This window comes from Scyliorhinus canicula, chromosome 7, assembly GCF_902713615.1.
Source record: "Scyliorhinus canicula chromosome 7, sScyCan1.1, whole genome shotgun sequence".
NCBI classification, from domain to species: Eukaryota; Metazoa; Chordata; class Chondrichthyes; order Carcharhiniformes; family Scyliorhinidae; genus Scyliorhinus; species Scyliorhinus canicula.
In genome coordinates, this window is record NC_052152.1 from 121,688,138 (window position 1) to 121,742,232 (window position 54,095).

A 54,095-nucleotide genomic window follows, 5' to 3' on the forward strand; every position below is an offset into this window, starting at 1 on the left:
CTGTGGACCTCCTTGCCTCTCTGGGCCAGAGTATAGTTGGGCAGTTTGCAGTCAGAGACCTGTAAAAGTCTCTGCTACTATGTTCAGCATCAGGATCTGTATTATTTCTTGAGTTCAGTGTGTCACAAACAAACCCCTTGCGTCTTTTATCATTCTCTCAGTTTAGCTGGACGTCTACTCCTTCTACTTCGGAATTGTATCTTCACACCGGGCCTCTTGTCTTTCAAGGACGCTTCTTTTTTTCCAATCACATCCCCCGCTGCTATTCACCCCCTCTTCTCAGGTGTTCACCCCCAAGCATCCGTCTGTGCTGTGTGGCTACACGGACTCCATCAGCTGAATCGGTTCCTCTACAGCAAGGACTTTTGCATCCTACTTTATCGGGGCTTCAATTGTTCGCCAAAGGTGACATTAGCTGGCGACTAAACTACACTCATGTATACAGGAGCCGGTAAAATGCTGCAGTGTAGGGAATGGAATGTGTGCACGTTTTGCATATTGGTCAGCTGAGCTGTGCCCAGCATTACTGTTTTGTAGCATGCTTTCAGTCTGTTACATAATTACCTAAAAACAGTACTGAGAGGCATCCAGTGACTTTCTGTCTGACCATGATTTTCGCTCAACACACAGGGGTTCCTGTTTCTAAAGTTGAAGATTTGAGTGTAATTTCCTATCCGAGGTCTTGTTAGGTTTCGAACATGTGAACATGATGTTGTTTAAACTGTGCAATATTGAGCCTGGTAATCTTTCCAACGCTTGCACACAATTTTCCAAATGCTAAAAATAGGTATGAAGATGTAAAATAATCAAATAATCCTGAGTTACACCCTTAAGCAATGTGTCAGGGTGGAACTGTCATTTACGATGAAACAGCAGCTCAATTTACAAATTTGCATTCAATAACACAGAAGTGCCAACAATGGGCGAAATTCTCTGCAGACCGTCGTAACGCCAATTTCCGGCGAGAAAAATCGGTGTAGATGACTCCGGCGTGGGGGCCTTCTTTTAGGCGGCTATTCTCCGTTCCCGGAGGGGCCAGCAGCGGACTGACGCGATACGCATCAGTTTCACCAGCTGCGGAAGTGGTGAGACCTGGCGTTTTTGGGGGGGGGGGGGGGGGGAGGAGGAGAGAGACAGACCGGCATTTGGGGGGGGGGGGGGGGGGGAGAGAGAGAGAGACAGACCGGCATTGGGGGGGGGGGGGGGGGGAGGAGGAGGAGAGAGACAGACCGGCATTGGGGGGGGGGAGGAGGAGGAGAGAGACAGACCGGCATTTGATGGGGGGGGGGGGGGGGGGGGGGGGAGGGGGAGAGGGACAGACCGGCATTTTGGGGGGGGGGGGGGGAGGAGGAGAGAGACAGACCGGCATTTGGGGGGGGGGGGGGGGAGGAGGAGGAGAGAGACAGACCGGCATTGGGGGGGGGAGGAGGAGGAGAGAGACAGACCGGCATTTGGTGGGGGGGGGGGGGGGGGGGGGGAGGAGGAGAGGGACAGACCGGCATTTTGGGGGGGGGGGGGGGAGGAGGAGAGAGACAGACCCGGCATTTGGGGGGGGGGGGAGAGAGAGAGAGACAGACCCGGCATTTGGGGGGGAGAGAGAGAGACAGACCGGCATTGGGGGGGGGGGGGGGGGGGGGGGGAGCAGGAGGAGAGAGACAGACCGGCATTTGGGGGGGGGGGGGGGGGGGAGGAGGAGGAGAGAGACAGACCGGCATTTGGGGGGGGGGGGGGGGGGAGGAGGAGGAGAGAGACAGACGGCATTTGGGGGGAGGGGGGGTGGAGAGAGAGAGACAGACCGGCATTGGGGGGGGGGGGGGGGGGGGGAGGAGGAGGAGGAGAGAGACAGACCGGCATTTTGGGGGGGGGGGAGGAGGAGAGAGACAGACCCGGCATTTGGGGGGGGGGGGGGGGGGAGAGAGAGAGAGAGACAGACCCGGCGTTGGGGGGTTTGCGGCGTTGAGTTGAGAGGAGAGGGGGGGGGGGGTTTGCGGCGTTGAGTTGAGAGGGGGGGGTTGCGGTGTTGAGTTGAGGGGGGGGTTGCGGTGTTGAGTTGAGAGAGGGGGTGCGGCGTTGGAGGGGGGTAGGGGTGGTGAAGGGGGTAGGGGTGGTGAGGGGGGGGTTGGGGTAGGGGCAGCGGCGTGCAAGAGGAGGGGGGCGACGGATGCCCGGGGCCAACGCACCGTCGCCCCCCCTCTGCACGCAGCTGCCCCTACCCAACACCCTCACCACCCCTACCCCCTTCACCACCCCTATCCCCCTCCAACGCCGCACCCCCCCCACCACTAACGCCGCACCCCCCCCTCCCCCACTAACGGAGGAAGGAAGGGGGGGAGGAGGAAGGAAGGGGGAGGAGGAAGGAAGGGGGGGAGGAGGAAGGAAGGGGGGGAGGAGGAAGGAAGGGGGAGGAGGAAGGAAGGGGGGAGGAGGAGAGAGGGGGGGGGTGTGGGTACCGGCCTTCAGAGGGAGGGGGACGGGGTGTGGGTACCGGCGTTGAGGGGGGGGGGGGACCCGGCGTTGAGAGGGGGGGGGGGACCCGGCGTTGAGAGGGGGGGGACCCGGCGTTTGAGAGGGGGGTTGCGGTCGATGAGGGGGGGTTGTGGCGTTGAGGGTGGGGGGGTTGCGGCGTTGCGAGAGATGGGGGGGGTGGCGTTGGAGGGGGTAGGGGTGGTGGGGAGGGGGGTAGGGGTGGTGGGGAGGGGGGTAGGTGTGGTGGGGAGGGGGGTAGGGGTGGTGAGGAGGGGGGTAGGGGTGGTGAGGGGGGTAGGGGCGTTGGAGGGAGGTAGGGGTGGTGAGGGGGATGTGGTTGGGGTAGGGGGCAGCGGCGTACAGAGGGGGGGCGACGGTGCGTTGGCCCCGGGCATCCGTCGCCCCCCCTCTCTGCACGCCGCTGCCCCCCAAACCCCCCCCCCCATTGCTGCAACCCCCCCCCCATGCCGCAACCCCCCCCCCCCGATGGCACAACCCCCCCCCCCCCCCCCCGATGCCGCAACCCCCCCCATGCCGCAACCCCCCCCCCCCCCCCGGTGCCGCAACCCCCCCCCCCCGATGCCGCAACCCCCCCCCCCCCCCCCGATGCCGCAACCCCCCCCCCCCCGACACTGAACGGCGTCAACCATCATCAATGGTTGACGCTGTTTTAAAGGTACTCTGTTTTTCGCCGGCGTGACCCGTGGCCACGTCGGCGGGACTTCGGCCCATCCGGGCCGGAGATTTGTGGAAACAAAAATATAATGACATCCCGCCGGCGCCAGCTGTTTTCAGAGGCTGCCGGCGGGATTTGCACAGCGCCGGTTTATGGCCGGTCAGAGAATTAAAAACCCTGCGGGAGCGGGATTAACGCCGCTGCCGGCCGATTCTCCGACCCTGCGTGGGGTCGGAGAATTTCGCCCAATGACTGTGACTTTTTAACAGTAATTATGGAGAATATTTTGGTAATGTGGCGAGGGTCATTCTGTAAACATGGGTTGCTCGAAAAGAAGTTTGAAAAACACTGATTTAAGCGACTCTTGGACAGGCACATTGACAGCAGTAAATTGAAGGGGTGTAGGTTAGGTCGATCTTAGATTAGGATAAATGGTCGGCACAACATCGAGGGCCGAAGGGTCTGTACTGTGCTGCACTGTTCTATGTTCTATGTACTGCCTCTGGCAGCTCGTTCCAGACACTCATCACCCACGTGTGAAAGAATTGCCCCTCTGGACCCTTTAGTATCTCTCTCCCTCCCTCACTTTAAACCTATGCCCTCTAGTTTTAGACTCCCCTACCTTTGGGAAAAGATGTTGACTATCGACCTTATCTATGCCTCTCATTATTTTATAGACCTCTATAAGGTCACCCCTAAGCCTCCTGTGCTCCAGGGAAATAAGTCCCAGTCTATCCTTATAACTCAAACCATCAAGCCCCGGTAGCATCCTCGTAAATCTTTTCTGCACTCTTTCTAGTTTAATCCTCTCTATAATAGGATGGCCAGAACTGTGCACAGTATTCCAAGTGTGGCCAAGTCTTGTACAACTTCAGTAAGACATCCCAACTCCTGTATTCAATGTTCTGACCAATAAAACCTAGCATGCTGAATGCCTTCTTCACCACCCTGTCCACCTGTGACTCCACTTTCAAGGAGCTATGAATCTGTACTCCTAGATCTCTTTGCTCTTTGTTCTGTAACTCTCCCCAACACCCTACCATTAAATGAATAGGTCGTGCCCCGATTTGATCTACCAAAATGCGTCACCTCACATTCATCTAAATTAAACTCTATCTGTCATTCATCGGCCCACTGGCCCAATTGAATAAGATCCCGTTGCAATCCTAGATACCCTTCTTCACGGTCCATTATGCCAGCAATCTTGGTGTCATCTGCAAACTTGCTATCCATGGCTCCTAAATTCTCATCCAAATCATTAATATAAATAACAAATAGGAGTGAACCCAGCACTGATCCCTGAGGCACACCGCTGGTCACAGGCCTCCAGCTTGAAAAACAACCCCCCACAACTACCCTTTGTCTTTGGTCGTCAGGCCAATTTTGTATCCAATTGGCTACCTCACCCTGGATCCCGTGAGATTTAACCTTATGCAACAACCTACCATGCGGTACCTTGTCAAAGGCCTTGCTAAAGTCTATGTCGACAACACCGAGTACACTGCCCTCATCTACCTTCTTGGTTACCCCTTCAAAAAACTCATTCAAATTCGTGAGACCTGATTTTCCACTCACAAAGCCATGCTGACTATCCCTAATCAGTCCTTGCCTCTCTAAATGCCTGTAGATCCTGTCTCTCAGAATACCTTCGAACAACTTACCCACCACAGACGTTAGGCTCACCGGTCTGTAGTTCTCAGACTTTTCCCTACGACCCTTCTTAAAGGCACAACATTTGCTACCTCCAATCTTCAGGCATCTCACCTGTGGTTGTCAACGATTTAAATATCTCTGCTAGGGGACACGCAATTTCCTCCCTAGCCTCCCACAACGTCGTGGGATACATTTCATCAGGTCCCAGGGATTTATCCACCTTGATGCACTTTAAGACTTCTGGCCCTTCCTTCTCTGGAATATGTAGGCTCCTCAAGACATCACTATTTATTTCCGCAAGTTCCCTAATATCTATGCCTTTATCAACAGTAAAAACCAACAAGAAATATTCATTTAGGATCTCACCCAGCTCTTGTGGATCCGCACAAAGATGAACTTGTAGATCCTTAAGAGGCCCTACTCTCCCTCGTTACACTTTTGCCCTTTATGTATTTGTAGATGCCCTCTCTCTTCCTCTCTCACTCCAGTTTGTCTGTCACTCCAGTTTCTCCCCCCCTCTCTCATTTCAGCTTCTCTCTCCTTCTCACTCCAGTTTCTCTCTCAGTCTGTCCAGTTTTTCTCTCTCTCTTCTCCAGTTTCTCTCTCCCTCAGACCAGGTTTCACCGACCTCACTCCAGTTCATCGCTCGCTCCAGTTTCTCTCTCTCTCTCAATCCAGCTTTTCTCTCTCTGGCAAATTTCACCCTCCAGTTTTTCTCTCTGTCTCAGTCCATAGAACATAGAACATTACAGCGCAGTACAGGCCCTTCGGCCCACGATGTTGCACCGTCCTGTGAAACCCTTCTAAAGTCCCTCGACACTATTCCCTTTATCGTCCATATGCCTATCCAATGACCATTTGAATGCGTTTAGTGTTGGCAAGTCCACTACTGTTGCAGGCAGGGCATTCCACGCCCTTACTACTTTCTGAGTAAAGAACCTACCTCTGACATCTGTCCTATATCTATCTCCCCTCAACTTAAAGGTATGTCCCCTCGTGCTGGACATCACCATCCAAGGAAAGAGACTCACTGTCCACCCTATCTAACCCTCTGATCATCCTGTATGCCTCAAATAAGTCCCCTCTTAACCTTCTTCTCTCTAATGAAAACAGCCTCAAGTCCTTCAGCCTTTCCTCATATGATCTTCCCTCCATACCAGGCAACATTCTTGTAAATCTCCTCTGTACCCTTTCCAATGCCTCCACATCCTTCCTATAATGTCTCACTCCAGTTTATCTCTCTCTCTCTGTCGTTCTTCACGCTCTCTCTCCAGTTTCTCTGTCTCTCTCTACGGTTTCTCTCCCCAGTTTATTTCTCATTCCAGTTTCTCTCTCTCTGTCCACTTTCTTATCCCACTCACTCCAGTTTCGCTCCCCTCTGTCTCACTCCAGTTTCTCTCTCTCAGTCCAGTTTTGTCTCCCTGTCTCTCCAGTTTCTCTCTCATTCCAGTTTCTCTCTGTCCAGATTCTCACTCACTCCAGTTTCTCTCCCCTCTCTCTCACTCCAGTTCATCTCTCAGTCCAGTTTCTTCTCTAGAACATAGAACAGTACAGCACAGAATAGGCCCTTCGGCCCTCGATGTTGTGCCGAGCAATGATCACCCCACTCAAGCCCATGTATCCACCCTATACCAGTAACCCAACAACCCCCATTAACCTTATTTTTAGGACACTAAGGGCAATTTAGCCTGGCCAATCCACCTAACCCGCACATCACTCCAGTTTCTTTCTCCCTCTCTCACTCCAGTTTCTATCTCTCTCTGTCCAGTTTCTCTCTCCCTCTCACTCCAGTTTCTCGCTCCCTCTCACTCCAGCTTATCTCTCCCTCTCACTCCAGTTTCTCTCTCCCTCACTCCAGCTTCTCTCTCCCTCTCACTCGTTTCTCTCTCCCTCTCACTCCACTTCTCTCTCCCTCTCACTCCAGTTTCTCTCTCTCTGTCCAGTTTTTCTCTCTCTCACTCCAGGATCACTCTCTCTCACTCCAGTTTCTCTCTCCCTCTCGCTCCAGCTTCTCTCTCCCTCTCACTCCAGTTTCTCTCTCCCTCTCACTCCAGTTTCTCTCTCCCTCTCACTCCAGTTTCTCTCTCCCTCTCACTCCAGCTTCTCTCTCCCTCTCACTCCAGTTTCTCTCTCCCTCTCACTCCAGTTTCTCTCTCCCTCTCACTCCAGTTTCTCTCTCCCTCACTCCAGTTTCTCTCTCCCTCTCACTCCAGTTTCTCTCTCCCTCACTCCAGTTTCTCTCTCCCTCTTACTCCAGTTTCTCTCTCCCTCTCACTCCAGTTTCTCTCTCCCTCTCACTCCAGCTTCTCTCTCCCTCTCACTCCAGCTTCTCTCTCCCTCTCACTCCAGTTTCTCTCTCTCTCACTCCAGCTTCTCTCTCCCTCTCACTCCAGCTTCTCTCTCCCTCTCACTCCAGTTTCTCTCTCCCTCTCACTCCAGTTTCTCTCTCCCTCTCACTCCAGTTTCTCTCTCTCTCACTCCAGCTTCTCTCTCCCTCTCACTCCAGCTTCTCTCTCCCTCTCACTCCAGTTTCTCTCTCCCTCACTCCAGTTTCTCTCTCTCTCACTCCAGCTTCTCTCTCCCTCTCACTCCAGCTTCTCTCTCCCTCTCACTCCAGTTTCTCTCTCCCTCTCACTCCAGTTTCTCTCTCTCTCACTCCAGCTTCTCTCTCCCTCTCACTCCAGTTTCTCTCTCTCTCACTCCAGTTTCTCTCTCCCTCTCACTCCAGTTTCTCGCTCCCTCTCACTCCAGTTTCTCTCTCCCTCTCACTCCAGCTTCTCTCTCCCTCCAGTTTCTCTCTGCCTCTCACTCCAGCTTCTCTCTCCCTCCAGTTTCTCTCTGCCTCTCACTCCAGTTTCTCTCTCCCTCTCATTCCAGTTTCTCTCTGCCTCTCACTCCAGTTTCTCTCTCCCTCTCACTCCAGTTTCTCTCTCCCTCTCACTCCAGTTTCTCTCTGCCTCTCACTCCAGCTTCTCTCTCCCTCCAGTTTCTCTCTGCCTCTCACTCCAGTTTCTCTCTCCCTCTCACTCCAGTTTCTCTCTGCCTCTCACTCCAGTTTCTCTCTCCCTCTCACTACAGCTTCTCTCTCTCACACCAGTTTATTTCTCTGTCATTTTTCGCTCTCACTCCAATTTCTCTCTGTCTTTCTCTCCAGTTCCTCCCTCACTCACTGCAGTTTTTCTCTATCTCTCAGTCCAGCTTTTCTCCTTCTCAGTCCAGATTCTCTCCACAATTTCTCTCTCTCTCTCACAACAGTTATTTTTTCTCTCTCACTCCAGTTTATCTCAGTATAGTTTCTGTTTCGCTCCAGTTTCTCTCTCTCTCTCAGTCCAGTTTTCTCTCTCAATCCAGATTTTCTCTTTCTCAGTAGTTTATTTTCTCTCAGTCCAGTTTTTCTCTCCCCCTTACTCCAGTTTTGTTCTCCCTCTCCCATTGCAGTTATATTCTCTCACTCACTCCAGTTTCATTTCCTCTTTCTCTCACTCCAGTTTCATTTATTCATTCTCTCTCACTCCAATTGAATTCTCTCTCTCTCTCTCAATCATCTTGAAAAGAACAAGTTGATTAGCGATACTCAACATGGTTTTGTGAAGGGTAGGTCATGTCTCACAAACCTTATTGAGTTTTTTGAGAAGGTGACCAAACAGGTGGATCAGGGTAAAGCTGTTGATGTGGTGTATATGGATTTCAGTAAGGCGTTTGATAAGGTTCCCCACGGTAGGCTATTACAGAAAATAAGGAAGTATGGAATTGAAGGTGATTGAGCGGTTTGGATCAGTAATTGGCTAGCTGAAAGAAGACAGAGGGTGGTGGTTGATGGCAAATGTTCATCCTGGAGTTCAGTTACTAGTGGTGTACCGCAAGGATCTGTTTTGGGGCCACTGCTGTTTGTCATTTTTATAAATGACCTGGAAGAGGGTGTAGAAGGATGGGTTAGTAAATTTGCAGATGACACGAAGGTCGGTGGAGTTGTGGATAGTGCTGAAGGATGTTATAGGATACAGACGGACATAGATAAGATGCAGAGCTGGGCTGAGAGGTGGCAGATGGAGTTTAATGCGGAAAAGCGTGAGGTGGTTCACTTTGGAAGGAGTAACAGGAATGCAGAGTACTGGGCTAATGGCAAGATTCTTGGTAGTGTAGATGAACAGAGAGATCTCGGCATCCAGGTACATAAATCCCTGAAAGTTGCCACCCAGGTTAATATGGCTGTTAAGAAGGCATATGGTGTGCTAGCCTTTATAAGCAGGGGGATTGAGTTTCGGAACCACAAGGTCATGCTGCAGCTGTACATAACTCTGGTGCGGCCGCACCTGGAGTACTGCGTGCAGTTCTGGTCACCACATTATAGGAAGGATGTGGAAGCTTTGGAAAGGGTTCAGAGGAGATTTACTAGGATGTTGCCTGGTATGGAGGGAAGGTCTTACGAGGAAAGGCTCAGGGAATTGAGGTTGTTTTCGTTAGAGAGGAGAAGGCTGAGAGGTGACTTAATAGAGACATATAAAATAGTCAGAGGGTTAGATAGGGTGGACAGTGAGAGTCTTTTTCCTCGGATGGTGATGACCAACACGAGGGGACATAGCTTTAAATTGAGGGGTGGTAGATATAGGACAGGTGTCAGAGGCAGTTTCTTTACTCAGAGAGTAGTAGGGGTGTGGAACGCCCTGCCTGCAACAGTAGTAGACTCGCCAACTTTAAGGGCATTTAAGTGGTCACTGGATAGACATATGGATGAAAATGGAATAGTGTAGGTCAGATAGGCTTCAGATGGTTTCACAGGTCGGCGCAACATCGAGGGCCGAAGGGCCCGTACTGCGCTGTAGTGTTCTATGTTCTATGTTCGAGTCCAGTTTTTCACTCTCTCAGTTCAGTTTCACTTTCTCACTCCGGTTTTTCAGTCCCTCTTATTCTCTGGAGTCATTCTCCCTCTCTCACTCCAGATTCTCACTTCCTCACTCCAGATTCAATCTCTCTCTCACTTCAGAGTTTCACTCACAATATCGTGTCTTTCCATCCGATTTATCACTATCTCTCTCTCACTCTAGGATCTCTCTCACTCCAGGATCTCTCTCAGTCCAAGATCTCTCTCACTCCAGGATCTTTCTCTCTCTCACTCACTCCATGATCTCTCTCTCTCTCACTCCAGTTTCACACAATCTCTCTCACTCCAGGATCTCTCTCTCTCTCTCTCACTCCAGGATCTCTCTCTCTCTCCAGGATCTCTCTCTCTCACTCACTCCCGGATATCTCTCTCTCTCACTCACTCCCGGATATCTCTCTCTCTCACTCACTCCAGGATCTCTCTCTCTCTCTCTGTCACTCACTCCAGGACCTCGCTCTCTCACTCCAGCTTCACACTCTCTCTTACTCTAGGATCTCTCCCTCACTCCAGGATTTCTCTCTCTCTCGCACTGCAGGCTCTCTCTCTCTCTCTCTCTCTCTCTCACACACACACACCAGGATCTCTCTCTCACTCCAGGATCACTCTCTTTCACTCACTCCATTATCTTTCTCTCGCACTCCAGGATCTCTCTCTTTCTCTCTCTCTCACTCACTCCAGTATCTCTCTCTCACTCCAGGATCTCCCTCCCTCCAGTTTCACACACTCTCTCTCACACTCCAGGATCTCCCTCTCTCACTCCAGGATCTCCCTCTCTCTCTCTCCTTCCAGTTTCACACACTCTCTCTCTCTCACTCCAGGATCTCGCTCTCTCACTCCAGGATCTCCCTCTCTCGCTCTCACTCCAGGATCTCTCTCTCTCTCACTCCAGGATCTCTTTCACTCTCTCTCTCACTCCAGGATCTCTCTCTCCAGGATCTCTGTCTCTCACTCCAGGATCTCTCTCTCTCTCACTCCAGTTTCACACCCTCTCTCTCTGCTCCAGGATCTCCCTCTCTCACTCCAGGATCTCTCTCTCTCTCACTCCAGGATCTCTCTCACTCCAGGATCTCTCCCTCTCTCACTCCAGGATCTCTCTCACTCCAGGATCTCTCCCTCTCTCACTCCAGGGTCTCTCTCTGACTCCAGGATCTCTCTCTTTCTCCAGTTTCAGACACTCTCTCTCTCACTCCAGGATCTCTCTCTCTCTCTCTCTCACTCCAGTTTCTCTCTCTCTCTCTCTCTCTCTCCAGGATCTCTCTCTTTCTCTCTCACTCCATGATCTCTCTCTCACACTGGTTCTCTCTCTCTCTCACTCCAGTTTCACACACTCTCTCGCTCCAGGATCTCTCTCTCTCACTCCGGGTTCTCTCTCTCTCTCTCTCACTCCAGTGTCACACTCTCTCACTCCAGGATCTCTCTCTCTTTCCAGTTTCACACTCTCTCTCTCTCGCTCCAGGATCTCTCTCTCTCACTCCGGGTTCTCTCTCTCTCACTCCAGTTTCACATTCTCTCGCTCCAGGATCTCTCTCTCTCACTCCGGGTTCTCTCTCTCTCTCTCTCACTCCAGTTTCACACTCTCTCACTCCAGGATCTCTCTCTCTTTCCAGTTTCACACACTCTCTCTCTCTCTCTCACTCCGGGTTCTCTCTCTCTCACTCCAGTTTCACACTCTCTCGCTCCAGGATCTCTCTCTCTCACTCCAGGACCTCTCTCTCTCTCACTCCAGGATCTCTCTCTCTCACTCCAGTTTCACACTCTCTCACTCCAGGATCTCTCTTGCTCTCTTTCCAGTTTCGCACACTCTCTCTCTCACTCCCGGACTTCTCTCTCTCTCACTCCAGTTTCACACTCTCTCACTCCAGGATCTCTCTCTCTCTCTCTTTCCAGTTTCACACTCTCTCTCACTCCAGGATCTCTCTCTTTCCAGTTTCACACTCTCTCTCTCACTCCAGGATCTCTCTCTCTCACTCCAGTTTCACACACTCTCTCTCTCTCGCTCCAGGATCTCTCTCTCACTCCGGGTTCTCTCTCTCTCGCTCCAGGATCTCTCTCTCTCACTCCAGTTTCACACTCTCTCACTCCAGGATCTCTCTCTCTCTCCCTTTCCAGTTTCACACTCTCTCTCACTCCAGGATCTCTCTCTTTCCAGTTTCACACTCTCTCTCTCACTCCAGGATCTCTCTCTCTCACTCCAGTTTCACACACTCTCTCTCTCTCGCTCCAGGATCTATCTCTCTCACTCCGGGTTCTCTCTCACTCCAGTTTCACACTCTCTCACTCCAGGATCTCTCTCTCTTTCCAGTTTCACACACTCTCTCTCGCTCCAGGATCTCTCTCTCTCACTCCGGGTTCTCTCTCTCTCTCACTCCAGTTTCACACTCTCTCACTCCAGGATCTCTCTCGCTCTCTTTCCAGTTTCATACACTCTCTCTCTCACTCCAGGACTTCTGTCTCTCTCACTCCAGTTTCACACTCTCTCACTCCAGGATCTCTCTCTCTCTCCCTTTCCAATTTCACACTCACGCACTCCAGGATCTCTCTCTCTCTCTCCCTTTCCAGTTTCACACTCTCTCTCACTCCAGGATCTCTCTCTTTCCAGTTTCACACTCTCTCTCGCACTCCAGGATCTCTCTCTCTCACTCCAGTTTCACACACTCTCTCTCCAGTTTCACACTCTCTCTCTCACTCCAGTTTCACACTCTCTCACTCCAGGATCTCTCTCTCTTTCCAGTTTCACTCTCTCTCTCTCTCTCTCGCTCCAGGATCTCTCTCTCACTCCGGGTTCTCTCTCTCTCTCTCTCACTCCAGTTTCACACTCTCCCACTCCAGGATCTCTCTCTCTTTCCAGTTTCACATTCTCTCTCTCTCTCTCGCTCCAGGATCTCTCTCTCTCACTCCGGGTTCTCTCTCGCTCACTCCAGTTTCACACTCTCTCGCTCCAGGACCTCTCTCTCTGACTCCGGGTTCTCTCTCTTTCCAGTTTCACACAATCTCTCACTCCAGGTTCTCTCTCTCTCTCTCACTCCAGTTTCACACTCTCTCACTCCAGGATCTCTCTCTCTTTCCAGTTTCACACACTCTCTCTCTCTCACTCCAGGATCTCTCTCTCACTCCAGTTTCACACTCTCTCGCTCCAGGATCTCTCTCTCTCACTCCGGGTTCTCTCTCTCACTCACTCCAGTTTCACACTCTCTCACTCCAGGATCTCTCTCTCTTTCCAGTTTCACACTCTCTCTCTCTCTCTCTCTCGCTCCAGGTTCTCTCTCTCTCACTCCAGTTTCACACTCTCTCGCTCCAGGATCTCTCTCTCTCTCTCACTCCAGGACCTCTCTCTCTCTCACTCCAGGATCTCTCTCTCTCTCACTCCAGTTTCACACTCTCTCACTCCAGGATCTCTCTCGCTCTCTTTCCAGTTTCACACACTCTCGCTCTCACTCCAGGACTTCTCTCTCTCTCTCACTCCAGTTTCACACTCTCTCACTCCAGGATCTCTCTCTCTCTCCCTTTCCAGTTTCACACTCTCTCTCACTCCAGGATCTCTCTTTCCAGTTTCACACACTCTCTCTCACTCCAGGATCTCTCTCTCTCACTCCAGTTTCACACACTCTCTCTCACTCCAGTTTCACACTCTCTCACTCCAGGATCTCTCTCTCTTTCCAGTTTCACACTCTCTCTCTCACTCCAGGATCTCTCTCTCTCACTCCAGTTTCACGCACTCTCTCTCCAGTTTCACACTCTCTCACTCCAGGATCTCTCTCTCTTTCCAGTTTCACACTCTCTCTCTCTTGCTCCAGGATCTCTCTCTCACTCCGGGTTCTCTCTCTCTCTCTCTCTCACTCCAGTTTCACACTCTCTCTCACTCCAGGATCTCTCTCTTTCCAGTTTCACACACTCTCTCTCACTCCAGGATCTCTCTCTCTCACTCCAGTTTCACACACTCTCTCTCCAGTTTCACACTCTCTCTCTCACTCCAGTTTCACACTCTCTCACTCCAGGATCTCTCTCTCCAGTTTCACACTCTCTCTCTCACTCCAGGATCTCTCTCTCTCACTCCAGTTTCACGCACTCTCTCTCCAGTTTCACACTCTCTCACTCCAGGATCTCTCTCTCTTTCCAGTTTCACACACTCTCTCTCTTGCTCCAGTATCTCTCTCTCTCTCTCACTCCGGGATCTCTCTCTCTCTCACTCCGGGATCTCTCTCTCTCTCTCTCTCACTCCAGTTTCACACTATCTCGCTCCAGGATCTCTCTCACTCCGGGCTCTCTCTCTCTCTCACTCTCTCTATTTCGATTTCCTCTCCGGGGTTTGAGCCCTCGCGGTCTTTGTAGAACATCCCACAATTCACCAGCGGAGGTCACCGCGTCCGGAGAGAGAGATGGTGAGAAAATTAAACTAACAAATATACATTAAACCCGGATATATATATATAGACACAGAGAGGGGGAAGCATTAATATATACACACAGAGAATCATCCATATATAGACACAGAGGGGGAAGCATTAATATATACACACAGAGAATCATCCATAGATAGAGAGATGGGAGGCTTTAATATATACACATAGAGAATCATCCATAGATAGAGAGATGGGAGGCTTTAATATATACACATAGAGAATCATCCATAGATAGACACAGAGAGGGGGAAGCATTAATATATACACACAGAGAATCACCCATAGATAGAGAGATGGGAAGCTTTAATATATACACACAGAGAATCATCAATATATAGACACAGAGGGGGAAGCATTAATATATACACACAGAGAATCATCCATAGATAGAGAGGTGGGAAGCTTGAATATATACACACAGAGAATCATCAATATACTGTATAGACACAGAGAGGTGGGAAGCTTGAATATATACACACAGAGAATCATCAATATATAGACACAGAGAGGTGGGAAGCTTGAATATATACACACAGAGAATCATCCATCGATAGAGAGGTGGGAGGCTTTAATATATACACACAGAGAATCATCAATATATAGACACAGAGAGGGGGAAGCTTTAATATATACACACAGAGAATCACTAATATATAGACACAGAGAGGGGGAAGCTTTAATATATACACATAGAGAATCATCAATATATAGAGAGGTGGGAAGCTTGAATATATACACACAGAGAATCATCAATATATAGAGAGATGGGAAGCTTTAATATATACACACAGAGAATCATCAATATATAGAGAGGTGGGAAGCTTTAATATATACACACAGAGAATCATCAATATATAGACACAGAGAGGGGGAAGCATTAATATATACACACATGGAATCATCCATAGATAGAGAGGTGGGAGGCTTTAATATATAGACACAGAGAATCATCAATATATAGACACAGAGAGATGGGAAGCTTTAATATATACACACAGAGAATCATCCATAGATAGAGAGGTGGGAAGCTTTAATATATGCACACAGAGAATCATCAATATATAGACACAGAGAGGGGGAAGCATTAATATATACACACAGAGAATCATCCATAGATAGAGAGGTGGGAAGCTTTAAGGAGAGTTAGGAGGGGGCATGAGAAGTCCTTGACGGGTTGGATCAAGGAAAACCCCAAGACTTTTTACTCTTATGTGAGAAATAAAAGAATGACCAGGGTGAGGGTAGGGCCGGTCAAGGACAGTAGTGGGAACTTGTGCATAGAGTCAGAAGAAATAGGCGTTGAATTAATACTTTTCTTCAGTGTTCACCAAGGAGAGGTGCCATGTTTTTGAGGATGAGAGTGTGATACAGGCGGGTAGGCTGGAGGAGGTAGATGTTCTGAGGAAGGATGTATTCGCAATTTTGAAAAACCTGAGGGTCGACAAGTCCCCTGGGCCAGATGGGATATATCCAAGGATTCTTTGGGAGGCAAGGGATGAGATTGCAGAGCCTTTGGCTGTGATCTTTGGGTCCTCGCTGTCCACGGGGATAGTGCCAGAGGACTGGAGAGTGGCAAATGTTGTTCCTCTGTTCAAGAAAGGGAATAGGAATGACCCTGGTAATTATAGGCCAGTTAGTCTTACTTTGGTGATCGGTAAGTTAATGGAAAAGGTCCTGAAGGATAGGATTTATGACCATTTGGAAAGATGCAGCTTAATCCAGGATAGTCAACATGGATTCGTGAAGGGTACGTCGTGCCTCACAAATTTGATTGAATTCTTTGAGGAGGTAACTAAGTGTATAGATGAAGATAGAGCAGTTGATGTTGTATACATGGATTTTAGTAAGGCGTTTGATAAGGTTCCCCATGGTCAGCTCATGAAGAAAGTAAGGAGGTGTGGGATAGAGGGAAATTTGGCCAATTGGATAAGTAAGTGGCAACCACATAGAAGACAGAGGGTGGTGGTGGATGGAAAATGTTCAGACTGGAGACCAGTTACCAGCGGTGTACGACAGGGATCAGTGCTGGGTCCTCTGCTATTTGTGATTTTTATCAATAACTTGGAGGAGGGGGCTGATGACACCAAGATTGGTGGAGTAGTGGATGAGGTGGAGGGCTGTTGTAGGCTGCAAAGAGACATTGATAGATGCAGAGCTGGGCCGAAAAATGGCAGATGGAGTTTAACCCTGATAAGTGTGAGATGATTTATTTTGGTAGAAAAAATTTGAATGCGGATTACAGGGTCAATGGCAGGGTTCTGAGGAATGTGGAGGAACAGACAGATTTGGGGTTCATGTCCACAGATCTCTGAAGGTTGCCTCTCAAGTGGATAGAGCCGTGAAGAAGGCCTATAGTGTGTTAGCATTTATTAACAGGGGACTTGGGTTTAAGAGCCACGGGGTTATGCTGCAACTTTACATGACCCTGGTGAGACCTCATTTGGAGTATTGTGTGCAGTTCTGGTCACCTCATTATAGGAAGGATGTGGAAGCATTGGAAAGGGTGTAAAGGAGATTTACCAGGATGCTGCCTGGTTTGCAGGATCGGTCTTATGAGGAAAGGTTGAGGGAGCTAGGGCTTTTCTCTTTGGAGTGGAGGAGGATGAGAGGCGACTTAATAGAGGTTTATAAGATGATGAGGGGGATAGATAGAGTGGACGTTCAGAGACTATTTCCTCGGGTGGATGTAGCTGTTACAAGGGGGCATAACTATAAGATTCAGGGTGGGAGATAAAGGAGGGATGTCCGAGGTAGGTTCTTTACTCAGAGAGTGGTTAGGGTGTGGAATGGGCTGCCTGCTGTGATCGTGGAGTCGGACACTTTAGGAACTTTCAAGCGGTTATTGGATAGGCACATGGAGCACACCAGAATGACAGGGAGTGGGATAGCATGATCTTGGTTTCGGACAATGCTCAGCACAACATCGAGGGCCGAAGGGCCTGTTCTCTGCTGCACTGTCCTATGTTCATCAATATATAGACACAGAGATTCATCAAGATATAGACAGAGAGAGAGGGAAGCATTAATATATAGACACAGAGAATCATCAATATATAGACAGAGAGAGGGGGGAAGCATTAACATATACGCACAGAGAATCATCACTATATAGACAGAGAGAGGGGGGAAGCATTAATATATACACACAGAGAATCATCAATATGTAGACAGTGAGAGGGAAGCATTAATATATAGACACAGAGAATCATCAATATGTAGACAGAGAGTGAATCATCAATATATAGACAGAGAGGGTGGAAGCATTAATATGTAGACACAGAGAATCATCAATATATAGACAGAGGGGGGAAGCATTAGTATATAAACGCAGAGAGAGAATTATCAATATATAGACAGAGGGAGAAGCATTAATATATAGACAGAGAAAGCGAGATAGTGAAGCATTAATATATAGACACAGACAATCATCAATATATAGGCATACAGAGTGAATCATCAATACATGGACAGAGAGGGAAGCATTCATATGTAGACACAGAATCATCAATATATCAACACAGGAGAGAGAATCATCTATATTTATATATATATATATATAGAGAGAGAGAGAGAGAGAACGCGAGAGAGAATCAATATATAGGTGCAGAGAGAGTGAGAGAGAATCATCAATATATCGATGCAGAATGGATGGGCGGCAGGTTTGTATGATGGACTGGATGGTGTTCACGACTCTGTAGTTTTTTCCTGTCTTGGGCCAAGCTGTTGCCACACCAGGCTGTGATGCAGCCAGATAGGATGCTTTCTATGGTGCACCTGTAAAAGTTGGCAAGAGTCGATGTGGACATGCCGAATTTCCTTCAGTTCCTGAGGAAGTAGAGGCACTGTAGTGCTTTCTCGGTGGTCGCGTCAATATGGGTGACCAGGACAGATTTTTGGTGATGTATACACCTAGGAAATTGAAGCTGTCAACCATGTCCACCTCGGCCTGTAGATGCAGACAGGGGTGTGTAGCCTGACTTCGGTCATTGGTAAGATTTTCGAGTCCGTTATTAAAGATGAGATCGCGGAGTACTTGGAAGTGAATGTTAAAATAGGACTGAGTCAGCATGGCTTTGTCAAAGGGAGATCATGTCTGACAAGTCTGTTAGAATTCTTTGAGGAGGTAACAAGGAAGTTAGACAAAGGAGAACCAGTGGACATGATTTATTTAGATTTCCAGAAGGCCTTTGACAAAGTGCCACATAGGAGATTGTTAAATAAGTTTCTAGTCCATGGTGTTGAGGGTAAGGTCCTGGCATGGATAGAGAATTGGCTGACTGGCAGAAGGCAGACAGTGGGCAGCACGGTAGCATGGTGGCATAGATGCTTCACAGCTCCAGGGTCCCCGGTTTGGTTCCCGGCTGGGTCACTGTCTGTGCGGAGTCTGCACGTCTTCCCCCTGTGTGCGTGGGTTTCCTCCGGGTGCTCCGGTTTCCTCCCACAGTCCAAAGATGTGCGGGTTAGGTGGATTAGCCATGCTAAATTGCCCATAGTGTCCTAAAAAAGTAAGGTTGGGGGGGGTTGTTGGGTTACGGGTATAGGGTGATCATTGCTCGGCACAACATCGAGGGCTGAAGGGCCTGTTCTGTGCTGTACTGTTCTATGTTCTATGTTCTATGTTCTATGTGCAAACTCCACACAGACAATGATTCGGAGCTGAGATGGAACCCGGGATGCCGTGAGACAGCAATGCTAACCACTGTGTCACCGTGCTACCTATCCCCATCCTCAATGATGGAGGAGCCCAGCACGTCAGTGCTGTAGACAAGAGTGACGCATTCATAATAATCTTCAGCCAGAAGTTCAACTCAGTCTCCTCCTGAGGTCTTTGGCATCACAAATGCCAGTCTTCAGCCAATTCGATTCACCCCATGTGAAACAGCTGAAGGCATTGGATACTGTGAAGACTATGGGCCCTGACAATATTCAGGTGATAGTAATGAAGATGTGCTGCAGAACTTGCTGTTTCCCTCCCCAAACTGTTGCGATACAGCGACAACACTGGCATCAACCGACAATGTAGGAAATTGTCCAGGTAAATCCTGTACACAAAAAGCAGGGCCAATGCAACCTGGTCAATTACTGCCCTATCCATCTCCTCTCAATCATCAGTAAAGTGATGGAAGGGGTCATCAACAATGCTATAAAGTGGCACTTACTTTGGAATAATCTGCTCACAAATGCCCAGTGTGGGTTCCGCCAGGGTCACTGAGCTCCTGACCTCATTACAGCCTTGGTTCGAATATGGACAAAAGAACTGAACACCAGAGTGACTGCCCTTGACACCAAGACAGCATATAGCCTCTTTTGTACAGTGGGGTAGTCCACCACCTGGAACTCCTCAGCATAGCGAGAGATCGGGACACTTTTTAAATGATGCCCGATCTCTGAGGCCCCTAACGCAACCACCGGCCACCCCCTCCCCAACCCACTATGGGAGGGTTCCTGCCCTCCACGCCCAGCCCCTCCCCAACACTCGCAGAGCGCACCCCCACCCTGATTGCCAACGCTCAAAAAATGCCAAGTTGGCACACCCTGGGAGTGCCCCTGCCAGCACCAAGGCTGCCATTGCCAGGGTGCTCTTGTCACACTGTCAGTCCCAGTGTACCACCCTGCCCAAAGGGCATCACCTGGGGCCTCCGATTATCTGGAAGTCCCCCATGAGTGCCGTTCCGTCTGGTCCCCATTTGTGGGGACACTGCTGAACGGTGCTCGCCTGAGGACTCCAAGCCAAAGAGGATAAATACCAATGCCTTGGTTATCTCTGGAAACTGCATATTAGAGTGAGACTAACTGTCGCCCTCTAATATGCAGATTTGCTAAAAAGTGTTACATCGCAACGTCTCGTAAGATTGTGCTAGATCTCGTGAGTCGGGTAGATCCCGGGAGTAGGATCTCCCGGCTTTTATCGGCCACACTGCACCATTCAAGCTGCTTTTCAGGCACAGCATGGCCATTGGATCGTGCCCCTAGAGTCAATGGGAACCAGGGGGAAAATTCCACTGGTTGGAGTCACACTGAGCACAACGGAAGATAGTTGTGGTTGGAGGTCAGTTATCTCAGTCCCGGTTTCCACAGCCTTCGAGAAACCACACCTGGAATATTGTGTGCAGTTTTGGTCTCCTCATCTGAGGAAGAAAGGTCTTGCTGTAGAGTTCCTTCACAGGGGTATCTTTTAAATAATCGCTCTGCTCTTTTTACCAAAACTGCACACAATATTCCAGGTGTGATCTCACCAGCAAGACATCCCCGTTCCTGTACTCTCATCCTCTCGCAATGAAGGTCAGCATACCATTTACCACCTTCACTGTCTGCTGCACCTGCATGCTTACCTTCAGTGACTAGTGTACTAGGACACCTGGGTCTCGTTGCACGTTCACCTCTCCTAATGTATGGCCATTCAGATAATAGTCTGCTGTACTGTTTTTGCTACCAAAGTGGATCACCTCAAATTGGAGTGCATCTGCCATTCATTTGCCCACTGATTCAACGTATCCAATCACATTGCAGTTTGAGTGTGTTTCTGTGTCCAGTATATAACAAAGAACAAAGAAAAGTACAGCACAGGAACAGGCCCTTCGACCCTCCAAGCCTGTGCCGACCATGCTGCCAATCTAAACTAAAATCTTCTACACTTCTGTGATCCGTATCCCTCTATTCCCATCCTATCCATGTATTTGTCAAGATGTCCCTTAAACGTCACTATTGTCCCTGCTTCCACCACCTCCTCCGGCAGCGAGTTCCAGGCACCCACTACCCTCTGTGTAAAAAAACTTGTCTCGTACATCTCCTCTAAACCTTGCCCCTCGCACCTTAAACCTGTGCCCCTGAGTAATTGACCCCTCTACCCGGGAATATGTCTCTGACTATCCACTCTATCTATGTGTTATGGGCCTGGGTTTAGAGAACCTCAAAGTGTATCATGGAGTTCTCCTGATCTACAACTTTTAATAGATTGTGGTATGGGGAGCACACGACCCACTCTACAGGTGTGGTACAGCAGAAATCGAAAAGTATTTTTTAAAGTAAAACAAGGTTTATTCCATGAACTCAAGTTAACCTTTTTAAAACATACAGTGAACATCTTAGCAACCATCAATTCAAATACATCCCCCAGAGAATACAACACTAAGTAATCCTTAATAAATTCCCAAACATCCATAAGACAGCGCCAGGGTCCCAGGTTCGATTCCGGGCTTGGGTCACGTTCTGTGTGAAGTCTGCACGTTCTCCTTGTGTCTGCATGGGTTTAAGACCATAAGACCATAAGACCATAAGACATAGGAGTGGAAGTAAGGCCATTCGGCCCATCGAGTCCACTCCGCCATTCAATCATGGCTGATGGGCATTTCAACTCCACCTACCAGCATTCTCCCCGTAGCCCTTAATTCCTCGCGACATCAAGAATTTATCTATCTCTGCCTTGAAGCCATTTAGCGTCCCGGCCTCCACTGCACTCCGCGGCAATGAATTCCACAGGCCCACCACTCTCTGGCTGAAGAAATGTCTCCGCATTTCTGTTCTGAATTTACCCCCTCTAATTCTAAGGCTGTGCCCACGGGTCCGTGTCTCCTCGCCTAACGGAAACAGTTTCTTTGCGTCCACCCTTTCTAAGCCATGTATTATCTTGTAAGTTTCTATTAGATCTCCCCTTAACCTTCTAAACTCCAATGAATACAATCCCAGGATCCTCAGCCGTTCATCATATGTTAGACCCGCCATTCCAGGGATCATCCATGTGAATCTCCGCTGGACACGCTCCAGTGCCAGTATGTCCTTCCTGAGATGTGGGGCCCAAAACTGGACACAGTACTCCAAATGGGGCCTAACCAGAGCCTTATAAAGGCTCAGTAGCACATCGCTGCTTTTATATTCCAACCCTCTTGAGATAAATGACAACATTGCATTCGCTTTCTTAATCACAGATTCAACCTGCATGTTTACCTTTAGGGAATCCTCGACTAGCACTCCCAGATCCCTTTGTACTTTGGCATTATGAATTTTCTCACCTTTTAGAAAGTAGTCTATGCTTGGATTCTTTTTTCCAAAGTGCAAGACCTCACATTTTCTCACGTTGAATTGCATCAGCCACTTCCTGCACCACTCTCCCAAACTGTCTAGATCCTTCTGCAGCCTCCCCACATCCTCAGCACTACCTGCCTGACCACCTAACTTCGTATCATCGGCAAACTTTGCTGGAATGCCCCCAGTCCCTTCATCCAGATCATTAATATATATGGTGAACAGCTGCGGCCCCAACACTGAACCCTGTGGGACACCGCTGGTCACCGGCTGCCATTCCGAAAAAGAACCTTTTATCCCAACTCTCTGCCTTCTGTCAGACAGCCAATCCTCAACCCATGCCAGTAGCTCACCTCGAACACCATGGGCCCTCACCTTACTCAGCAGCCTCCTGTGTGGCACCTTATCAAAGGCCTTTTGGAAATCCAGATAGACCACATCCACTGGGTTTCCCTGGTCTAACCTACTTGTCACCTCCTCTGGGTGCTCCAGTTTCCTCTCACAAGTCTTGAAAGACATATTGTTATGTAATTTGGACATTCTGAATTCTCCCTCCATGTAACCGAACAGGCGCCGCAACGTAGCCACTAGGAGCTTTTCGCAGTAACTTCATTGCACAGTTACTGTAAGCTTCCTGGGGCAATGAAGATTATCATTATTACCTCCGGCAGTATTATTGATGGCTTAAGCAGTTGTTTCAGACTGTTCAGTTGAATCAGTACATTAACCCTGTGCTTCCCCTTGCAGGTTGTTCCACTGGTAGTGTCGCCCACAAGCCTGGCACTGCTTTCTGTGCCAGTCTTTGCACAGAGTGTCAAACCAGAGAAAGGGCTTCTCAAGGTTGACCAGGTAAACATACTTGTTTTGTAGCAAAGAACAATTGTTATGGGCCAGGGTTTAGAGAACCCCAATGTGTATCATGGAGTTCACCTGACCCACAACTTTTAATAGATTGTGGTATGGGGAGCACACGGCCCACTCTACAGGTGTGGTACAGCAGAAATTGAAAAGTATTTTTTTTAAGCAAAACAATGTTTATTCTATCAACTCAAGTGAACCTTTTTAAAACATACAGTGAACATCTTAGCAACCATCAATTCAAATACACCCCCCAAAAGAATACGACACTAAGTAATCCTTACTTTCCTTTTAACACCCATAAGACGTAAAACAAAACTTTTAACAGAAGCATGTCAGGTTTAAATTCACTACTGAGAACAGTTATCACTCTGAATTCACCAAATGATCTTTACATGGCAGAGGGAACAACATTACACATCCTGTGGCTGACTGCAGCTCCAACACTGAAACAAAACCAAAAAACACAGACACACCCAAGCTGTCCTCAAAGTGAAACTAAAAGTTGACAGACAGCCCAGCTCCACCCACACTCTGACATCACTGCAGTAATAAATACCTATTCTAAAAGGTACACCCACTACAGTTATTCTATAAAAAACACCCATTTCATAAAGGTACTCTTACATGACACCTCCCCTCATGAAAAAAAAAACTATCAACTTCAAGATGGTTTCATTTTTCACTTTTTCACTATCCTTTAAGAAATGCACACAGTAAATATACTTTTTTGTTTCAAAAAAACAACACATGCCAACATGTATAATAATATCGTCCTTTTTTTTCTTCTTCCTCCAACTGGAATCCCTCTCCATTGACAGTCTCTTTGAACAAGAAAGTATAAAAGATATAAAAGACAGACAGAAAGCACACTCAGTAAGACTTGCGCAGGCATAGGAGACACAGCCTGAGTGAGTGAGACACAGCCAGAGTGGGAATTGGAACTTGGTAATTTGGGCAGTGTTTGTTAGGAGTTTTCTATAGGCCCCCAAACAGTAATAGAGATTTGGAGGAAAAGATTGCAATGCAGATTTTGGATAGGTGCGGTAGTCACAGGGTAGTTGTCATGGGTGACTTTCAATTTCCAAATATTGATTGGAACCACTATAATTGGGATAGTTTTGATGGGGCTGTTTATATCCAGTGTGTGCAGGAGGGTTTCCTCACACAATATGTGGATAGGCTGACCAGAGGCGGGGCCACATTGTATTTGTTACTGGGTAATGAACCGAGCCAAATGTTAGATTTGGTTGTGGGAGAGCACTTTGGAGATAGTCACCACAATTCGGCGACTTTCACTACAGCATTGGAGAGGGATAGGAACATATGGCAGGGCAAGGTTTATAACTGGGGGAAAGGTAATTACGATGCGATTAGGCAAGAATTGGGGAGCATAAGCTGGAAACAGGAACTGTTAGGGATAGGCACAATTGAGATGTGGAGCTTTTGCAAGGACGAAATACTGCGTGTCCTTGATATGTATGTCCCTGTCAGGCAGGGAGGAAATGGCCGTGTGAGGGAACCATGGTTTACAAAAGAGGTTGAATGTCTTGTCAAGAGGAAGAAGAGGGCTTATGAAAGGATGAGAAAACAAGATTCAGTTAGGGCACTTGAGGGATATAAGATAGCTAGGAAGGAGCTCAAGAAAGGGCTGAGGAGAGCTAAGAGGGGGCATGAGAAGTCCCTGGCGGATAGGATCAAGGCTTTTTACAGCTTATATGAGGAATAAAAGAATGACCATGGTGAAGTTAGGGCCGGCCAAGGACAGTAGTGGGAACGTGTCTATGGAGTCTGAAGATATAGGAGAGGCCCTAAATGAATACTTTTCTTCAGTGTCCACAAAGGAGAGGGGGCCATGTTATTGAGGAGGATAGTGCGATACAGGTTGGTAGGCTGGAGGAGGTAGATATTCGGAAGGAAGATGTGTTAGAAATTTTGAGAAGCCTGAGGATAGATAAGTCCCCTGGGCCTGATGGGATATATACTAGGATTCTTTGGGAGGCGAGGGATGAGATTGCAGAGCCTTTGGCTTTGATCTTTATATCCTCACTGTCTACAGGAATAGTGCCAGAAGACTGGAGAGAGGCAAATGTTGTCCCCTTGTTCAAGAAAGGGAATAGGTATAACCCTGGGCCGGTTAGTCTCACTTCGGTCATAGGTAAATTATTGGAAAGGGTCCTGAGGGATAGGATTTATGATCATTTGGAAAGATACAGCTTAATCCAGGATAGTCAGCACGGATTTGTGAGGGATAAACTCTCAGCAAAGAAAATCTCAATGTATAAGTTTCAACTTCACCATATTGGCTTTAATCCTACTACTACTTGGGACATTGTGCAATGTATAACTGCAAGTTGTGCCTGTTGATCCATATTAAAGCACTCTGAATAACATTTGTTCAGAGAGTACTGCCAACAGCAAGAGGACAGGACAGGAATCCTCAAGAGGACCTTATTTGGGTGTCATGAATGTTTGTTTCCAAATTGGAGGTCCCAGACCCTGCTCTGATCATGAGACCCTATTTGAGCCAGCTCCTTGCCCTCATGTTACTCTAAACACATATCCCATCCCCTGTCATGTTTTATACCCAGTACACATGCCTACCTGCCCGTTGACCTTTCCTTCTCATGCATTGCATCTCCTGGCTACATCCATCCTCAGCTGATTTTCACAGAGTGAATCATTGCAGGATTATAGCTCCGAGCTTGACTCACACCCTGTATCACCAAAGTTCTCTTCACACTTGCTCATGTAACCCTCTAATCAATGCCTTGCAGCTACTTAACCTCAACGGATAAAACAACAATAATCTCTCCATCCTTGGTTTGCAGTTATCACTTTATACAACCCCAGCTGAAAATTATCGATTTGTGGAGGCAGAGCCAAGTCTGCTGGAGGAGAGAATCTCACGGCTTCGAAAGTTAGTTGGACCATATACCACCGGACTCCAGGTACTGCAGTTTCTCTCACATTTGGGATAATCTATGAAGCCACTGTCTATCTCTCAGCATTGTACTTTGGTTATTTCCTCTGGCTAGGGAATGACAATTGAAGTTTTATTTTGAAACAAAAAAGCACGTGCCTCAAGATCATTTGGGGGCACTAGATGTTTCTTCTTTGATGACCATTTTTACACGAGTGGAGCATTTGTTTTAATATGGACTGCTACCATTATTCCTTGGTCCCAGAAGTAATGTTGTGTTTGTATCCAGGCTCCACGGAATAGGAGGTTCATTCATGATTGTCATAACAGATTGAGGTACTCACATAAGCAGTTCCTGAATCCAAGCATTGGAATTCCAACTGGAGTAGACGGTGGCATAATGATAATGTCACTGGATTAGTAATCATGGGTTCAAATTCTACCAAGGCTGCTGATGAAGTTTGAATTTAATTCATAAATCTGGAATTTAAAGCTACTCTGGTGACCATAACAACGGTCATTGATTGTCATATTAACCCTTTAAGGAAGCAAACCAGCCATCCAGGCCTACACGTTACTTTCAATTCACTGCGATTGGATTGGCTCTTAACTACCCTCTGAAATGGCCTCGCAAGCCATAAAGTTCAAGGGCAGTTAGGGATGGACAACAACTGCTGCCTCACTAGAGGCACCCACATTCCATGAAAGAATATATTTTTTAGAACCTAGGGGTTATTATCAGATGTGAGCTTTGAGAAATCTTGTTTTGCTTCTTGTTGGTTTGATAGTGACGAAACACATCTAATAACTAACTTGCTGTGTGACATAATCTTCCTGTTCTGCTGAATACACTGAATATGCTGTGAAATTCTGTATCACAAATTCATTCTTTAAGTTAAAGATCAACGTCAGTGGACAGAAGAAGAAACTTTGCAGGTCGTGAGAAGCTGGCAAATTATCTCTCCAAGGTTGAGACCAACCATTTAGCTGCCTCTGCTGTTTGAATCCCTTCCTCCTGCTTACAAAATCAAACTGCGCCTTTCCCCATTCTGTCCCCTGTTTAGCTCAGTTGGCTGGACAGCTGGTCCGTGATGCAGAGCGAGGCCAGCTGAGATTATTCATGAAGTCCTATCTTCTCAACCTTGCCCCTCACCTGAGGTGTGGTGATCCTCGGGTTCAATCACCACTAGTCAGCCCCCCCCCCCCCCCCCCGGCCCCCTCCTCGCCCCGCCCCCCTCCTCAAAGGGGAAAGAAGCGTATGGTGACTTTACTTTTACCCTCTGTTGCCCTGAATCTGAACCTCAGTCTAGTTTCTGGGCCTTTTTCAACTCAACCCTCCCTTGATATTATTGTCCCATTCCCTCAATTCTACTCCCACTAATCAAAGAACAGGAAAGTACCGCACAGGAACGGGCCTGCGTCGACCGTGCTGCCCGTCTAACCTAAAACCTTCTACACTTCCGGATCCATATACCTCTATTCCCATTATCATGTAAGTGTCCCTTTAAGAAAGGTTTGGTCTTACCAGATGACCTATAGCATGGCTTCATGATGTCATTTGTGGGTGGAGCTGGGCTGTGGCTGTCAGGTGAGAGGAGTTTTTAGTGTTTGGGTTTTGGTTTGTTGCTTTGGACTGCAGAAGAGAAGGAGCAGCGTTTCTCTGTTTTCATTTTAAAGCTGTTCCAGTGAACTGAAGGCACATTAGGTGTGGCAAACTGCCTTGGGAACTTTAACGATAAGAGTTGCTTTCCGGAAGGAGTTTTGAATCTGCAGATTGGAACTGGATCAGAAGCTCAGGGAAAGGAAAGGACCAGTCCCATTCAAGTGACATTACTGTGTGCTGGGCCACGCCCTTGAAAGGGGTTTTGCTTTATTGGATTTTGTATTGAATTGGAACAGTTAAGGGGGGATTAATTAAGCGTTATATACATAGATTTTTTTTAAAATTTAGAGTACCCAATTATTTTTTCCAATTAAGGGGCAATTTAGCATGGCCAATCCACCAATCCTGCACATCTTTTGGGTTGTGGGGGCGAAACCCATGCAGACACGGGGAGAATGTGCAAACTCCACACGGACAGTGACCCAGGGCCGGGATTCGAACCCGGGTCCTCAGCGCCGTAGGCAACAATGCTAACCACTGTACCACCGTGCTGCCCTTTATATACATAGATTACTGTAGCTGTTGTGTTTTCACTATGTAATTGTTAAGAAATTCTTTCAGTGTTTTATATATCTTTAACTACATTCTTATAATAAACTTTGTCGTGATAAAAGCGCCCAGGAAATCTGGTGAATCACACCTGAAGTGAAGGCTCTTCTGCTCATCCTAGCCAAATTCAACATAAACGTTATAGGTCAGGTGAACTTCATAGAAAACTTTGGAGTTTTTAAGCACTGGCCCATAACACCATCCTATTCACGTATTTGTCAAGACACCTCTTAAACGTCTCTATCATACCTGCTTATACCACCTCCTCCAGCAGTGACTTCCTTTGTGACCCTCCCCACCACTGCACATGACAGCTGGAATATATCTCTCTCTGTAAATCCTGCCCCCACCCTTTCAAAATCTGTGCCATCACCCACACCCCCTCCTCAAATAACTGTCACCTGAGCAGAATTTAATCTAATCCCCAGGAACAGGAACAATGGTGGCCGAGCCCACTTAATCATTGGTAGAAGCCCCACTTCAGTCTCCTGGCATCAGCAAAGACTCTCCCTATTCCCTCGATTTCAGTGGGGGATGGGGGGGATGGTTCTGGAATGGGATTCCTGGTTGCCACCAGTGAGATATAAATTAGACTCATTAATGAGCCAATTGACGCCCATTTTCCCTGAGCCAGTGCAATGCATGGGAGGTCCAATGATCAAATAGGGGCTGCATAGCTTTCCCACAACTGCAGAGGCCATTGAAATCCATCCCCTGCCCCTGCCTCCGAACCATCTTCCCCTTCCCTCACCACAACCTCATTCTGTAATCCCACTCTCACTTTTGGCCTGGGCTCCCTCATGTGGATGCATTACCAGCAACTGTCATGGCTCCTGTGGACACTGATGGCTGGGAGGAGCTGCTGGCCTTAGAATTTACATGTATATAAAGAGCAAGCGGGTAGCAGGGAAAGGATTGGCCCACTCAAGGACAGTGGGGGGTGGGGAGGGTCTATGCATGGAACCAGAGGAAATGGGTGAGGTACTAAATGAGTACTTTGCATCAATATTCACCAAAGAGAAGGACTTGGTGGATGATGAGTCTGGCGATGGGTGTGTAGATAATCTGAGTCACATTGAGATCAAAAAGGAGGAGGTGTTGGGCATCTTGAAAAACATTAAGGTGGACAAGTCCCCAGGGCCTGATGGGATCTACCCCAGAATACTGAGAGGCAAGGGAGGAAATTGCTGGGGCCTTGACAGAATATTTTGTATCCTTACTGGCTACAGGTGAGGTCCCAGAGGACTGGAGAGTAGCTAATGTTGTTCCTTTGTTTAAGAAGGGTCACAAGGATAATCCAAGAAATGACAGGCCGGTGGGCCTTCCGTCAGTGGTAGGGAAATTATTGGAGAGGATTCTACGAGATCGGATTTACGCCCATTTGGAAGCAAGTGGACGTATTAGCGAGAGGCAGCCCGGTTTTCTGAAGGGCAGGGTGTGCCTCCCTAACGTGATCGTGTTTTTTGAGGGAATAACGAAGATGGTTGATGAGGGTAGGGCAGTAGATATTGTCGACATGGACTTCAGTAAGGCCTTGACAAGATGCCTCATGGCAGACTGGTACAGAAGGTGAAGTCACGTGGGATCAGTGGTGAGCTCGCACACAATGAGGCACACTCGCCCCCGCAGAGCTTCCTTCCACAGCCCGCCCCTCAACTCTCCTCCTCCTCCCCCCCCCCCCCCCATTTGTGCCTCACCTCCTCCACCGGACCACCTCTCCATCAGCTCTCCCTAAATATCTACCACTTTCCCCTCCTCAGTGTCATCTTCGGACAACAGCTCATCTTGTAACGCTGGAGGTAGCAGCCTTGGGAAGCACGGGACCTCTTTCCTCACAAAGTCCCTCACCTCCAGGTATACCTGAACCTATTCCCCTTCGGCAACTGATACATTTCCTCAAGCTGGAGTCTCTGCTCCGTGCCACTGCTCCCTCACAGCTCAGCTCCTGAGTGTCTGGTATCCGGAGTCTCTGCTCCACACTGCTGCTCCCTCACAGCTCAGCTCCTGAGTGTCTGGTATCCGGTGTCTCTGCTCCGCACCGCTGCTCCCTCACAGCTCAGCTCTTGACTGCCTGGTATCCGGAGTCTCTGCTCTGCACCGCTGCTCCCTCACAGCTCAGCTCCTGAGTGTCTGGTATCCGGAGTCTCTGCTCCGCACTGCTGCTCCCTCACAGCTCAGCTCCTGAGTGTCTGGTATCCGGAGTCTCTGCTCTGCACCGCTGCTCCCTCACAGCTCAGCTCCTGAGTGTCTGGGGTTTGGAGTCTCTGCTCCACACCGCTGCTCCCTCACATCTTAGCTCCTGAGTGTCTGGTATCCGGAGTCTCTGCTCCGCACCGCTGCTCCCTCACAGCTCAGCTCTTGACTGCCTGGTATCCGGAGTCTCTGCTCCGCACCGCTGCTCCTGAACAGCTCAGCTCCTGAGTGTCTGGTATCCGGTGTCTCTGCTCCGCACCGCTGCTCCCTCACAGCTCAGCTCTTGACTGCCTGGTATCCGGAGTCTCTGCTCCACACCGCTGCTCCCTCACAGCTCAGCTCCTGAGTGTCTGGTATCCGGAGTCTCTGCTCCGCACCGCTGCTCCCTCACAGCTCAGCTCCTGACTGCCTGGTATCCGGAGTCTCTGCTCCACACCGCTGCTCCCTCACAGCTCAGCTCCTGAGTGTCTGGAGTTTGGAGTCTCTGCTCCACACCTCTGCTCCTGAACAGCTCAGCTCCTGAGTGTCTGGTATCCGGAGTCTCTGCTCCGCACCGCTGCTCCTGAACAGCTCAGCTCCTGAGTGTCTGGTATCCGGAGTCTCTGCTCTGCACCGCTGCTCCCTCACAGCTCAGCTCCTGACTGTCTGGTATCCGGAGTCTCTGCTCCGCACCGCTGCTCCCTCACAGCTCAGCTCCTGAGTGTCTGGTATCCGGAGTCTCTGCTCCGTGCCGCTGCTCCCTCACAGCTCAGCTCCTGAGTGTCTGGTATCCGGAGTCTCTGCTCCACACCGCTGCTCCCTCACAGCTCAGCTCCTGAGTGTCTGGAGTTTGGAGTCTCTGCTCCACACCTCTGCTCCTGAACAGCTCAGCTCCTGAGTGTCTGGTATCCGGAGTCTCTGCTCCGCACCGCTGCTCCTGAACAGCTCAGCTCCTGAGTGTCTGGTATCCAGAGTCTCTGCTCCGCACCGCTGCTCCCTCACAGCTCAGCTCCTGACTGTCTGGTATCCGGAGTCTCTGCTCCGCACCGCTTGCTCCTGAACAGCTCAGCCACTGTGTGTCTGGAGTTTGGAGTCTCTGCTCCACACCGCTGCTCCTGAACAGCTCAGCCACTGAGTGTCTGTGTCTGAATTGCTCTGCTCCGCCCCATTGCTTCCTCACAGCTTAGCTCCCCAGCATCTGGAGCCCTCTGCTCCACCCTACTGCTCTCTTACAGCTCAGCCCCCGACTGTCTGGAGTCTGGCAGCTCTGCTGTGCCTGGCTGCTTCCTCACAGTTCTGCTCACCAGCGTCTGGAGCCTGGGTCACCCTGCTCTGCCCTGCTGCTCCCTCACAGCTCAGCCACCGAGTGTGTGGTGCCTGGAGGCTCCGTTCCATCCTGTTGCTCCCTCACAGCTCAGCTCCCCAGTGTCTGGTGTCTGGATCGCTCTGCTCTGCCGCCCCTGTTGCTCCCTCACAGCTCATCTCCCTGGTGTCTGGATCGCTCTGCTCTGCCGCCCCTGCTGCTCCCTCACACCTCAGCTCTCGAGTGTCTGGTGTCTGAATCACTCCGTTCCACCCCGCTGCTGTCTCACAGCTCAGCTCCCCAGTGTCTGGTGTCTGGATCGCTCTGCTCTGCCCCCCCTGCTGCTCCCTCACACCTCAGCTCTCGAGTGTCTGGAGAGAGTGCTCTTTCGTAGGGTCAGTGCAGACTTGCTGGGCCGAATGGATTGCACTGTAGGGATTTTGTGATTCTAATTTATAACAGGGATACTAGCAGGAATACATCTTTGATAAGTAAACCTAATGAAGAACAGTCCTTACAGTGTGACTTTTATACCTCGATGCAGAGTAAGGACAAGGTTGAAGATCGGAATACAGATCTTTGAATTCCCTTTTGGCAGATTCTTCTTTCCTTATTTATGATTCTTTTCTTCCAGGATGCTTACACAACAGTGAAGCCTAAAATAGGAAAGACAGTTCAGATTGGAAAAGGTAAGGATCCTTTGGAATAGTGTAAATGGGCTTTAGATAGGTTTCACAGGTCGGCGCAATATCGAGGGCCTGTAATGCGCTGTAATGTTCTAAATTCTAAATTCGGAGGTCTGTATTAGGCAGCAGAGGATATTCCGATGGTTCACACTGTTTTATTGTGATACTCCAGTTCAGTACAAATACTCGTTTCCACTCTTCGTTTCTGGGTCCCTACCAGCTCTTAAGTACAAGTTTGAATGAGCATCACCTGCTCTCAACTGACTCTGAAGCAAAATCTGGTTTACTCTTAAAGGGACCTGCATCTCTAACATTTTGTCATGTGGTTCTGCTGCACAATTTGCACAGTTTATTCCAGTGACTGGCCCTCAGCTGAGTTTTCAATGAAAGCGTCCTCCTCCTCTGCACTTGGTGATTAGCGCTGAAGACCAGCTCCGTGTGTGCTGCAGATACCACTACCTCACAGATAGGCTCTTCATCATTCATGTCAAAATATCACTGGACTATTCGACAGTGGATTGCAGATCCCAACCCACTCTTCTCCAGTTGCCACGTGGATTTATGTCATGTCCTTTATGATGATGACAAGCCTTGCCATGATTTGTGTGCCCGGTACTAAACCTTTTCGATGAAAGTAGTTCCCTTCACTTCAGAACTTCCCCTCGCCCGCTCACTCCTCACTGAGATTCCAATTCTGGTGGTGCTCTTGTTTGTAGAGGACGCCTTGTGTTCCCTGTCTCTGAGCCAGAGAAGCTCTGGGTTCAAGTCCCACTCCAGAACTTTTAGGCCACGGGAGATGTGCTCATAACATCGCCAAACAGGTTGATTATCAACCTATACCTCAGCCTGATATTCCTGAGGATAGGCGGTGAGATTGGGAGAGTCCCCTGGTCAACCATGAGGTGAAGCGGCACCCTCTCAAGCTTCTGGGAATAGACTAGTGACCTATTGCATGAGATACCAGCTATGGAAACAGGCGCAAGCACGTGCTTTTTCTGCACCATTAGGCGTGGGAGAGATCCAGAGGTCTGCACTGAGACATAGTCCTCAGACTGAGATGGTGTCTGTTGTAAAGTATCTCAACAGGACATCTAACAGGCTCTCCCACTGTACTGTCAACTCAATCATACAGGCTCTCCACCCTCTCTCTGAACACAATCTCAAGATGTGTCCACGCACGTGCTGAATACCAACCGCATATTGCTGTCGTCTTCAGTCTATCCCTCAGTACTCGGAGCAGTCCTGAGCCTGTATTTGTGTACGGCTGACAAGTTTTCAGTTAACTGGCTCACATTTATGTACTCCACATCCAGTTAAGCCACTGGGAATGTAGGAGTGCTGAGTAAACTGTTATATGGAAATGGGTGCTCCATATTGTATTCTTTATACAGTATAGGTAACTGAGAACATTGAGATGCTGATAGACCCTGACTTGCTGATTTTTTACTTTGATAGATGGATATACTTTCCTGAAGAACCCACCGACTGGATTCTACCCCCGTGCTGGAGTTATTGCCCTCGCCGGAGTGGCTGGTCTTTTTCTTGCTGGAAGGGGTAGGAGCTGAAGGAAGTTTTTAGTTCAGATCTGTTTTAGTGTTTTGCGTTGTGCAGGCAATGGCCAATGGGGAAGCCACAGTTTTTATTCACAATCATGGCGTTATCACAGGGGAACTTAACGATCAAAGAAGGCAAAATAAAGGCAGCACGGTGGTGCAGTGGTTACCACTGTAGCCTCACGTCGCCGAGTTCCCAGGTTCGATTCCGGCCCTGGGTCACTGTGTGGTGTTTGCACATTCTCCCCATGCTTGTGTGGGTTTCACCCCACAACCCAAAGATGTGCTGGGTAGGTGGATTGGCCATGCTAAGTTGCCCCTTAATTGGAAAAAGTGAATTGGGTACTCTAAATTTTTATTTTTAAATAATTTTTTTTTGAAAAAGAAGGCGAAATAAGCCTTTCAGCCCAGTCTGGCTCAAACAGTAAACAGCGCCAGGGACCTGAGTTCGATTCTGACCTCGGGTGACTGTCTGGAGTTTCTCCCCGTGTCGGCGTGAGTTTCCTCCAGGTGCTCCGGTTTCTTTCCACAGCTCAAAGATGTGCAGGGCAGGTGGATTGGCTATGCTATATTGTCCCTTGGTGTCCGAAGATGTGCAGGTTGGGTGGGGTTATGGGGATAGGGTGGGGGAGTGGGCATAGGTACGGTGCTATTTCAGAGGGTCGGAGAGATGAAATAACAGCTAAAGATTTCCAAGCCGGTTATGGCAGGGGGTGGGCAGGGGGAGAACTGGAAAACTCACTAACCATTTAGGCAATCAAAATGAGTGCAGAAATCCACTCTAGTGCAGATCAGGGATTATTTCAAAAGGGTGAATTTCCTAGGATTTAGTGCTACTATTCTGTCCAAATCCTTAGCCACCAGCAATACCTGGCCAATTGGAAAATCAGTTGGAGCCAATTGCTTTCTCCTGAGTAAATGAGCAATGGGGAATACATACCCTCATTGGGCTTGAGAGTTCAACACTCAATCAAGGTGAACTTTAATCTGCCTGTGTCATTGTTGATAAAATGGTAAGAGGAAGGAGCAGAGTGTGTGAATGTTATTTGATCGTTGTGGCTGCTTTACTCAGTCACTGAATGGTATCGGCTGTTTGTTCAGTGAACACAGCGGCTGATGTGGGTTTATCAGCCTTTAGCGGGGGAGGGGGTTTCACTAAAATTCAGACATGGAGCCGAAATGACAGGTCCGGGGATGAGGCAGGGCCGGGGGCGAGGTCATGGTAGCCTTGCTTGGGGCCAGTCAGAAATACTTTGGACAATCTTCTGGCCTGACAAACTCGAGAAGTATAACACCAAAACACGTAAGGCGATATTGGGTCAGCTGACCATCCCAGATCAGAGGTAGGTTTTACGAAGGGGGAAATGAGGTAGAGAGGTTGAGTGGTGTAGGGAGGGAATTCCAGAGTTTAGAGCTTAGACAGCTGAAGGCAAGGCCGCCAATTGTGGAATGATTAAGATTGGGATTCTTGAGAGGCCAGATTAGAGCACTGATATCCCGGAGGGTTGGAGCAGATTAACAGAGATAGGGAGAAGTAAGGCCCTAGAGGGATTTGAAGACAGGGATGAGAATTTTAAAATCAAGAGGTTACTTGGCAGAGAGACAATATAAATCAGAGATCACAAGGGAACAGGACTTGGTGTGAATTAAGACATGGGCAGCAGAGCTTTGGGTGGACTCAGGCTTAGTTGGTGGGAGAGCACCAGGGGTGTGTTGGACAATCTGGCACTGGAGGCATGAAGGTTGAGGTTTCAATGCAGACAAGCTGAGGAAAAGTCCAGTAAAGTTCCAGCGATGATGTGGTCTTAGTGACGGTGCGAATATAAAGTCGGAAGGTCATCTCGGGGTCAAAGATCACATCAAGATTGTGGTGGTATGACTAGGAGGTTTACGGTACCTCAGAGTAGCGCTGCCATTGGTGCAGAGGACTCGCTGCCCATCGGCTCAGACAGGTCATGTCTTTCACTTGCCAATTGGCTGAGGTCAGTCATGTGACTGCTCGCCGATTGGCCGAGAGGCCAGTAGCCCCTCCTATGAGGTGGGGTATAAGAACCCGTAGCAGCCGGCAGTCGGCCTTTCTCTGTAAGTCGACTGCCGGGCACACAACTAGTTCATTAAAGCCTGAAATCTGGAACTTCTTCACGACTCGAGTCCAATTGATGGTGCATCAAAGATAACAGACAGACCAGTTTAATCTCAGATTGTTACCAGGGAGACCATAAGATGTAGGAGCAGAATTAGGCCATTCAGCCCATTGTGTCTGCTCCGCCATCTGATTATGGCTGATATGTTTCTCATCCCCATTCTCCTGCCTTCTCCCCTGAACCGAACAATTTGGGCATCGTTAGATATGAAAGAGTATACAGCAACCATTTTAAAACCTAGAATTCCACCATTTTACTGGAGAAATTGAATTCTTCGATTCAGACAATGGAATTGCCATGTGTGACAGATATTACAAGGGCACTGTGTGTCCCTGTAAAGCCAGTTTTCAGGCAGAGAAACTGCACATGTTGCAATTCGAGGTCTATTCTACAGTGTATAACAAGGTACCATTGTGATGGCCCAGTGTGTCTGCTGATAGCAATCGGGAGTTGATGGCTACACCCAGACATCGGACCACTAATATCACTAATTGCAAGACAACATACTTGCCAGTGTAATGATTGGATAGTTTAATTAAGCATGCAAATTTTAATGTGATTGGTTAATTATTCTCATATGCTATGCATGATATATCCCTTAATCGACAGTCATGATTGGACATAGATAACTAGTAATAAACGATTGGTATAGTATGCTAATTTTCTGCAATTGAATCTCAAAAGTATAACTGTCCGTGCCATTCTTGAATTTGGGCTTTTTTGGTGTCCTAAATGAAATGCTGAGAGCCCTCGCTATAGCTTGTAAATAAAGACTAGTTTTTTACTACAAGAGTATTCGTCTGGTATCCATGAGAGTGAGGATGAAGTACATGACAGTTGAATTGCTGTACAATTTTTCCCTCAACAATTTCATTTTCACAAATATAAAATCAAATTGGGGCAGCAAGGTGGTGCAGTGGTTAGCACTACTGCCTCACGGCGCCGAGGTCCCAGGTTCAATCCCAGCCCGGGTCACTGTCTGTGTGGAGTTTGCACATTCTCCCCCTGTCTGCGTGGGTTTCACCCCCACAACCCAAAGGTGTGCAGGGTAGATGGATTGGCCATGCTAAATTGCCCCTTAATTGGAAAAAATTATTGGGTACTCTAAATTTATTTCAAAAAAATAAAGATAAAAGCAAATTACTGCAGATACTGGAATCTGAAACAAAAACAGAAAATACTGAACAATCTCAGCATATCTGGCAGCATCTGTGGAGAGAAAAAGGATGACTATCAAAGATGTCATCCTTTGACGAAAGGTCACCCAGATTCGAAACATTAGCTCCCTTTTCTCTCCATAGATGCTGCCAGACATGTTGAGATTGTCCAGTATTTTCTGTTTTAATTTTGGTTTCGCCCCTCTTGGGGCCACCTGCACAGGACACACATCCCCATTCTTCTGCCCGTAACCCCTGACCCTCTTCTTAATCAAGAATCTATCTGTCTCTGTCTTAGACATTCAGTGATTTGGCCTCCACAGCGTTCTGTGGCAAAGAGTTCCACAGATTCACCACCCACTGGCTGAAGAATTTCCTCATTTCAGTTTTAAAGGATCGTCCCTTTAGTCTGAGGCTGTGCACTCGGGTTCTAGTCTCTCTTACCAGTGGAAACATCTTCTTCACACCTACTCTTGAGTATAAAAATTGGCATGTTGCAGCTGTATAGAACCTTAGTTAGGCCACACTTGGAGTATAGTGTTCAATTCTGGTCGCCACACTACCAGAAGGATGTGGAGGCTTTAGAGAGGGTGCAGAAGACATTTACCAGGATGTTGCCTGGTATGGAGGGCATTAGCTATGAGGAGAGGTTGAATAAACTTGGTTTGTTCTCACTGGAACGACGGAGGTTGAGGGGCGACCTGATAGAGGTCTACAAAATTATGAGGGGCATAGACAGAGTGGATAGTCAGAGACTTTTCCCCAGGGTAGAGGGGTCAATTACTAGAGGGCATAGGTTTAAGGTGCGAGGGTAAGGTTTAGAGGAGATGTACAAGGCAAGTTTTTTTACACAGAGGGTAATGGGTGCCTGGAACTCGTTGCCAAAGGAGGTGGTGGAAGCAGGGACGATAGTGATGTTTAAGGGACATAGGATGGGAATAGAGGGATACAGACCTGAACAGTGTAGAAGATTTTAGTTTAGACGGGCAGCATGGTCGGCACGGGCTTGGAGGGTTGAAGGGCCTGTTCCTGTGCTGTACTTTTCTTTGTTCTTTGGAGTCTATTGAGGCATCTCGGTATTCTGTAAGCTTCAATATGATCTCCCTTCATCCTTCTAGCTGCTCCTCATATGACAAGTAATTAATTCCCGGGATCATTCTTGTGAATCTCCTCTGGACTCCTTCCACATTCTTCCTCAGATATGGGCCCAAATCTGCCCACAATATTCAAAATAGTTTGATCAGAGCCTTGTACAGATGTGTGGAGTCGGTAACTAGGGAACAGAGTTTGAAGTGAGGACCAAAAACAATAGCTTGAGTCTTCCCAATATTTAATTAGAGGAAATTTAAAAACATTTTTAGAATACCCAATTCATTTTTTTCCAATTACGGGGCAATTTAACGTGGCCAATCCACCTATCCTGTACACCTTTGGATTGTGGGGGTGAGACTGATGCAGACACAGGGAGAATGTGCAAACTCCACACGGACAGTGACCTGGGGCCGGGCTCGTACCCTGGTCCTTGGCGCCTTGAGGCAGCAGTGCTCCCCCCCCCGGTGACGAACAGCTCCTCGAACACGGTCACAAACATCCCCCACCTTTTCTCAAAAATCCCCTGCAGAGCCTCTTAACTCATACTTTATCTTCTCTAACCGCAGGAATTCGTACAGGTCACCCAACCAAGCCGCTACCCCCGGTGGTGATGCAGTCACCATAGTTGAGGCAGCAGTTCTAACCACTGCGCCACCATGCCCTCTTAATTGGAGGAAATGCCTGCTCTTCCAGTACCACATGTCGGTCGGATAAGCAGTCTGTTAATTTAACAAGTGGAAGAGTTGAGAGAGGTGGTGGTGCAGTGGAGCTGGGGGTCGTCAGTGAAAACTAACTCTCTACCTTCAGATGGTGTCACCCAGGGGCAGAATGTAGATGTGAAATAGGAGGGGCTCAAGGATAGATCCCTGGGGAATACCAGAGGTAACGGTGCGGGAACAGGAAGTGATTCTCTGCCTCTGATGAGATTGATAAGAATGGGAGCAGGTGAGAGCTGTCCCAGCCAGCTGGATAAGAGTGTAGAGGTATTGAGGAGGATGGTGTGTCCACTGTGTCAAAGGCTGCAGACAGGTCAAGAAGGACGAGGAGAGAAGGTCACACAGGATGTTATTTGTGGGCCGGATAGTGGGCCGGATCTCGAATAACGACGAGTCCGAATACAGGAGGGAGATAGAGAACCTAGTGGAGTGGTGCAGCGACAACAATCTCTCCCTTAATGCCAGCAAAACTAAAGAGCTGGTCATCGACTTCAGGAAGCAAAGTACTGTGCACACCCCTGTCAGCATCAACGGAGCCGAGGTAGAGATGGTGAGCAGTTTCAAATTCCTAGGGGTGCACATCACCAAAAATCTATCCTGGTCCACTCATGTCGACGCTATCACCAAGAAAGCACAACAGCGCCTTTACTTCCTCAGGAAACTAAGGAAATTCGGCATGTCCACATTAACCCTTACCAACTTTTACAGATGCACTATAGAGAGCATCCTATCGGGCTGCATCACAGCCTGGTATGGCAACTGCTCGGCCCAGGACCGCAAGGAACTTCAGAGAGTCGTGAATACCGCCCAGTCCATCACCCGAACCTGCCTCCCATCCATTGATTCCAGCTACACCTCCCGCTGCCGGGGGAAAGCAGGCAGCATAATCAAGGATCCCTCCCACCCGGCTTACTCACTTTTCCAACTTCTTCCATCGGGCAGGAGATTCAGAAGTCTGAGAACACGGACGAACAGACTCAAAAACAGCTTCTTCCCCACTGTCACCAGACTCCTAAATGACCCTCTTATTGACTGACCTCATTAACACTACACCCGTGTCTGCTTCATCCGATGCCAATGCTTATGTAGTACATTGTATATATTGTGTTGCCCTATTATGTATTCTCATGTATTTTCTTGAATTCTGTTTAATTCCCTTTTCTTCCCATGTACTGAATGATCTGTTGAGCTGCTTGCAGAAAAATACTTTTCACTGTACCTCGGTACACGTGACAATAAACAAATCCAAATCCAAATCCAAATTGTGACTTTTGACAAGAGTCATTTTGGTCCTGTGGCAGGAGCAGAAATCTTTAAGTTATCAAAGCCCTTTAATCTGAATAAAGTCCCCTTTCATTGTCTCTTGTCAAGGGTAAAAAGACCAGACTTTCCCCGGTCCAGATATGGCCTCAATTTACCCCATCATCCACGAACAGCACCTCTGACAGTGCTGCACTGTGTGCGTCAGCCTCGATGATTGCTCCCCAATCAAAGGTGGAGCTTGACCACACCACCATGCAATGTGTCATTAGAACATAGAACATAGAACAGTAAAGCACAGAACAGGCCCTTCGGCCCTCGATGATGTGCCGAGCAATGATCACCCTACTCAAACCCACGTATCCACCCTATACCCGTAACCCAACAACCCTTAACCTTACTTTTTAGGACACTACGGGCAATTTAGCATGGCCAATCCACCTAACCCGCACATCTTTGGACTGTGGGAGGAAACCGGAGCACCCAGAGGAAACCCACGCGCACACGGGGAGGATGTGCAGACTCCGCACAGACAGTGACCCAGCCGGGAACCGAACCTGGGACCCTGGAGCTGTGAAGCATTTATGCTAACCACCATGCTACCGTGCTGCCCGCTAACCACCATGCTACCGTGCTGCCATTGTCATTGAGCCAAAGCATTCCTCAATATGACGGCACTGGTGTGAGACTGGCTGAAAATGGGTCAGTGACCCTTGTCCTCTGTCGCTATGAGTGTTTACCCCCAGCTGCTCTCCCCCCCCCCCCCCCCCCCCCCCAAATAATGCCAGATCCTGTTTGTCCGTTGGATTGACAACTTGCTAATTATAAGACTTCCTTAGATTAGGAGGTGGCTTCCTGAGGTTGGTTTTTGGTGTTTTTGTCTCTGTGCTTGCTGTTAGTTGCTCAGTTTCAATTCTTTTCATCTTTTGTTTGTTGCATTTTATAGGTTCCCGAGTGAGGAAAGTGATTTATTCGTGTGGGTTTGTTGCAGCTTGTGCTTCTTTATATTATCCTCAAGAAACCATTGAAGCAGTAAAGGTAATTATTGGCATAATTTTAATCCCAGTTGCTTCAAATAGTAACACAGATAACTTCAGTAAAATATAAGAATTATTTTACAATTTTTAAATATTGTTAAAAATGATCAAAACGGGTATAATATTCACTTGATGTCTTCTGGAGTGTTTCTTAAAGGCTGTTCTTGTCTAAAAATATTCTAAAAACTTGAATTTATAACATGCCTTTTGCGATCTCAGACAATCCCACACTTTCCAGCCAATGATGTGTCTCCACTCCACTCATCGTTTAAACGTAGAGAAGCTTTTTGCCAATTTGTGCACTGCGAGCTCTCATGGACTGCAATGTTTGCTGATTGGATGATGGTTTTAAGTGTTGATTGAGAGTTAAATATTGGTCAGAACCCTGGGTAGAATTTGCCTGTTCTCTGTGCATTACAATCTTCAGGCTGACTGGGAGCAGCTCCTTTCGTCAGTGTCTCAGTGCAGCCTCCTGAATTCAAATATCATCTTCAGTTTTATACTCGAATCCCTGAATTAGGACTTGAACCTGTAAGATCCTCAATCTCAGAGGTGGGAGGGCTACCCACTGACCCATGGCTGACAGCATACCACCAGCTCATCTCTTTTCATTATCTTTGTTGAGGAATAAATATTCACCAGTACACCCTGAAAGTGGGAATACAATGGGTAGTAATGGCTGGTTTAGCACAGTGGACTAAGCAGCTGGCTCGTAATGTAGAACAAGACAGCAGCGTGCGTTCATTTCCCGTACCAGCCTCCCCGAACAGGTGACGGAATGTGGCGACTAGGGGCTTTTCACAGTAACTTCACTGAAGCCTACTCGTGACAATAAATTATTATTATATTGGGTGCAGAGAGTGAAATTAGACTGGGTGGAATAGTAATGGGTGTGGGGAGTGAGGGGGAGAGTGGGTCAGTAATGGGTGTGGGGAGTGAGGGGGAGAGTGGGATTAGACTGAGTGGGACAGTAATGGTGTAGGGAGTGAGGGGGAGAGTGGGATTAGACTGAGTGGGACAGTAATGGTGTAGGGAGTGAGGGGGAGAGTGGGATTAGACTGAGTGGGACAGTAATGGGTGTGGGGAGTGAGGGGGAGAGTGGGATTAGACTGAGTGGGATAGTAACGGGTGTGGGGAGTGAGGGGCAGAGTGGGATTAGACTGAGTGGGACAGTAATGGTTTGGGGAGTGAGGGGGAGAGTGGGATTAGACAGAGTGGGACAGTAATGGTGTGGGGAGCGAGGGGGAGAGTGGGATAGTAATGGGTGCAGGAATGAGGGGAAGAGTGGGATTAGACTGGGTGGGATAGTAATGGTGTAGGGAGTGAGGGGGAGAGTGGGATTAGACTGAGTGGGATAGTAATGGGTGTGGGGAGTGAGGGGCAGAGTGGGATTAGACTGAGTGGGATAGTAATGGTGTAGGGAGTGAGGGGGAGAGTGGGATTAGACTGAGTGGGATAGTAATGGGTGTGGGGAGTGAGGGGAAGAGTGGGATTAGACTGAGTATCTCATGGAGAAAGTCAGCAGTGCAATACTTTCCAAAGATTTTTGCGCTGTGGCCCCCAGGGAATGAGTCACGTGGGGGATAGAGGTGTACTAGTGAGCGGGGAGGGGGCATGCAGTAAAAGCAGGAAGGGGCGGTTTAAACTGCAAAGTTTTATAATAAAACACACCAACCTCACTGGCTTTTTGGAAGAGAGATCATGTTTGAAATATCAATCTGTTCATCCTTTTTTATAATAATCTTTATTGTCACAAGTAGGCTTACATTAACACTGCAATGAAGTTACTGTGAAATGCCCCTCGTCACCACATTCACCTTTTCGGGTACACTAAGGGAGAATTCAGAATATCCAAATTACTTAACAGCACGTCTTTTGGGACTTCTGGGAGGAAACCCATGCAGACACTAAGGTGGGGATCGTGCAGACTCCACACAGATAATGACCCAAGCCGAACCTGGGTCCATGGTGCTGTGATGCCACAGTGCTAACCACTGTGCTACTGTGCTGCCCTGGGGCACCCATTTAAAACAATGGGAGGATTTAAATGCGCCTGGAAATTGTTAACACTCTGCTGGTGCAACACGGCTGTCATTGCTGCCTTGGAGCTTGCGAGCCCAAAACATTGTCTTGCAGCCCATTGGGGAAGCGCTGCACTTGTGAACCATTGATTGGCCTGCATCTTCTGTATGATTGCTGCATGGCTGTCCAGTAGCTCTGCTGGTGGCTGTCTTTTCACAGCTTGTTTGGTTGGGAGCAGAAAGTGCCAATATTCTCCAGCTTGGTTAGTACCCAGAGGGAATGGGAAGTTTCAGCTCAAGAATGTCTGAATGATGAGGTGCACATGCAATAAACATCGTAATGATGATATTCATGTCTGTTGGAAAAGTCTGTGATTTGTTGTTATTTCGCTCAGGTTGCCGGTGCATCACTTTATGAACTATCTATGCAAGGGTATTTGACTGTTGAATCTCTGTGGAAGAAAAACACAAAAAGTGAACACCCTGTGCCGATACTCCAGGACAACCAGGTATTCTCGCTGTCTGTTTTATAACTGTTCACATTTAAAAACAGTCAGAATTGCCAATGCTAGTCAAAACAGACCCTGGCTCTGGGCGGAGCTGACCCTGGCTCTGGGCGGAGCTGACCCTGGCTCTGGGCGGAGCTGACCCTGGCTCTGGGCGGAGCTGCCCCTGGCTCTGGGCAGAGCTGACCCTGGCTCTGGGCGGAGCTGACCCTGGCTCTGGGCGGAGCTGACTCTGGGTGGAGCTGACCCTGGCTCTGGGCGGAGCTGACCCTGGCTCTGGGCGGAGCTGACCCTGGCTCTGGGCGGAGCTGCACCAATGGCTGAAGCATTTTATTGGCTGGCTCTGTGTATCTTTTTCCTTCTGTGCTAATATGACTTTAGAATTGCAAAATGAAAGGAGATCAAGATCGATATAATTTACCTTATACCGTTGTAGGCTATGGGGGTCACTGGCTAGGCCCATCCCTAATTGCCTTTGAGAAGGTGGTGGTCAGCTGCCTTCTTGAACCCATGCAACCCATAAAGTGTAGGTACACCCACTGTGCTGTTACGGAACTTCCAGGTGAGGGTGTTCCCATGTGTCTGCTGCCCTTGTCCTTCTAGGATAATAATATATCAAGAGAGAAGTTGTTGACTCATGAATAGCCCACGCTGTTGGCCTCGCTCTGCATCACGAACCAGCTGTCCAGCCAACTGAGCTAAACCGGTCCTGTAACCCTGTTCGATCATCAAATACAAATGGCACTGTACAAATTGTCACTTTACATAGAACATAGAACAGTACAGCACAGAACAGGCCCTTCGGCCCTCAATGTTGTGCCGAGCCATGATCACCCTACTCAAACCCACATATCCACCCTATACCCGTAACCCAACAACCCCCCTTAACCTTACTTTTATTAGGACACTACGGGCAATTTAGCATGGCCAATCCACCTAACCCGCACATCTTTGGACTGTGGGAGGAAACCGGAGCACCCGGAGGAAACCCACGCACACAGGGGGAGGACGTGCAGACTCCACACAGACAGTGACCCAGCCGGGAATCGAACCTGGGACCCTGGAGCTGTGAAGCATTTATGCTAACCACCATGCTACCCTGCTGCCCCTACACTTTAGAAAGAGGTTATATGGCATGTTGCCATAGATTGTCCCGTTATAAAGGATTTGTGCCACTCTGCCCCTACATTCAACAAGCTGAGTCTGGGAGTCAGCGGTCAGAATTGAACCAGGGTCCCTGGCGCTATGAGGCAGCAGTGCTAACCACTGTGCCACCTGCCGTCCATCGCTTAGAAAATTAGATTCAGCACTGTTGAATGATGAGGATTAAACATGCTAATGTTTATGCTGAACTTTTTGGTTGGAAAAATCATCTTAAATCTCATGCATTTTAAAGGCTGAAGATGTTCAACAGGCAGCTCCGAACAATTCCTCCTAATTTCTGTTGGGGTAACTGGTATGTATTCATTGACGTGCAATTCTCATTTTCTATTTGTACAGTTGCATTAATCTCATCTGGTCCAGACAGAAATGTATTTTCAAACCAATGGCATAATTATTGATTGTGAGAAGCTGAATGAGGTTGACATAGTGTTCTCATTCCACTGTGTCAGTTGTTTACATTTCACTCATTCTCTCCCAGCACATTTCGTATCGATGATAAGAAACCACAGGCTTTATGTTGGTGACAGGCCTGGCATCTGTGCACATGAAAACGCCACTGCCGTTTATAGCTGGTCCAGTCAAATAGCATCATATTTCATGTGTCAGTGAGTGTAGAGGGTAACCCAGCTCAGCCGAACCCCACCCCGAACACTGTGACACTGCAGTGACCTTTATTAATTGGACTGATTCGCTAGAGGCTGAGATCAAAATCCAATTTGTCTTTAAGTCATACAGTGGCAGTTTGTGAATTACGCTTCAAGAGAAATCAGTAAAATGAGAACTGCTATCAGTAAGAGTGACCGCAGCGATCAGATTGTGGAAAATACCCAGCTAGTTCATGTTGGAGAAGGAAACTTGCTCTCCTTACTTTACTTGCTTTATTTGTGACCGCTCCCCGCCCCCTCCCCCCCTCCCCGCCCATCCTAAATCAACATGGTTGACTCTGAACTGGACTCTGAAACCATTTAATTGTATCAGAACAGCCCACAGAGGTTTAAGAAAGCGGCCCAGCAACGCTTTCTAAGACTTTCAGAAGGCTTTTGGCAAATTCCCACATAAGAGGTTAGCGTGTAAAATTAAAGAACATGGGATTTAGGGCAGTGTATTGAGATGGATAGAAAACTGGTTGCCAGACAGGAAACAAAGAGTAGGAATTTTTCAAATTGGCAGGCAGTGACTAGTGGGGTGTACCGTGGGGAGCGGTGCTAGGACTGCAACTATTCACTATATATGTTAATCATTTAGATGAGGGAACAAAATGTAATATCTTTAATTTGCAGATGACACCAAGTTGGGTGGAAGGGTGAGCTGTGAGGAGGATGCGGAAGTACTTCAGTGTCATATGGGCAAGTTGAGTGAGTGCGCGAATAAATGGCAAATGCAGTATAATTTGGATAAATGAGAGGTTATCCACTTTGGTAGCAAAAAAACAAAAAGGCTGACTATTATCTGAATGGCCATAAATTAGGAGAGGGGAATGTGCAACAAGACCTAGGTGCCCTCGTACACCAGTCGATGAAGGTAAGCATGTCGATACAGCAGGTGGTAAAGAAGGCAAATGGTAAGCTGGCCTTCATTGCCGGAGGATTGGAGTTCTTGCTGTAATTATACAGGGCCTTGGTGAGGCCACACCTGGAATATTGTGTGCAGTTTTGGTCTCCTTATCTGAGGAAGAATGTTCTTGCTCTAGAGGGAGTGCAATGAAGGTTTACTAGATTGATTTCTGGGATGGCAGGACAGACGTGTGAGGAGAGATTGAATCCGTTGGGATTGTATTCATTGGAGTTCAGAGAAATGAGGGGGGGGGGGATCTCATAGAAATCTGTAAAATTCTAACAGAACTGGGCAGGGCAGATGCAGGAAGGATGTTCCCGATGGTGGGGGGTATCCAGAACCAGGGAGTCACAGTGAGGATACGGGGTGGACCATTTCAGACAGAGATGAGAAATTTCTTCACCCTGTGATGAGCCTGTAGAATTTGTTAACACAGGAAGTAGTTGAGGCCAAAACGTTTTATGTTTTCAAGAAGCAGTTAGATATAGCACTTAGGGCGAAGGGGATCAAAGGATATGAGGAGAAAGCAGGATGAGGCTATTCAAAGTGGGTGATCACCATGATCATAATGAATGACGGAGCAGGCTCGAAGGACTGAATGGCCTCCTCCTCTTATTTTCTATGTTTCTAATAAATGGGAATACACGATAAATGTTGTACTAACCAGTGACGCCCAAATCCTAAGATTGTCTAAATCCATGTGGATGAACATTTTGCATCACTTGGTAGCAGGAACCACGTGCTGATTCCTGTGCCGACCCGAAAGACCACTCTACCTAGGCCCACTTCCCCGCCCTATCCTTGTAACCCTGCACATTGATCATGGCCAATCCACCTGACCTGCACATCTTTGGATTGTGGAAGAAAACCAGACCACCTGGAGGAAACCCATGCAGACACAGAGAGAACGTGCAAACTCCACACAGACACACACAATTGAACCTGGGTCTCTGGCACTGTGAGGCCGCAGTGCTAACCACTGTGCCACCCATTCATGGCATTCTGAACTTTCTGGTCACTTTGACTCAGTGCCGAAGGTAGACTGCAATTGGGAACCCCTGGGACAAAACCATTTCAGGTTAAACCCCTGCCTGTTTTTTCACAATCCCAAATGTGGTTCTCCAGCTGTCCTTGCAGGTGGAATACAACATGTGTTTTTAACCTTCAGGGGGAATTACAAACACGTCTCACATAATACATTGATCTTACAGTACATCAATTAGTTATTCAGTTTAATTGGACAATGCTTCACATGAGCTTCATCCCAGTTGCTTCCTTCTAACCCCATCAAGATATCCTTTTATTATTATTTTCCCCTCATGTGTTAACTAGTTTCCTCTTAAATGCATCTATGCTAAGTCACCTCAACTACTCAATGTGAGTTCCACATTCTAGCACATGGTAAAATATTTCTCCTGAATTCTTACTGGGTTTCTTTGTGACTATCTTACATTGATGGCCCACAGGTCTGGTCACACCACAAGGAAATTGGGTTCAGCCAATCACTGTGCTGACCAGCACCAAGAGCTGGGAAAATCCACCCAATCCTTCTCGCTCAAGCACCCCACCGAGAAAATAACTTCATGCTTCTCTTCACAAAGCAGATTTACTGAAGCGATTGGCAGGTTTTCAGGCGGAATGATCGATCTCCAGAAATTGAATCAACGTCTGAAGCATTATTTCCCTTGTGAAACAAAATGAATTTGAATCATTACAACTTTGTAAATCAGATCATATTTATGACAAGTTATCACAGAATTGATTATTGTTGTTTGTGGAGATAGTTTCAAAGCCCTCTCAAGCGAGAAATATGTGTGTATTGAATGTGTTCCAATAAAAAGCAAACAATTTCACTGAACAGTTCAATTGTTTTTGTTCTTTGTGTGGAGGCCACTCAGCTGATCACAGTAGCTCTGCAACTGCTGCTGTCAGGTACTCTGATCCTATTTCCCAGCATCTCTATTCTTTCTGTGACTCAGTGGGTAGCACTCTTAACTTGCGGTCAGAAGGTTGTGGGTTCAAATCGCACACCAGAAACTTCAATGTACAATTCAGGCTGACACTTCAGTGTGGTACTGAGGGAACTCTGCATTGAGGAGCTCTGGGTGTTAACAGAATCCAATTGATCAGTAGTAATGAAGCACGGAAATTCAACACTAAAGCCGAAAAAACGCTTCAAGACACGGACAGGAATTGATCCTGCGATCTTTGGCTTACGAGACCAATACCTTGTCACTTGGCCACCGCACCATACGTTAACAGAATCCAAGCCAGGTGGTGAAGTCAAAACCATGACAGAGCTTTTCTTCACAGAGAGTTTACTGATATTACTCAGTCTTCCAGCTCTCCACATGTCCAATGTACCAGCTGTCCCCTGTTTATATACTTGAGGAAACAAATTAACAGCCTCTTAAAGGGCGATGCAACATTTATACTTTTAAACCAGAATCAACAAAATTAACCAAAATAAATTAACTGGGTATGACAACCCCTTAAAGGGGCATCCCCTATTCATTATGCTCAAAGTACTTAATTAAACAATGCCCTTTACCCGCGTATCTGGACTACGCAGTTAACAAACCATTAACACTGGGTTCTAGGCTGAGTCCCTCTAGCTCCATCCTTGGGGGGGGGGGGGGGGGGGTCTCTTTCTCTTGCCCCATATTCCACAAATGCCTTTACACAAGCAGAATGTAAGGGGCAGCACGGTGACACAGTGGTTAGCACTACTGCCTCACGGCACCAAGTACCTGGGTTCAATCTTGGCCCTGTGTCGCTGTCCATTTGGAGTTTCCACATTCTTCCCGTTGTGTCTGCATGAGTCTCATCCCACAACCCAAAAAGGTGTGCAGGGTAGGTGAATCGACAACGCTAAATTGCTCCTTAATTGTGAAAAAATAAAAATTGGGTACTGTAAATTTATTTTTTAAATCACAAGAAGTAATGCAGGAGGGTGGAATTGAGGGATAAAATCAGCCACAAAGCAGCTTCAGAGAGCCTAAGAGCCTCCTACAGCTCATTTTTCCTCACACACTGGCCACACATGTGGTGCTGGAGGATAGGTAACATTGTGTTGTTTAAAAAAGAGAAAGCAATAGATAGTATTGAATTAGAGCAGTCAGCCTAACCTCGCTGGTAGGACAGTAACTGGAATATATTCTGGGAGCGGGATAAATTTTTAATCAAGGACAGTCAGCACAGATTTGTTAAGATAATGTAAGAACAAAGAACAATACAGCACAGGAACAGGCCCTTCGGCCCTCCAAGCCTGCGCCGACCATGGTACCTGCCAAAACTAAAACCGTATACACTTAAGGAGTCTGTATCCTTCCATTCCTACCCTATTCATATATTTGTCGAGATGCCCCTTAAATGCTGCTATTGTACCTGCTCACACCACCTCCCCAGGCAGCGCGTTCCATATATTTGCCACCCTCTGTGTAAAAAAAACTTGCCTTCCACATCCGTTCTCAACTTTTCCCCACACACTTTAAACCTATGTCCCTCAGTACTCTCCTACCCTAGGAAAGAGCATCTGACTATCCACTCTGTCCATGCCGCTCATAATCTTGTAGACCTCAATCAGGTCGCCTCTCAACCTCAGTCGTTCCAGTGAGAACAGACCGAGTTTATCAAACCTCTCCTTATAGCTAATGCCCTCCATACCAGGCAACATCCTAGTTAACCTCTTCTGTACCCTCTCCAAAGCATCCACATCCTTCTGGTAGTGTGGTGACCAGAATTGTACACAATATTCCAAATGAGGCCTAACTAAGGTCCTTGACAGCTGCAACGTAACTTGCCAATGTTAATATTCAATGACATGGCCCAGTAAGGTGATTTAATTTTTTATTATAAATTCAGAGTACCCAGTTATTTTTTTCCAATTAAGGTGCAGTGAGGCAGCAGTGCTAACCACTGCACCACCGTGCTCCCCTTAATCTTTTGGGAGTTAACAATAAGGTGGTACATTTGGTGTTTTCATGAATAGTTATCGATTTGGTCCATATCCCTCTAAACCTTTCCTATCCATGTAACTGTCCAAATGCCTTTTCAATGTTGTCAATGTTCCTGCCTCAACCACTTTCTCCAACAGCTGGCTCCACATGCGTACCACCCTCTGTATAAAAAAGTTGCTCCTCAGGTTCCCATGAGTTTTTTCCCTTCTTAACTTAAACCTATACCCTCTAGTTCTCGATTCCGAACCCTGGGAAAAAGACTGAGTGCATTCACCCTCTTCATGCCTCTCATGATCTTATAAACCTCTATAAGATCATCCCTCAGTCCACCACGCTCCAAAGGAAAAATGTCCAAGCCAGAGCTATCTGGGCAGGCAGGTCCACAGATCTTTGAAATTGGAACACAAGTGGACAAGGTAGTCAAAAAAGCATACGGAATGCTTGTCTTCATTGGACGGGGTACGTGTATATAAACTAGCAAGTCATGTTACAGTTGTATAGAACCTTGGTAAGGCCGCACTTGGAATATTGCGCACAATTCTGGTCGTCACACTACCAGAAGGATGTGGAGGCTTTGGAGTGGGTGCAGTGGAGGTTTACTAGGATGTTGCCTGGTATGGAGGGTGTTAGCTCTGCGGAGAGGTTCAATAGACTCAACTGTTTTCATTAGAAATACGGTGGTTGAGGGGTGACCTGATAGAGGTCGACAAGATTATGAGGGCATGGATAGAGTGGATGGACAAGCACTCTTTCCCAGGGTGGCGGGGTCAGTCACCAGAGGTCATAGGCTTAGTTCAGCAAAGTTCAGAGATGTACGAGGCAGGTGTTTTTACACAGAGGGTGGTGAGTTCCTGGAATGCGTTGCCAGGGGAGGTTGTGGAAGCAGATACATTAATGGCATTCAAAAGGCATCTCGACAAATACATGGATAGGATGGGAGGGACACGGTACAAGGAAGTGTTGAGGGCTTTGGCCAAGGTTGGTACCATGACCGGTACAGGCTTGGAGGGCCAAAGGGCCTGTTCCTATGCTGTATTCTTTGTTGTCCAATCTCTCCCGATAACTCAGTCCCTTAATCCTGGCAACATCCCTGTAAATCTCTTCTGCACACTCCAGTTTAGTGACATCTTTCCTATAGCAAGGCAACCAAAATTCAACACGATACTCCAGGTGCGGCCTCACCAATATCCTGTACAATTGCAACATGACTTGCCAACTTCTATACTGGATGCCCTGACTGATGAAGGCCAGCATGCCAATAGCCTTCTTCACTGCCCTAACAACCTGTTCATTAGAGAATCGTGCACTTGAACTCCAAGGTCCCTCCTTGAGGTTCGACCATTTACCTTGAAAGTCCTACCTTGATTTGACTTTCCAAAATGCAACACCTAACACTTATCAGTATTGAACTCCATTTGTCATTTCTTGGCCCACTTCCCCAGCTGATCAAGATCCTGCTGCAATTTTTGTTAACCTTCCTTACTGTCTCCAATACCACCGATTTTAGTGTCATATTATCAAAGCTTTTGATGAGGTCCCATATGACACTGTTCATGAAATCAAAATCCTATGGAATCCAAGGCAAAGTGACCAAGAAAGTGCAACAGCGCATATACTTCCTCAGCAAACTAAGGAAATTCGGCATGTCCACACTGACTCTTACCAACTTTTACAGATGCACCATAGAAAGCATCCTATCGGGCTGCATCACAGCCTGGCATGGCAACTGCTCGGCCCAGGACCGCAAGAAACTGCAGAGAGTCGTGAACACCGCCCAGTCCATCACACGAACCCGCCTCCCATCCATTGACTCCATCTACACCTCCCTCTGCCTGGGGAAAGCGGGCAGCAGAATCAAAGACCCCTCCCACCTGGCTTACTCACTCTTCCAACTTCTTCCATTGGGCAGGAGATGCAAAAATCTGAGAATGCGCACTAACAGACTCAAAAACAGCTTCTTCCCCGCTGTTACCAGACTCCTAAATGACCCGCTTATGGGCTGACCTGATTAATACTACACCGCTGTATGCTTCACCCGATGCCGGTGTTTGGTTACATTATGTAACTTGTGTTGCCCTATTATGTATTTTTTTTTTTCATGTACTAAATGATCTGCTTGGAGCTCCTCACATAACAATACTTTTCACTGTACTTAGGTACACATGACAGTAAACAAATCCAATCCACGTTACATCCAAAACTGGCTCATAGGCAAGAAGCAACGGTCAATGGGTGTTTTTATGACTGGAAGTGGGCTCAGGACTGGCTCAGCTTTCCTGGTATGTATCGGCCTCCCCGAACAGGCGGCGGAATGTGGCGACTAGGGGCTTTTCACAGTAACTTCATTGAAGCCTACTCGTGATTTTCATTTAATTTCATTTCAATGATTTGGACTTGATGGTAAGGTGTACAATTAAGAAGTTTCCAGATGAAACATAGAACAGTACAGGAGGCCATTCGGCTCATCGAGTCTGCATCGACCCACTTAAGCCCTCACTTCCACCCTATCCCCGTAACCCAATAACCCCTCTGAACCTTTTTGAACACTACAGGCAATTTAGCATGGCCAATCCACAACCTGCACATCTTTGGACTGTGGGAGGAAACCGGAGCACCCGGAGGAAACCCACAGAGACACGGGGAGAACATGCAGACTCCGCACAGTGACCCAGCGGAGAATCGAACCTTCAAACCTGGGACCCAGGTGCTGTGAAGCCACAGTGCTAGCCACTTGTGCTACCGTGCTGCCCACAACAGAAGCTGAACTTGTGGTTGGAAAAGAAGAAAAAAAGCTGTTGACTGCAGGAATATAGCAAAGGACTGGTCAGGTAGGTGGAACAGGGGCAGAGTTCATTCTGAAGTGGAGAGGTCAAATAAAGCAAGGGAAATACACAATGAATGGGAGGATACTGAAGGGCAGAGCAAGGGAATGAATCTGCCTGTTCAGATTCCTCAAGGTAATTCCTTTGGGCAGCACGGTAGCACAAGTGGTTAGCACTGTGGCTTCATAGCTGCAGGGATCCAGGCTCAATTCCCTGCTGTGTCACTGTGCGGAGTCTGCACGTTCTCCCCATGTCTGCGTGGGTTTCCTCCGGGTGATCCGGTTTCCTCCCAGTCCAAAGATGTGCGGGTTAGGTGGATTGGCCGTGATCGATTGCCCTTAGTGTCCAAAAAGGTTAGGAGAGGTTATTGGGTTACTGGGATAGGGTGGAAGTGGGGGCTTAGGTGGGTCGGTGCAGACTCGATGGGCCGAATAGCCTCCCTCTGCACTGTATGCTTTATGTGACAGGTTCAGAGGCAGACTTTATTGGCAGAGATATGTAGATGATGAAAGTGGAACGTGTTGCTGGAACTGTATAAAACACTGGTTAGGCCACAGCTGGAAGTCCCGCCCAGTCTCTCCCCCTCCCCATATAAAAGCCCCAAATTGCCCTCCACACACCCCAAAAGGCCCACTGCCCCCACCCCCCCCAGAAAAACCCCAAACTGCCCCTCATCCGGGCCTCTACAGGAGATATGCTCGGAAGCGCCTGATTGGTCAGAAATCCGGGGGTGGGACCAGGAACTGTTTCGCCGTCATTTCCGGTCACGCAACCCAGGATTCCATGTGCGTGGTTTCTGAGAGCATGGTCCCTATCTCGGTGCTGCTCTTTCCGGTGGGGATTTGGTGCGCGATTTC

The 54,095-nt window shown here is 48.0% G+C and overlaps 1 protein-coding gene across 4 annotated transcripts; it reads left to right on the forward strand.

Moving 5' to 3' along the window:
• The first annotated feature begins 13,923 nt into the window (after positions 1–13,923).
• LOC119969333 (MICOS complex subunit MIC26-like) lies at positions 13,924–48,315 on the forward strand. Of its 4 annotated transcripts, none has more exons than XM_038802844.1 (9): positions 13,924–14,056; positions 22,847–22,948; positions 25,789–25,908; positions 32,202–32,256; positions 33,709–33,807; positions 41,122–41,213; positions 43,629–43,742; positions 45,136–45,195; positions 47,924–48,315. In XM_038802844.1, the coding sequence occupies exons 1-8, from the start codon at positions 14,054–14,056 to the stop codon at positions 45,175–45,177; spliced, it is 627 nt and encodes a 208-aa protein (XP_038658772.1). In that variant the 5' UTR covers positions 13,924–14,053; the 3' UTR covers positions 45,178–45,195; positions 47,924–48,315. The 4 variants fall into 4 exon arrangements, with proteins under 4 accessions (XP_038658772.1, XP_038658770.1, XP_038658771.1 ...); XM_038802842.1 differs by lacking the exon at positions 13,924–14,056 and adding an exon at positions 20,339–20,359; XM_038802843.1 differs by lacking the exon at positions 13,924–14,056 and adding an exon at positions 20,339–20,359 and having other exon boundaries at positions 48,062–48,315.
• Positions 48,316–54,095: the final 5,780 nt, after the last annotated feature.

What these genes read in the sequence shown, in the direction of transcription:
- LOC119969333 (XM_038802842.1), top strand. An exon ending in GACAGTTCAGATTGGAAAAG is followed by an intron (nt 32,257 to 33,708) that starts GTAAGGATCCTT and finishes TTACTTTGATAG; the next exon opens with ATGGATATACTTTCCTGAAG. An exon ending in AAACCATTGAAGCAGTAAAG is followed by an intron (nt 41,214 to 43,628) that starts GTAATTATTGGC and finishes TATTTCGCTCAG; the next exon opens with GTTGCCGGTGCATCACTTTA.